Here is a 62920-nt window from a genome sequence, read left to right as displayed (position 1 = left end):
AAAGATTTATTTATTTTTATTGGAAAGGTAGATATACAGAGAGGAGGAGAGACAGAGAGGAAGATCTTCCATCTGATGATCCATTCCCCAAGTGACTGCAATGGCCGGTGCTGCACTGATCCTGAGCCAGGAGCCACGAACTTCCTCCAGGTCTCCCATGTGAGCGCAAGATCCCAAGGCTTTGGGCCGTCCTTGACTGCTTTCCCAGGCCACAAGCAAGGAGCTCAAGGGGAAGTGGGGCTAAAGAGATTAGAACTGGCACCCATATGGGATCCCAGCACATTCAAGGCGAGGACTTTAGCCGCTAGGCTACCACACCAGGCCCAGATAAGCTCAGCTTTGACCATTGTTGCCACTGGGGAGTGAATCAGCCAATTGAAGGAAGACCTACACCACCTTCCCACATCAGCATGCTAGTTCAAGGCTCAGTTACTCTGTTTCCTGTTCATGCTCCTGGGAAAGCAGCAGGGAATGGCTTAAGTGCTTGGGCCCCTGGTTTTGCAGGCTAGGCTTCAGCCTAGCCCAGCTCCAGACACTGCAGCCACCTGGGGAGTGAAACAGCTGATGGAAGACCTCTTTCTGTGTTATTCTGCCTTTCAAATAAGCAAATAAATCTTTTAAAAGGAGAGAAGAGGTTACAGAGAAAAGTGGGAGTTAGCTGATTCAGTTTTTACCAAATGGGAATGTGAACCCAATATGGTCAATTATCAGAACAGAATAACTTTGAGAATACACCAGCAATGGCTAACTTTTCTGAATGCCATACAATGTGCTAAGTAGTTCACAGAAATATAATGGTTAGGGATATTACTGCACACCTTATACCATCTGCGTCCTGTATCAGAACAGCGGTTCAAGTACAAGTCGCTCAGCTTTCAATCCAGTTCCCTGACAGTGAGCCTGAGAAAGCAAGTGATGACACGAATACTTGGGACGTTTGATTGGAGTTTTAGCTCCCAGATATTACAGCCATTTGGGGAATGAATCAGTGGACAGAAGGGGTGTGTGTGTGTGTGTGTGTGTGTCCCCTTCTCTCTCTCTCTCTGCTTTTCAATTAAATAAATCTTTTTTAAGAAGCTATATTAGTTCATTTAAAGTGAGTAACTTTTCCTCCTTTTATAGATACAAGCAGCAGCCTTCAAAATGCTAATTTACCTAAAGTCACCTAGGTCGTGTGCCATGTGCAGAATGGGGTGACCAAGGTCAAGATGAGTGCTCCAGAGTTTTAGCTGATGGCCAGCTCATTCTCCAGGGATTATTAAGATTAACCTCCATCCTGCTTGCCTCAGACATCAGCGCTGTCCATTGTAGCTGAATTCTTTTCCCCAGAAGGCTTGGGACATGTATCCCTTCAGGTATAAGGGTAGCCTCACAGTTTCAACAGTGCTGCAATCCCTAAACAGGGCAATCTTGTTTAGGACACTCCCATCCTATAATGGAATGCCTAGGATCATCTCTGTTTCCAATCCGGCTTCTTGCTAATGTGCCTGGGAGGCAGTTTATGGTGGTCCCAGTGCGTGGGTTCCTAGTACCTTTTTGGGAGACCTGGATAAAATTCCTGACTCCTGGCTTTGGCTGCTTAGGCCCAGCTGTTGTGAGCATTTAAGGGGCAAACCAGTGGGTAGAAGATCGCTCTCACATTTTGCCTTTCACATAATATGTAAAAACCAAAGAAGAATCCCTGAATCATCACTGTGGTTGTGAGAGTGACTAGCCTTAGCTGTTTACTCAACACGCTGTGTCAACATGCTCATTCTCAAGTGCACCTGAACAGACAAAGCCAAGCAGCATTACTTTGACTCTGACCTCCAGCTTCCCTTCCTAAAGTTCTCTATAAGTTCTATCTGTGATCAGAAACTTCCCTATACCTTCAGTCTGTGCTTGGAAAGTCTCTGAGTTAAAATCTCGCACTTCCTGAGGAAACTGCTTCCCTGCAATCCTGCCTGTGCTGTGAAATTATTCAGCCCAAGACTAGGAAGTAGACCAGAATGCAGGCAAGATGCTGCCCCTTCCCCTGTGCACCCAGCCCCGCATGGCTCTCTTTCTCAAGAGCACCCCTACTATTCAGGATCAATCTCAGATTCTGAGCCAAATAACATTTCTTCATATCCTTGGCCACCTCCAACAGCCAGAGATGTGTTCCTAGCTGTTGGAGAAGTAGAAAGCCTATTAAGAAGTAACCCCGGGCCCGGCGGCGTGGCCTAGCGACTAAAGTCCTCGCCTTGAAAGCCCCAGGATCCCATATGGTCGCCGGTTCTAATCCCGGCAGCTCCACTTCCCATCCAGCTCCCTGCTTGTGGCCTGGGAAAGCAGTCGAGGATGGCCCAATGCTTTGGGACTTTGCACCCGCGTGGGAGACCCGCAAGAGGTTCCTGGTTCCTGGCTTTGGATCGGCATAGCACCGGCTGTTGCGGCTCACTTGGGGAGTGAATCATGGGACGGAAGATCTTCCTCTCTGTCTCTCCTCCTCTCTGTATATCTGACTTTGTAATAAAATAAATAAATCTTTAAAAAAAAAAAAAAGAAGTAACCCCAACATCATCATGATCCCCACACCATAGAGTTATCTTCCCGCCTCATCTGCTCTAGCTTTGGCTGTCATCTCTGCTACAGCACTTAACACACGCACACTGATATATATTCAGCAGACAGATATACTAGTTAGACAAAGCGTAGTTTAACTTCCTTGTGAGCAGGAACCATCTTTCACTAACACTGTAGCTTGGTTTTGCACATTCTCTGCACCCCACCCCCCGCTCGCGCTCTCTCTCACACACATACGCGCACAGAGTCAGTGACTAACTGAAATGTATGAATTGTGACCAGTTCCTGTCCCTTGGCAGAGCCATTTTCCCTGGGATTGTTCATCTCTCATGACAACTAGGCATGGTACAATCTGTTGGGAAATTGGTCTCATTTTCCACAGGGAAGAAATAAAATGCCAGCCCAGCCCCAAGGAGACCAGGCCTGGGTCATTCTTACACAAAGCAGAAAACTGCTGGCCATGAGGGTTATTCAGGCAGCTCAGGACCCTACCTCCCTGTCACCAGGGAGAAATCCTAACAGCATTCATTGACAAATAAAAGGAAATTATTTTCAGCATCTAATTGGATTGGGAATGGTAGGAAGGGGATGGTTTCCCAATGATATGCACTACAACTTAAGAGTAGGCCCCCTTAACCTGGGAATCCAAATCTATGGATTCAGTCTACTACAAAGTAAAAAATAGTCAGGAAAAACCGATGCTCTACTAAATGTTGCCTTTCCCCTAAACAATTCTGTATATTGACTATTTATATGATGTTCACACAGTATCAGATATTAAAAGTCATGCACAGATAAGGTGAGTGGGAGGAGGCAAGTATATAACCCAGTCACTCCAGACATGTGCATCCCATTGTACAGTACCTAGATTTGACACCAGCTCCAGCTCCTGACTCAGGTTTCCTGCTAGTGCAGACCCTGAAGGCAGCAGTGATGGCTCGAGTAATTGGGTCATGCCACCCTCACGGGAGACCTGGACTGGGGTTCCAGTTTTCACCTTCGGCCCCACCTGGGGCCCCTTCAGACATTTGGAGAGTGAATCACAGCACAGGAACTCTTTCTGTCCCTGTGACACTCTGTTTCTCAAATACACAAGTTTTAGAATGTATACAAATAAAGGGCCGCAGCACAACAGCATAGGCTAATCCTCCACCCTATGGCATCAGCATCCCATTTGCATGGGTGTTCATGTCCCGGCTGCTCTACTTCCAATCCATCCCTCTGCTTATGGCCTGGGAAAGCAGCGGAGGCTGACCCCAGTCCTTGGTCCCTGCACCCATGTGGAATATCAGAAAGAAACTCCTGGCTCCCAGCTTCAGATCAGCTCAGCTTTGACTATTGTGGTCACTGGGGAGTGAACCAACCAATGGAAGACCTGCTCTCTATCTCTCCTGTACTCGGTAAAATCTGCCTTTCAAACAAAAAAATAAATAAATAAATCTTTCAAAAAAAAAGAGCAACATTCTAAAAAAAATAGAGAATTTGCAAATACTTCGCCATTTCATATAAGTGACTTGAACATCCTTGAACCATCCCACAGGGAACCCCTGTGGAACCAGTGAATTTCATGCTAGGATTCACTCCAAATGGTTAAAAAAAATGCATTCTGAGACTTTAACAGAAATGCCTTCTATTTTTTGGTATTTCTAGTTGAACAACTCATGTTATACAAATATAAGTAAACAGAACTCTTCCTTAAAATAGATTAGCAATGTAGGTCTGGATTGTGGCACAAAAGGTTAAGTTGCCAAGATGCCAGAACTCATGTCAAAGCACTAGTTTGAGTTCTGGCTGCTCTGTATCTGACCCAGATCCCTGCTAATGTGTTTGGGAAAGCAGCAAAAGGTGGACCAAAGTGTGTGGGTCCCAGTCACACAAGAAAGCTGAACAGAGTTCCAGGCTCCTGGCTTCAGCCTGGTCCAGCCGCAACCATTATAGTCCTTTGGAGACTGAACCTGGGTGGAAAAATTTCTTCCTCCCTATCTCGCTTACTATATAACTCTACCTTTCAAACAAACAAAATAAGCCTTAAATAGTAATGCATAGGGGCTCGGCAGCGTGGCCTGGTGGCTAAGGTCCTCGCCTTGATCCCATGTGGCCGCTGGTTCTAATCCCGGCAGCTCCACTTCCTCTCTGTCTCTCCTCCTCTCAGTATATCTGACTTTGTAGTAAAAATAAAATAAATCTTAAAAAAAAAAATAGTAATGCATAGTCACTGGCTTTGTGTCTGGTCATCTGTGTTGGAACCAAAGGACAGGCATCTGAGGTCTAAGGGCCATTACTCAAGCATGGGCTCTGTAAGTAGCGAGTTCAGTGTCCCTGACAAAGCCGTCACCTCTCTCCCAAGTCAGCTTCTTCATTGTCAACTATGAAATTGATCTCTTAAGAGGAGACATGCCCTGAGGAATCAATGGTATGAGGCCTGGCAGAAGTTCTCTGTGACCTGTTAAGTGCTACACATCTTCAGTCTTCTATGGCAGCAGCAGCTCCGGAACCCACGGCCCAGAGGTGATGCTCACGGCTGCACAGCACAGTGGGCCCACCTCCCCTGGGCTTCCACCTTCCATGGTCTCAGCTACCACATTCTACTCATGCAATCCAGAAAGTATGAATGAAAAATCCAGAAGCCAGCAAGTTCTAAATGATTTACATTACAGCTCTCATAATTATTCTACTTGACCATTGTTGTTAATCTCTTCTTGTGCCTAGTGTATAAGCTGAACTTCATCAGAAGTAAATGTGTCTAGCAAAAAGATGTGATATGAGATTCACTACTATCCAGTCTCATACATCCACGAAATGTCATGGAACACATCCATAAGAGGGTACCACTGTATAAATACATTAATATTACAAGTGTAAATGAGTCCATTACTCTGATACACTGTGTGATTCAGATCAGAGGAATCCCCGTGTGTCTCATGTTGGTCTCCTCTGACATGCCTTCACCCTTATACACTGGGATCCAGCCTTCTTGTACCCCCAACACATCAAGCTCTCTCTCACTTCAGGGCCTTCGTACCTGCTATTCTTGCCTCCTGAAACAGTCTTGCCTGCCTCTTTCCATGGTTATCCCCCTCCCCATGAATCAGGTTTTAGCTCCAATGTCATTTCTGCCGAGGCTTTCCTTGTAGTCTCATTTTATCTTCTTTTTATTATTATTTATTTTTATTGGAAGGATACACAGAGAGGAGAGACAGAAAGGAAGATCTTCCATCCGATGATTCACTCCCCAAGTGAGCCGCAATAGCTGGAGCTGAGCCAATCCAAAGCCAGGAGCCAGGAGCTCTTCCAGGGTCTCCCACATGGGTGCAGTGTCCCAAGGCTTTGGGCCGTCCTCGAATGCTTTCCCAGGCCACAAGCAGGGAGCTGGATGGGAAGTGGGGCTGCTGGGATTAGAACCGGCGGCCATATGGGATCCCGGCGTGTTCAAGGCGAGGACTGTAGCCGCTACGCTATCGTGCTGGGGCCCCCATTTTATCTTTTTAACACTTGTTCTTATCTACTAACTTTAGTCTGCTGTCCTCCACTACAGCTAAACTCTAGTAAAGCTTCTGTCTGCCTTATTCACCAATGTATTCCAGTGCCCAAAACATCCAACTTATTGTAAATTGTCAACAAAGATTTAAATAACTGAGGTTGAAATAAAGCTTCATGTATTCAACAAACATTTTCTGTGACATTTTGAGAGGCCGGAATCTTTTTCAAGGTGTAGGTACTAGGAATGCAGTTGTCTGCCATCTAGTAAGGAAATAAACAATAAACACAAATAATATCAATAAAATAAATGATAAACAAAAATAGGGCCTGGTGTTGTAGTTCAGCAAACTAAACTGCTGCTTGACAGAGAAGCCATTCCCTGTCAAGCGCCAGTTCAAGACCCGCCATTCTGCTTCAAACCCAGCTTCCTGTTACGTGTGGGAAGGCAGTGGAGGATGGTCCAAGTAGCTGGGATCTGCCGCACACGTGGGAGTCAGGACAGAGTTCTGGGCTTCTGGCTACAGACTGGATCAGATCTGGTTATGTGGTCACTTGGAGTGAATCAGAGAGTGAAAGATCTGTTTGTCTCTGTCTCTCTGTTGCTTGGTCTTTCAAAGAAAAAAAAGTTAAATAAAATCCAGGAAGGAAGGAAGGAAGAAAAGAAAAGAGCCAGCATTATTCATCATGGCAGAGCAAGTTAAGCCTCTGCCTAACGGATGCTAGTTCCGGTCCTGCCTGCTCCAGCTCCCTGCTGTTGTTCCTGAAGCAGTAAAAGATGGTTTTACTCAGCCCAGCCCCAACTATCATAGCCATTTGGGGAGTAAACAAAGGAGTGGATCATCTCTCTCTTTCAGATAAATAAATGATCCTTTTTTTAAAAAAAAAAAAGTAAAATATACATACATTTTACATGAAGAGCACATGCATAACGTGGGGAGGGGTAAAATAGGGAACAGCAGACAGAGTAGGAAGTGAGAGCCTTAAGCAGAGGGGAGCAACGCATTCCAGACCAGACCTGAGACAGGACCTAAAGGTTTGGGGACTCAGTAATGTGAGGGGGGTTGGAGGAGATCACACTGCATAGGGCAGCTTTGGTCAAAGTCGGACTGTGGTTTAAGAGTGAGACAGGAGCACAGGGGTCAATGATTTCACCTATTCCCAGAACAGCCCTGCAGCAGCTGCCCCGCAAACACCTCAGGGGAGGGACAGCGGCCCAGCATGCTGCCACACAACACAGCAGCTCAGAGATGCTGCTTCCAAAGGCTGCTGAGTGTCAGACCTGGAGTGGCAGCTTTTTTCATTGGAAAGGCAGATTTACAGAGAGAGAGGGAGAGACAAAGAAAATGATGTTCAGGCAGATGATTCACTCCCCAAATGGTCATAATGGCCAGAGCTGAGCTGATCCGAAGCCAGGAGGCCGGAGCTTCTTGGGTCTCCCACGCAGGTGCAGGGTCCCAAGGTTTGGGGCTGTTCTCGAGGTAAGATAAGCCCGTGACCGTGGTTCCCTGGAATAAAGGCCCTGTAACTTCTTTTTATATATTCGGTTGAGGTATTCTTTCCCTGGTGGTCGGTGAATCTTACACTCGACTGCTTTCCCAGGCCACAAGCAGGGAGCTGGGTGGGAAGTGGAGCTGCTGGTACACCCACCAGCGCCCATATGGGATCCCAGGCGTGCAAGGTGGGGACTGAGGCACTAGACTACCGCGCCGGGCCCCGTGGCAGCTCTTAAACATCTAAGTGGAGCTGCCAAATTGACTGTCAGACACACAGATTTGAAGTTCAGGGGTTAGGGCTGGGGTTTAACACTTCAGCGGCAACAAGTGATTAGGTGTCTTTAGCAACAACTGAAGCGCGGCTCGACCACTGATAGCGAGCTCCTGAGTCAACTTTCCAGGTGCTGGACCACAGCTGACATGGGTGAAATTTCCCCCACAGAACAGAACCTTCAAGCGAACGAAACGACAAGTGTCAAAGGCTGACGGTGAGACACGTGGGACTCCTGTGGCAAGAACCACACACGAGCCCGCCTCCGGCATCCCAGTCCACAGCACCTGCTCTCAAGCAGCCAAGGGGAAGAAAAGCGGGCGCCACAGCCGGCTCCGCGACGCGGGCTAGAGCGCTCAAACCTCGCGAGACTTGCCGCCGGCCGAGTCTCTTGCCCACCCACATCTCGCGATAGCAGGGCGCTTGAGCGGCTTGGGCCGGTTAAGGGTTTGAGGGGAAGATGGAGTGTCCCGCTCTGGGCACCGTGGAGCCTGCGGCCCGCGGAGGGGCCGGGCCTCACAGTCGCTCGGAAGAGCGGGAGGGCGGGGAACCGGACGGGGTGCGCTTCGACCGCGAGAGGGCGCGCCGCCTGTGGGAAGCCGTGTCGGGCGCCCAGCCGGTGGGGAGGGAGGAAGGTGAGTCCCGGGGCCTGGGCGGCTGCCCGGCTGGCGAGCCCGGCCCGCTTGCTTGCGTGACGCGTCCCGGGACGGCTGGTCCGTCTCGCGTGAAGTGGCAGGGCCTCCTGCATCGGAACGCAGCGGTTCCCGAACTCAGGGCCGTGGTCGCCTGTCCCCCTGCGCACGTCCTCTCGGCGACCCTCGCCGCCTGCCTTGCCTGGCGTGTGGCCGAGCCAGGTGCTCCACGCCCTTGCCCCAGCTGACTCCTCCCGTCCCTGGCTCAGCACTTGGCCACCCTCGTGTCTTGCATCCCTTCCTCACTCACGCCCCACGCTTGCAGCAGCTCTGGGACGGCCTTGGTAACCGAGCCCTGGCTTACTCACGTGGAGAGCTGTTGGCCTCACCTGCTTGGGTCCCTATTCCAGAATAGGAACCGCAATGGGACACTGGCCCGGGGATGTTTTTTTGGCACCAGCCTCATTGTGTCCCGGTGTCAGCAAGGCCACCTGGAGGTTGCTCCAGCTTTGAAACGTCACAGCAAGTCCCAGCTTGCTGTGCGTTTGACCTGATAAACGGAGGTAGAAAGGGGTCGCCGGAGGCAGCTGGCCTGGCCTGTTTGTGGGCAGCCGGCACAGTCCTCTGCTTCTCCCCGAGGGACAGAGACAGAGCTGGGTGTCTGTGCTAATCCTGCCAGGTCCCTGAGAGGACACTGGATCTGTCTCATAGTGCCATGCTTTGAGAACACTGATCTTGCCAAGTTAATATTTGCTTGTGGAATTTTTGCTGGTAGCCAAGGAAGGTTTCTGTTTACTTTTGAGGGGATGTACAGATTTCTATGCTGGTTTATACTTCTGCAGTGGACAGAAGAAGTATAGCCTAACTCCTCTGCTGCCTTCACACTGGTTTGCTCCCAAGGTTTCCCTGCATGAATTGGACAAATCCTCTCACAGAGTTCACTGTGTTCCCAGGCCCAGCTAGGCATCCAACTGTAGAGCTGAGGAAGCTGAGTGTTTTGCTGTAGAGAGAGCTTTGCAGTCTAGTCCAGGACACCCGATAAGTTCCAGTAAAGGGTGCAGTGAACTAGAATGTGTAAGATTGGAGTGACGTTTGGCCCTGGGGAGGGCATCCCTGAGGTGGGGAAGCAGAGGCCCACGGTAGGTTCTGATAAGTGAACTGTCTGCTTAATGTGCGTGTGAATGGGCGCTCACTCCGTGACCCTGTTCGCTGCACTGTTGTCACTGCTCCATGTTTACTGCGAGAGCCTGGTAGCTAGTAACAACACTTTGTTGTAGCATCTTTATTGAGCTATAATTTATATTCTATAGGATTCATCCATTGTTAGATATACTAGTGACTGATATTTGAAGGACAGAGGATAATAACCATGATCTGCTTTCAGAACAGTTCTGCCCAGTGCTACCTCCCTCTTGTAGACACTTATCCATTTGTGTTCTCTGTAAATCTGTCTTTTCAGGGTGTCGTGTAAAATGCAGTGTTGGGAGCCTGGCCGCTCTCAGGGTATACTCGATTGTGTGTTAGCTCCTTATAGCTTTACTGCTAGATGGAATCCCAGTGCAGGCACTCCTTGGCTGTGGGCAGCTGGACTGTTACAAGCGCAAGCTCTTGAGGAAGAATGAATGTGGCTGTGAACATTCATCTGGCTGGGTGTGTGTGCATTTCATTTCTTCTAGCAAATACCCCTGGGTGTGGAATTGTTGGGTCACGTGGTAGCTAACATTTTGACACACTGCCAGGATGGCTGTACCACTTTGAAGTCCTACCATCTCTACATTTTTCCATTTCTCCGTGAGGGTTTCAGCTTCTATATCTTTGCCAACACTTAGCATTCTCTTAATGTTTTGATTGTAGCCATTCTGAGCATGCATTGTCATCTCATGTGATGTGCTAAACACTAGTGATGTTACCACCTCTCCATGTGCTTATTGCCTGTTTCTATATTTTCTTTAGTGAAATATCCACATATTATGCTCATTCTGGAATGTTTATTTGGCTTCTCATTATGGAATTGCTTACTTGTAACAGTTGTTTATATATCCTGGATACTAGAGCTTTGTTGTAGAGAAATTATTTCCAAATATGTCCTCCCTAGGGCCAGCATATTCACTCAGTTGGCTAACCCTCCACCTCCGAGCACAGCATCCCATATAGGCACCCACCCGCTCTACTTTCAATCTAGCTCCCAGCTTGTGGCCTGGGAAAGAAATGGAGGATAGCCCAGTGGGCCCTTGCACCCACATGGGAGAACCGGAAGAAATTTCTGGTTCAGATCGGCTCACCTCTGGCTGTTGTGGACACTTGGGGAGTGAACCACTGGATGGAAGATCTTTCTCTCTGTGTTTCTCCTCCTCTCTGTGACTGCCTTTCCAACAAAAATAAAATTTTGTTTAAAGATTTACTTATTTTTATTACAAAGTCAGATATACACAGAGGAGGAGAGACAGAGAGGAAGATCTTCCATCCGATGATTCACTCCCCAAGTGAGCCGCAACGGCCTGTGCTGCGCCAATACAAAGCTGGGAACCAGGAACCTCTTCCAGGTCTCCCACACGGGTCCCAAACCTTTGGGCCGTCCTTGACTGCTTTCCCAGGACACAAGCAGGGAGCTGGATGGGAAGTGTAGCTGCTGGGATTAGAACCGGCGCCCATGTGGGATCCTGGCGTGTTCAAGGTGAGGACTTTAGCCACTAGGCCACCATGCCAGGCCCCAAAAATAAAAATTTTTAAATAAGTAATAAAATAAATCTTTTTTTTTTAAACCCCTTCACTGAGTAGGGCTTGTCTTCACTTTCCAGTGGTTTGTCTTTTTAAAAATATTTAGTTTATTTGAAAGGCAAAGTTATAGAGAGAAAGGAAAGAGAGAGAAGAGTGGCTTTTCAACCACTAGTTTACTCCCCCACATGGCCATAACTGGTGGGACCAGGTCACACTGAAGCCAGAAGCTTCTTCTGGGTCTCCCAGGTGGTTACAGGGCCCAAACATTTGGGCCCTATTCTACTGATTTCCCAAGCATATTTAGCAGAGGCTTGGATCAGAAGTGTTGGTGGGGTACAGAGTCTTGGCATACCATATGAGCACTAACTCATGTCCCAGCTGCTCCACTGCCCATCCAGCTCTCTGCTTGTGGCCTAGGAAAACAGCAGAAGACTGCTCAAGTACTTGGGCACCTGCACCCATGTGGGAGACCAGGAGGAAGCTCCTGGCTCCTGGCTTTTGACCAGCCCAGCTCCAGTCATTATGGCCATTTGGGGAATGAACCAAGAGATGGAAGATCTCTCTGTCTCTTCTTCTCCCTGTAACTCTGCCTTTCAAATAGAAATAAGTAGAACCTTTTTTTTTTTTTAAAGATTTATTATTATTGGAAAGCCAGATATACAGAGAGGAGGAGAGACAGAGAGGAAGATCTTCATCTGATGTTTCACTCCCCAAGTGAGCCGCAATGGCCGGTGCTGGGCCAAAGCCGGGAACCTGGAACCTCTTCCAGGTCTCCCACGCGGGTGCAGGGTCCCAAAGCTTTGGGCCGTCCTCAACTGCTTTCCCAGGTCACAAGCAGGGAGCTGGATGGGAAGTGGAGCTGCTGGGATTAGAACCGGCACCCATATGGGATCCCAGTGCGTTCAAGGAGAGGACTTTAGCCACACCGCCGGGCCCAGTAGAACCTTTTTTAAAAAAAAAAAATGGAGCAGCCAGCACTGGAACCAGTATGCATATGAGATGAGATGCCAGCATTGCAAGCAGGAATTTTATGTGCTATGCCACAATGCTAGCCCCCCAGACAGTGTCTTCTTTTTTTTTTTAAGATTTATTTTTATTTTTATTGGAAAGGCAGATTTATAACAGACAAAAAGATCTTACATCCGCTGGTTCACTCCCCAAGCAGCCGCAACAGTCAGGGAACTGAGCTATCTGAAGCCAGGAGTCAGGAGCCTCTTCCATGTCTCCTACACGGTGCAGGGTCCCAAGGCTTTGGGCCGTCCTCCACGGCTTTCCCAGGCCACAGCAGGGAGCTGGATGGGAAGTGGAGCAGCCAGGACCTATGGCAGCACCCATATGGGATCCTGACACGTGCAAGGCCTGGATATAGCTTCTGAGCCATCGGGCTGGGCCCCAGTGTCTTTTGAAACAATGTTTTTAATTTTGATGAAATGGGTTTATTGATCTTTCAGTGCTTTTAGTACCATATCTAAGAATTTTTAATCCAGGGTCACATTGTTTTGCTCTTGTGGTTGTTTCTAGTAGTTTTATAGTTTTAACTCTTACATTTAAGTCTCTGAGTCATTTTGAGTTAAATTTAACATGTGATAAAAGGTAAGTGTCTAGAATTTTTTAAATCTTGCAAGTATTATATGATTGTCTTGGCACTCTGTTAGAAAGAGTATCCCTTTGTTGTTGAATTGTGCTGTGGTTGAATGTAATTTGTCACCACCACAACTTAAGTTACTTTTGTGTATGTGTGTGTATAAATATATATATATATATATATATTTATTTATTTATTTATTTCTTGAGAGAGAGAGAGGGAAAGAGTTTGATCCTCTGCCTCACTCCCTGATGGTTGCAACGGGCAGGGCTAGCCCTGGCTGAAGCCAAGAGCCTGAGCCTCCATTTTGGTCTCCCACGTGTGTGGTGGAGGCCCAAGTCCTTCCTGGGCACATTAGAAAGAAGCTGCAGGGCAGCCAGGACTAAGCCATCCAGCACTCTTGATGACAGATGCTATTATCACAAGCGAATGTTTAAGTTTCTGTGCCGCAACACCAGCCCCCATGGTATATATTTTTCATTTTTACTGATTTAATATGTGAGAGAGAATTCTAATTTTTTGGTTCACCACCTAAATACCCACAACAGCTGGGGCTGAGCTGAAGCCCAGGAGCCTGGAACTCAGTCCAAGTCTACTACTAGAGTGGCACCTGCTTGCACCTGCTTGGCTGTCACCTGCTGCCTCTGCGGGTGCATATTAGCAAGAACCTAGGATCAAAGTAGAGCCCCAATTCAAACACAGGCCTTCCAGTATGGGCAATGGGCATCCCACATAGCTTTAACCAGTAACTAGCAAGAACCTGGGATCAAAGTAGAGCCCCAATTCAAACACAGGCCTTCCAGTATGGGATATGGGCATCCCACATAGCTTTAACCAGTAACTCAAATGCCTGCCCGGCCCCCATCCTTTTCTCCTTGATTATTTGTATTTTCGAGTTTATAAGATATGTCTCTTACAAGCAACATTCAGTGAGATCTTGCTTTTCTTTCCAATCTGACATTCTTTGTCTTTTGAGTGAACTATTTAGACTATTCTCACATACTGATACTGAAAAAGATTACATTTTCCTTTTTTTTTTTTTTTTTTTTTTGGAAAGGCAGATCAGATTTACAGAGAGAAGATGAGACAGATAGAAAGTTCTTCCAGGTCTCACACGTGAGTGGAGGGTCCCAAGGCTTCAGGACGTCCTTGACTGCTTTCCCAGGCCACAAGCAGGGAGCTGGATGGGAAGTGGAGCAGTTGGGACATGAACTGGCGTCATATGGGATCCTGACGAGCATAAGGTGAGGATTTAGCCATTGAGTCATTATGCTGAGCTCTACTGACTTTTTTTTTTTTTTTGAGATTTATTTTATTTTTATTGGAAAGTCAGATATACAGAGAGGAGGAGAGACAGAGAGGAAGATCTTCCATCCGATGATTCACTCCCCAAGCAGCTGCAGCAGCTGGTGCTGAGCTGTAGGAGGACATTGTGACCGTAGGTCAGCGACCATAGTCAGTGAGCACAGGATTACAGTTGATGGGACAATATTTGTATGATAAACAACTGAATGGATGTCTTGTGTGTGACTGATTGGATATCCTTTGCATGAGAACAACTGTATGGCTACCTTTTGTATACCTGATGAGATATCATTTGTATAAGAACAGTTGAGTGGGAACTAATATACAAGGCAAAAGGACTTCCAAACTAAGGCCTAGAAACAGTTGATGGTTCTGTTGATGAACTAAGTATCTCTACCCTAATCCTGTATGACCCTCAGCATATAAAGTCTGTTGCCCCTAATAAATTTTGGCTATTGATCATCAGTCAGTAGTCCAAGTGTGTTATTATCGGCTCCGTGCACCAAGTCCATCGCTGCAGGACAGCAACACTGAGCCAATCCGAAATCAGGAGCCAGGAGCCTCCTCCAGGTCTCCCACATGAGTGCAGGATCCCAAAGCTTTGTGCCATCCTGGACTGTTTTCCCAAGTCAAAGCCATGGAGCTGGAAAGGAAAGTGGAGTAGCCAAGATTAGGACTGACACCCGTATGGGATCCCAGCACGTGCAAGGTGAGGACTCTAGCCATTAGGCTTCCGCGCCTGGTCCTTTTTTCTATTTTTGTAATAAATATTAAATCAAGATAGATTATTAGTCTAATGATACAGTGTCATAATTAATGCCTTATGTAGTATTATCTTTTTTGAAATGAAGTAGGAAAAAATACCCTCTTGTATATTAGCCCACAGATTTGGTATTTCTGGTGTTCTTTTATTCCTTCCTCTGGATGCAAGTTACTTTCTTGTCATTTCCTTTGTGCTGAAGGGCTTCTTTGGCATACCTTGCAGGGTAGGCCAGGTTTAACATTGTTTCTAGGAATGTCTTTATTTGCTTTCATTCTTAAAGGCTAGTGTGTTGGTTTTATGAATATAAATTTCACATACCATACGACTCAACTATTTGAAATCCACTGGTCAGTGGCATATTCAGCTCCACAGCTGTCACCTCTGTTTAATTTCAGAACATATTTATTACCCCAGAGAAAACCCTGGACCGGAAGCAGTCTTCCTTGGCGCCTACTCCCTCCTTTCTGTCCCTAAGGAGTTACCTATTCTAGACGTTTCTTGTAAACAGAAATGTGTAACGAGTGGCCTTTTGTCATTGGCTTCCGGTAGTTACCGTGATGTTTCATAGCTTTGCTAGATACAGAGTTCTTACTCAACAGTTTGGTTCATTTTTTTTTCTTACCTCATTGATTATGTTATTCCTCTGCCATGTCGCCATCATTTTTTGTTTGTTTTGTCTTGTTTAAGATTTATTTATTTTATTGGAAAGTCAGATTTATAGAAAATTCCCCAATCTGCTGGCCCACCCTACAAGCAGCCACAACAGTCAAGCTGAACGGATCTGAAGCCAGGCACTTTCCTTTGATCCCCCACAGGTACAGGGCCGTCCTCCAATGCTGTTCCAGGCCACAAGCAGGGAGCTAGACGGGAAGTGGAGCAGCTGGGACAGGAACCAGCACCCATATGAAATCCTGGCATATGGGTGCGGCGCAGTGGCCTACCAGCTAAAGTCCCACCCGCATGGGAGATCTGGAGGAAGTTCCTGGCTCCTGGCTGCGGATCAGTGCAGCACCAGCTGTTGCGGTCACTTGAGGAGTGAATCATCAGACGGAAGATCTTCCTCTCTGTCTCTCCTCCTCTCTGTATATCTGACTTTGCATTAAAAATAAATTTAAAAAGAAAAGAAATGAAATCCTGGCACATGTAAGGCAAGGACTTTAGCTACTAGACTACTGTGCCGGGCCCAGCCATCATTGTTTTAAATAGAAAGTTAAGCCATTAGCAAAAGTCATGTCACTGTATGTGATGAGTCGTTTTTTGCTTTCTGCTTTCGGTATGTTCTGTCTTTGTCTTTCAGCAGTTTGACTGTGATGGGTCTAGATGTTGCTATATATCGTACTTCAGGTTCCCTGAGATTTTTGGATCTGTAGATTAATATTTTTTCATCAACCATAGGGAATTTTTCAGAGATTATTTCTTAAAATAGTTTCATCTCCGCAATTCTCTCTCTTGCTTCCTCTGAGACCATCCTTATACTTAATGGAAATACTTCTAAAAATATGTGCTGGGTGAAGCATTTGGCCCATGGTGAAGACACTGATTAAGATGTTGCTCTCCCACATTGTAGTGCCTGGCTCTGGCTACTGGCTCCAACTTGCTACGAATGCCAACCCTGCCAGGTAGCAGGGAGGGCAAAGTGACTGGATCCTTACCCACAGCTGGGGGGCCTGGACTGAGTGCCTGACTCCCAGCCTTGGCTGTTTTGGGCATTTGTGGAATGTACTAGCAATTGTGTGTGTGTGTGTGTGTGTGTGTGCGCGCGCCTGTCAACAAATACTTTTAAAGTAAAAAATGTGAGTACAAAGAGTTGGAAATTCATGTATATGCAAAGTCTGTTCACTTTTCTATGAATCTGTTGCAGCCCCCTGGTATTGTTGGAAAGGTTCATGTTCTGTGATCTCTGAATCTCTGTACCTTTTTTTTAACTTTGCTGTTGTTGCTGTTCCTCATATTGGATATTCCTTTTTTAAAGATTTAGTTTTGGGCCCCGCGGCGTGGCCTAGTGGCTTAAGTCCTCGCCTTGAACGCACCGGGATCCCATATGGGCACCGGTTCTAATCCCGGCAGCTCCACTTCCCATCCAGCTCCCTGCTTGTGGCCTGGGAAAGCAGTCGAGGACAGCTCAATGATTAGGGATCCTGCACCCGCGTGGGAGACCTGGAGGAGGTTCCTGGCTCCTGGCTCCGGATCGGCACAGCACCAGCAGTTGCACTCACTTGGGGAGTAAATCATCGGAAGGAGGATCTTCCTCTCTGTCACTCCTCTCTGTATATCTGACTTAGTAATAAAAAATAAATAAATCACTAAAAAAAATTAAAAAAATAAAGATTTAGTTTTATTGGAAAATGCTGTAGTATGCCTGAACAACAGATAAGCGCGGTCAGGTTCTCATCTCACGAGGTGGATCGTTCCTGGCTCCTTGTCCCTGGGTGTGCTTTGTCTAGCCCCCTGCAGCCTTGTAAATGGATTGGACATCGCGATAGACCGGACAATTCTCCTTCAGCGTCTCTTACTCACTTGGCAATCAGATGCTGGCTAGAACTTGTGGAGGCTGGCCAGGCGTGTCTCTCTGTTCATGCATCAGGGCCTCTCCGTGAGGCCTTCACGCATGGACGTTCTGCTTCCATTCCTGTCCCTGTACTGTCTGCTGATGCAACTATCAGAGGATCCTTTACAAAGCACAAACCAGATCTTGTGGCTTCCCTCCACACTAGAATCCAATCCATGTTCCTGCTGTGGCTTCCGAGGCGTTATGCTCACTCAGCGTGAGCTTGTAGGTCACATTCTGTATCTCCTACCACTCTTCCCCCATTCACCATATTTCAGCCATACGTAACTCTCTCTCTCTCACTTTGTGCTGTAGCTCCAGGCCTGGTAACTGGCATGTAGAAGGCTCCATGAATATGTGCACAGTCTGTGAGAATCTCTGTGGGGCCAGAGAGTAGGTTCCAGCAGAGAGGGTGCACCCCGTTTGTTTAGCGGGCTATCACACTGTCCTCACCAGCTGCCTGTTGCAAGAATAACATTATACATATGTATTAGAGGTTTAAAATTATTCTAGATTATGAGAAAGAAAGTCATGAGTGACATGGCTCCTGCCCTCTTTATTTTTATACAGTTAAACTCTGAAATTCTTGAAAGGAAAGCCTCATTGCCTTTAACAAAACAAAATAAAAAATCTGGGCCTGGCACAGTAGCCTAGTGGCTGAAGTCCTCACCTTCCATGTGCTAGCATCCCATATAGGCATCAGTTCATATCCCAGCTACTCCACTTTATATCCAGCTCCCTGGAAGGCAATCTGGGAAGGCCCAAGGCCTTGGGACCCTGCCCCCGCATGGGAGACTAAAAGGATGCTCCTGGCTTCAAATCAGCTCAGCTCTGGCTGTTGTGGAGTAAATCAGCAGATGGAAGATCTTTCTCTTTGTTTCTCCTTTTCTGTAAATCTGCCTTTCCAATAAAAATAAATAAGTTTTTTTTTTTAATTGAAGCAAATAAAAAATAGCTTAAAAGATAGAAAATCTCTGGGCAAGCAGGAGATAGCTACTCTGTGACCCCTCTGTACCCTCTCCCCCCTGGGCTTCTGATTCTTTTTTTATTGTTTTTAATTATGTTTTTTAAATTTTGCTTAACTTGTGACCCCAGTACGTTAGTCTAATGGCTAAAGTCCTTGCTTTGCATGCACTAGGATCCCATATGGGCGCTGGTTCATGTCCCAGGTGCGCCACTTCCCTTCCAGCTCCCTGCTTGTGGCCTGGGACAGCATTGGAGGACGGCCCAAGACCTTGGACTTTTAGCCACTAGGCCACGCTGCCGGGCCCAGATCTGACTTTTTAATAAAAATAAATAAATCCAGGGGCCCGGTGGCGTGGCCTAGCGGCTAAAGTCCTCGCCTTGAACGCCCCAGGATCCTATATGGGCGCTGGTTGTAATTCCAGCAGCTCCACTTCCCATCCAACTCCCTGCTTGTGGCCTGGGAAAGCAGTTGAGGACGGCCCAATGCATTGGGACACTGCACCCGCGTGGGAGACCTGGAAGAGGTTCCTGGTTCCCGGCATCGGATCGGCACAGCACCGGCTGTTGCGGCTCACTTGGGGAGTGAGTCAACAGATGGAAGATCTTCCTCTCTGTCTCTCCTCCTCTCTTTATATCTGACTTTGTAATAAAATAAATAATTCTTTAAAAATAAATAAAAAAATAAATCCAGGGCCGGCGTGGTGGCCTAATGGCTAAAGTCCTCACCTTGATCATGCCGGGATCCCATATGGGCACCGGTTCTGGTCCTGCCAACCCGCGTCCCATCCAGCTGCTTGCTCATTGCCTGGGAAAGGCTGGCCCAGCTAAGTTCAGGTTCAGTGGTGTGTGGAAGGTGTCAAGGTTTCCACCGAGCACCTCCCTCCCGGGCAGTGTGGTCACTGGATAGTCAGGACTAAGAGTTAAGAAGCAGTGGACTCCTCCGCCCTCCTGCCCCTGGGCTCTGCCTCTGTCTCGGTTCCATTATGGTGTCTGAAGAAACTAATACCTTGGGGGAGATTCCTACCTCTGCCTTAAAGAAGTAAAGCTATGTTCTTTGAGCCCAACAATTAAGGACAGATTAGTACTGTGTTTCCTGTAGCGTGAGACTTGTGCAATAGATGCTTCAAAGTTAGATCAAAAACAGTGAAAAAAGTATTCTCTTTTCAAGGTTTTCTTTAGGAGATATATATATATATATATATCCTGTAGATAGATAGATGGATGGATGGATGCAGAAAGGCAGAAAACAGGAGAGAGAGACTCCACCTGCTGGTTCACTCCTGCAATGACTGCAGTGGCCAAGGTTAGGCAGGCCGAAGGCAGGAGCCAGGAGCTTCCTGTCTCCCACTTGGGTGACGGGTGTCCTAGCACTTGGGCTGTCCTCTGCTGCTTTTTGACATTAACAGGAAGCTGGAGGAAAGAGGGACAACCAAACTGTCACTCCAATATGGGAATTTAGCCTCACAAGCAGCAGTTTAACTCTACCACAACACTGACCTCTTTTCCAAGCTTTTCATTTTCCTGATTCTGAGTCTCAGTTGGGTACCTCTGACTTCAGAGCTCTTCTGAGGGAGTATTCCAAACCTCTGGCAGCAGTATTCAAGGAGAATTGTCCTTACAAAAAAAAAAAAATAGTCACCAGGACGGCACAGTACAATGGCCAATGGCTAAATGCTCACCTTGCAATGCTCCAGGATCCCATATGCTGGTTCGTGTCCAGGCTATTCCACTTCCCATCCAGCTCCCTGCTTATACCCTGGGAAAGCAGTCGAGGATGGCCCAAAGCCTTGGGACCCTGCACCTGCGTGGAAGACACTGAGGAGGCTTCTGGCTCCTGGCTTCACATCGGTGAAGCTGCAGCTGTTGCAGCCACTTGGGGAGTGAACCATCGGACAGATCTTTTTCTTCCTCACTATAGATATGCCTTTCCAACAAAAATAAATAAATCTTTAAAAAACACAGTCCCTGGGAAAGTGAGGGGGGAATGCCGGTATCTGGTTTAGTGGCTAAGGCACTGCTTAGGATGCCCACATCTTCTGTAGAAGCCTCTTGGTTTGAGTTCTGTCTCCACTTCCGATCCAGTTTCCTAATAGTGCACACTTTGGAAAGCAACAAATGATCTCAAGTTGTCACCCATGTGGGAGACTTGAACTCAGTTCTTTGCTTCAGGATAGCCCAGTCCCAGGTATTGCAGGAAATCTGGAAAGTAAATTCTTGCTTGCTCTCTCTCCTTTTCAAATAAATAAAGAGAAGTTACCAAGTAAAGCAAGTTGGCATAGTTATGACATTAGTAGCAAGGCAGCTGGTTTGAGGACATGGCGCGAAACAGCAGCAAGCAAGGAGGAGTGAAGTCTTTTTTTTTTTTTTTTTTTTTAGATTTATTTTATTTTTATTACAAAGTCAGATATACTGAGAGGAGGAGAGATAGAGAGGAAGTGGAGCGGCCGGGATTAGAACCAGCGGCCATATGGGATCAAGGCGAGAACCTTAGCCACTAGGCCACGCTGCCGAGCCCAAGGAGGAGTGAAGTCTTGCTGATGCCTCGGTGTCCATGTTGGAGGTCGTGCTCAGGAGTGATGATTTGAGCTGGTGTCTGTCTGCTCAGGGCTTCTTCGTCTCCCCTCTGCAGTGGAGCATATGATCCAAAAGAATCAGTGTCTCTTCACCGACACCCAGTGTAAAGTCTGCTGCGCCTTGCTGATCTCGGAGTCCCAGAAGCTGGCCCATTACCAGGTAAGCCACTCCACTTTTCAGACCCAGTGCCAAGCCCCACTTCTCCCAGTCTTGCACTGTGAAGTAGAATTCCTCCTTAGCTCTTCAGATGTTGCCTTCATGCATATTGGCTTGTGACTTAAAGATTCACTTCCTTTCTCTGGCTCATTTCTCCCAGCCAAAATCAGGATTGCTGTATGTATAACTTCCCTTGTATCTCAGTACCATAGAAAGTACGAGTTTGCTTTAAATAGACCCTAGCTTGAGTCACAGCTTTGATACTCATCTTGGCCAGGAAACTAACTTCACCACTTCTACCTCAATTTCAACCTTACAAAGAAAAATTATAATTTTCGCATAGACTTGTGTGGAGATTCAAGTTAATAGCACGTAAAATGCCTAGACCAAGTTGGAACTCAGTGAACTGAATGTCTTGTGGCCTACTCTTTTCCTCAGAAGTTTTTGAGGATGAATCATGAAAATCTAGTGAGTGATTTTGAGTGTCTTAAATCTGAAATGGCATTTGGCCATCTTTGATCTTTTTTCCTGGATTCCTGCAGAGCAAAAAGCATGCCAACAAAGTGAAGAGATACCTTGCAATCCACGGGATGGAAACACTCAAGGGGGAGCCGAAGCGACTAGACCCAGAGCAGGTAACACAGCTGCCGTGTGGAGAGCGCTCGCCTCCTCACACAGCCAGCAGGCAGGTTGGTGTGGTGGAGGAGTGTGGGCCCCAAGGCAGGCCGACTCGGCCGGGAATGCCCTCTCTGTTGTATGACTTGGCAAGTCTTAGGACATCTCTGAGTCTTGATTCCTTCCTCTGCAAAATTAGGATACTAATTTTGGCCACCTTTCCGGATTTCTCCAAACTAAAAAACTAGGGAAAGTTAATAGAAAGCACCCACCCTGGAGCCTGACACCCTACTAAGCACACAGCCGGCGGGGCCACTGTCACGTGTTCTCCTCATCCGGTGGTTCTCTAGTGCAGAGCAGGAAGCAGGAAGGCTGGAAGAACTCAGACCACTTGCTTTCTTGAGAGCCAGAGGAGAAAAGACAGTTTGGCATTTGAATGTGTTGAATAAACAAGGCAAAAGAAAACGTTTCCACATACATGCTCTGATTGAAAGGTACTAGTGTTTGGTTTTTGGCTCAGAATACTATGAGAATTATGCTGAATAACTAAATTCCTCAAGAGGAGTGTTATTTCTGTCCTGTAGGAATTTTGCAAGTGTCAAGCAATGAGAAGCCAGCCTAGTCCTGGTTCATTAGCTTCCCAGTTCGAAGACTTTGAGCCAGTCACTTCACCTCTCCGAACTTCATCCATAATGTTGCAATAACTCCCGCCTCTTATGGATACTGTGAAGTGAAATTGCAGTTGCTGTAAGATGCTGAATAAGTCAGAGCTGACCCCACAGATTACCTCCTCTTACCAAGGCGGTCACAGGTGTAGAAGGCTCTCGCCTGTCCCTTCTTGAAATTCACTGGCTGTCTCCCCTAGTTACCCTTAGGAACTTATTAGGACAAGATCATCTCTGTGACCTCAGGCGAGTCACTTTGTCTCTTTGTATCTTCTTCCTTCAACTCCTGGGATAGCCTGGTCATTCAGATGAGATCATAGAACCCCCCACTACCACCGCTGCCAGCAGCAACAACAAGGAATTGTTAAAGCCAAACATCAGAATACTCTGTTGGATCCAACTTTCTCAGAGACAGGTTGGAGACCCTTAATACAGGCTTGATGTCCACTAACCTTAATGTGATCTGCTTGTTCAGTGAGCCCTAAGCCTGTGCTGTGTTCACTTGAGTTCACAGAAAATGCTGCGAGCTGTAACACGGGCAGGATAGGAAGGGCCCATACCCTCAGGAGCACAGCTCAGGAACCAGGGGTAACTTCCTGGATGACCCTGCAAAGAGGCGGGGGCGTTGTTGGCTGACTTGTTTTCTCTTTTTTTAAAAAAGATGTGTTGGAAGTTACAGAGAGGAAGGGAGAGAGAGAGTGCACTTCCAGTCACCAGCTCACTTCCCAAATGACCACAATGGCCCGGGCTGGGCCAGGGGGAGCCAGGAGCTTTGTACCAGTCCCATGTGAATGGCAGGAGCCAAGTACTGCGATCATCCTGCGTTGCCTTCCCAGACATAGTAGCTGAATTGGAATTGGAGCAGCCAGGACTTGAACTGGTGCCCATATGGAATGCTGGCATTGCAGGCCACGATTTAACTCACTGAGCCACAATGCTGACCTCTAAATTATATTTTTGAGTAAAAGTTTCTACCAAGAGCTTTGAAGCCTAAGCTGACCAGGCAGGAAAGCAGCAATGTTCTAGACAGCATGTATGGGCCAAGCAAGGCAAGGAACTCACAGAGAATAAGATGAGCAGTGGTGAATAGAGCCTGGGATGAAATAGCAGAAGAAGAATGCAGAAAGGTAGGTTGGGGTTAATGTGTGAGGGGGCCTTAAATGCCCGCTCTCCTGTTGGGCAGTGGGGAACCAGTAAAGATTTTCTGATGGAGCAGTGGCGTGACCAGACCTGTGTTCTTTCTCCCAACCAGAAGAGCAGCAGAAGCAAAGACAAGAACCAGTGCTGCCCCATCTGTAACATGACCTTTTCCTCCCCTGTTGTGGCCCAGTCGCACTACCTGGGGAAGACCCACGCAAAGAACTTAAAGCTGAAGCAGCAATCCACTAAGGTGGAAGGTACTGGTTTTCCTGAGTAGTGCTATATCGGGACCCTCCCAGTCCTCGAGCCACCGTTGCCTGAGTGCTCCCCAAAATGCTCACTGGGGCACCGACTTGAAGAGGGTGACCAGCCTTTGAAAGCCCTCATCAACACCCACGTAGGCCCCGCTTCCCTGGGACGCAGCCTCAGGTGTGCTCACGTAACCCCCCCTTCCTTTGGTTCCATCAGCTCTCTCAGCAGAAGCTTCTGAGCCTAAGCTCTTGTCCTAACAGTTCTCACCCGGGAGCGCCCGACTCCTCCAAGCAGCACACATCATGACAGCGCTCTCTCCTACCTTCCCCACTTCAAGTTTTCCCTCCCAGCATCCACCTGCCCTTATTCCACTTATGTTACAAGTTGAAAGCAAAAGCCTTGTCTTTTTTGCATGCTCAGGTTATGCCCCGCTCACTTTAATCCTCAAAAGCTGCCTGTTCTTCTCCAGACAGGAACTTGCCTTTCAGAGTGGAGTACTTCAGTGCTGCCACTGTCGCCCTGCAAGCTGTTTGCAGCTGCCGTGAATTCATCCCAGTGTGATGACTTCTAAAACAGTGTGCTTTATCTCCTCACCACTGGGACCAGCCCTCTTTCATCTTGTTAACTCCTGACGAGCTGGGGTTTTTAACCTCTGCTAACTGTAATTAGTCAAGAGTGAAAGTTCTTTGATCTTTATTTCATTTTTTTCTTCTCTACTTCAGACCAAGAAGTAGACTATACTGTTTGTAATACTCACTGTCCTTTTTGTTCCACAGCATTAGGAGAACAAGACAACAAAGCTTTAGAAGGCTTTGAAGATAGGGTGAAAAATCACTCACGGTGAATGCCCTTTTAGTACACCCAAATCTCATTATACTTGGTATGAAGCAACAAAATGTGGGCTTTGAAAATCACAGGCACCCAGGCTTAACTCTTGGCACTGTTGTTTATCATTTGTGTGGCTTCTTTGTGTCTCTGAGTTTGCTCACCTCTAAAATATTAATAAAGCCATTTATTCAGATTGTAAGGTTAAAATAAAACATGTCAACACCTAGGATACAATAGATGTTCAGTAAATAACAGCTGCTGTTTCTATAACTGTTGTCACCATTAAGATAGCCAGTGAGTGGAATTTCCCCCATAAAATGTAACAACTGATGAGGCATCCTCCCCCAGCAGCACGCCACCGGCCTTGCTTGGTCGGGCCATCATGAACTCAGTCCTGCTTTTGTGTTAAGCTAGCCTTTGGTGCCAATCGTGGTGTTAGCTGAACTTAAAGGTCACAGAGTTCCGTTTCCACAAATGTAGAAATTCTCTAGAATATGCCTACTCTCAGAAATTCCTCACTCAAGAAGGTATTTTCCATGTTCACGCTCAGGCTTTGCCACATGCACACAGCATTTTATATCATTATAATCATGCACACAGCATTTTATGTCATTATAATCATAGTGCATGTCCATTTTGTATCCTGCTTCTACTTTTCCCTGAGGTTTGTAGTTAAAGTACATTTCCATATTTTTAACATATATATATTTTTTATTGGAAAGACAGATTTACAGAGAAGGAGAGAAAGATCTTCCCTTCGCTGGCTCACTCCCCAGATGGCTGCAACAACCAGAGCTGAGCCAATCCAAAGCCAAGAACCAGGAGCTTCCTCCAGGTCTCTCACATGGGTACAGGGTGCCAAGGCTTTGGGCCGTCCTCCGCTGCTTTCCCCACGTCACACACAGGGAGCTGGATGGGAAGTGGAGCAGCCAGAACACAAACTGGTGCCCATATGGGATCCAGGTGCTTGCAGGCAGAGGTTTAGCAAGTTGAATCATCACACTGGTCCTTCCATGTTATGTTATAGATATATAAATATATTTAGAAAATTTAAAATCCTTCATAATATAAAAAGTAATGCAGGCATACTATTAAAACTAAAGATATGTGGAAAGAAAAAATTACCTATAACTTTACCATTCAGAGATAAACATTGTTAACATTTTAAAATGTCCCCTATAATCTTATTATACGTGTGTGATTCTGTGTGTACATTTGTTTTGTGTATTTCTAGATTAGCTCCATGTCTGTATACATTTAGACATAGAATACTTAAATAGCCTGATAATTTGTATGAAAAGGATGCATACTCATTATTAATAATTCCAGTTCCAACAATGGGAAAGCTGCAGAGAAGGTACAAGCATCCCCCAATTCTACCACCAAGAGAGACACTGTGAATGCCTTTTGAGGACTATCTATATTTGGATTATACATGTATCTCTTCACAATGATACGACATACATATAATTGCCATTTTTATTTTTCATGTAATATAACGTATTTCCTTGTGTTATCAAAAATCGCACCTCTAACATTGACCATTCAAATCCCTCCCTTCCTTTCTTGGTATCGTAAGCAGCACTGCAGAAGGCTTTTTAAAGAACAGTGTAACAGCACTGCGGTCAGTAAGCATGCCTGTGGGACAGTCTCCTCTCGTTTCCGTTTCCCAAGAGAAGACGTGATGGCCCTGCTTGTACTGAGTGTGCAGTGAGCGCTCCTCCAGCCTCCACTCGCCTCCAGTGTTTCTTCGCAATATCTTTTTAAGAATGGCATTTATCTCTTCAAGGACTATCATTATCTCTTTTCCTGATGCCAGTACTCAACTTTCTTTATGGAGAAGTTGAAAACCAGTGCAAAGCGCAATAACCTGTATGCTTTTTGTCCTTTTTTTTCCCTTGCAGTCACCTATCTGTTTTTGTCATTGTTTTTTATGAGATTAAGGACATACGAAGCACATTGATATTTTTGTTAGCTGACCACCACAAAATGAACATTTTCTTGCGTTTTAAAATATCCTATAACGTGTTCGTTACTTTTTGAATGACTTACTGCAACAAAACTAGAGGCCAGAAAAATCGAGATTCCTTCTACGGGAAACCATCGTGGGGAAAGCCAGCAAACGTCTTTTGACTTGCTGAAAGTCCTCCGGATTGCCAGGGTGAAGTGGTCTGGAGTGGAGGCACACAGATGTCATGTCATCTGAGGATGCCACTGAGCCACACTCGCCCTCCTCCAGGGCTGTCAGTTCTGGGCTGTACATTTTCACAGCAGTGCCTGCTAGTTTAACACCATTCCAGGCACATGTGCTTGTCAGTGATCCATAGCATCACTTCACACGCCTCACAGCGTAGCCTGCCATCAACACAGAGAGCCTGCTCACCCACAGGAGCCTCACACAGACACCCACGCCAGGCCCTCAGTCACTGAAATCACTGGGCAGAGTCAGGGATGTCTAGGGAGCTGAGAGCATCAGCCGTACCCCTCCCTGTGGCATAGCAGAGACAGCATGGGCTGTAGGTCACACAGACCTGGATTCACTCCCTAGCTGGTAATCTTGGGCAAGTCACTTCACCCATTTGAGATTCTGGTTTGGGGGGTAGTTCTGAGGAGCAAAGGAGAAAAGGTCTCCAAAAACTTCATTAAAAATGTATTTTATTTTCATAAAAATCTGCATGGATTTTAAACTTTTTTTTTTTTTATTGGAAAGCCGGATATACAGAGAGGAGGAGAGACAGAGAGGAAGATCTTCCATCCGATGATTCATTCCCCAAGTGAGCCGCAACAGGCCGGTGCGTGCCGATCCGATGCCGGGAACCAGGAACCTCCTCCGGGTCTCCCACGCGGGTGCAGGGTCCCAATGCATTAGGCCGTCCTCAACTGCTTTCCCAGGCCACAAGCAGGGAACTGGATGGGAAGTGGAGCTGCCGGGATTAGAACCGGCGCCCATATGGGATCCCGGGGTGTTCAAGGCGAGGACTTTAGCCGCTAGGCCACGCTGCCGGGCCCAGATTTTAAACATTTTTAAGTCCAATTTTCCATGAGCTTTTGAAGTCCCTGCGTATATACAAACCATGTAACTATGTCGGTGCTGTCCTTGCTCTGCTCCGCTCCTTCTGCCGGCTGGGTAACCACAGAGGCATCCCTAGCACCGAGGCCTGTCTGAATGCTCGCCTGAGCCCCAGGACCTCTGACCACGTTCCTGCACCTTGGTTCTCAGCTCTGTGGCTGGGGTGGCTTGAGGATAGAAATAAAATACCCGAACTTCTTGTCCCACCTGCTGTAAAGTTCTGGGGCATTCTGAGGAACAAGACTGCGGATATGTCTCTTTAGTCTTTGGAATAAGAACACAAGGCCATAGCCTTCTCATGTGCCTAAAGTAACTAAAGCTGCCGCGCAAAATGCCTGTTCTTGGGCTCCCCCAAATCTTCCCAGTTTTCCCAATTAGAGGAAGTGTTCACCGTGTGATTCGCACAGGCAGCGTCACGTCTGCAAGTGTGACTATTGACACGGCCTTGCTGTTCAGCACCCTCAAAAAGCTCGTACCTGCTGGGTTCTGTTCATTGTTTCTGTTTGAGCTTCTCACCGCTGCTCTGTTAGGAATCCTCACAGTTTCTTTCTTCTTCTTCTGGCTTCCACCTTAGCCTTGCACCAGAGTAGAGAGATGATAGACCCAGACAAGTTCTGCAGCCTCTGCCACGCCACCTTCAACGACCCCGCCATGGCCCAGCAGCACTATATGGGCAAGAAGCACAGGAAGCAGGAGACCAAGCTCAAGCTTGTGGCGCACTACGGGCGCCTGGCGGACCCAGCTGTCGCCGACCTGGCAGGTGAGGGGCCCCAGCTCACGCCCGGGGCTGGGTTGGGGCTGCGCTGCAAGGCCACCTGGGCCCAACCAAGGCTATGCTTCTGCACAAGCCCCCTAAAGCAGAGTTTGCCAATTCAAGAGATCTAGAGAAGCCAGGCAGGAAATTAAACAAGAACCAGGAAGGGATGTGGTGAGCTGAAGAGCAGTTGCTCCTGGCTGGGTCTAGATAGCTGTTCCTGAATCTGTTTTCAAAAACCTGAGAGGCATCATGTATATACATTTCTTTGATTGTTGAAGTATAGAACTAAAGTAAATTTTTTAAGCCTCATGTGAATCCAACTTGTCAAATTTTTGTAACCTCTGATTTCATCTCCCCAAATGTCATCCACTTGCCCTGTGTGAAGGCTTCAGCAGCCCATGCTAGATTTTAGAGTGCTGGGGATGCTGTCTCCCCCAACTGCTGAGGTCTGGCCCTATCACTAGGGTAGTGTGAGGAGGAAGAGATGATTCTGACAGAGACTGGTAGCCACTTCCCTGGCCTCACAGGGCCCTCCCCTGACAATCAAATACTCACCACATGAGGAGGGAGGGAAAGAGAGTGTGTTAGTTGAGGGAAGGTTATTACCTTCTCTTTTTGTCAGTAGATATGCATTGTACCTGCTGTGTTCCCCGGCTGAGTCCAGCAGTGACCAGGACTGGTGTAGTTCCCAGGTCACAGGGGCTCCCTCGGGGCTCCCTCAGACCACCATCCTCCTCCCAGGCCGTGGAAACGCAGCCTTGGGCAGTGAGCATGCGAGCCCTTCTCAGTACCCAGCTGTGGAGCCACTTGGCCTCCGGCAGCTGGCTGCCCTCTGTCCTCTGGGCTCTCCCCACAGCCATGGAGACTTATTCCGAACGACATGTGGCCAAGGGGAGGACACAAGGGCTGACCTCAGTGAGACAGGTACAGAGGGGACAAGCACGGTGGCAAGGATTGCTGCTCCAGTACCATCCAAGACCCTGCCTTACAAGCCTCCCGAGACAGGGAAGAGACAACAGATTGTCCTCACGGTCCCACATATAGGCAGTGACTCCACTTTTGACAGAATCCTTCCATCTGGTATGGAATCTAGAAACATGAGGCATGCTGCCCAGACTGCTCTGTCTTGCCCTTCGTGTTGGGCCACCATGTGTCTGGCTGACCGAACAGGGTTCTCTCATAGCAGATATTTCTGCTTGGCACCAGCCCCCACTCTCTCCTACCCCTTCCTCCTGCTCATGTCCTCATTTCATGTCCACTGGCAGGATTCAAACATTGCAGCATTTTTGACTCCTTTTTTTAATAAGAATTTTATTTTATTTTATTTTATTTTATTTTTTGTTATTTGAAACTATGAAACTGTGTCATAAAATGATATAAAATTTAAAAGTAAATTTTAAAAAAAGAAAGAAAATCAGATTTACAGAGAGAGAGACATAAAGATCTATCCACTGGTTCACTCTCCAAGTAGCCACAAAGGCAGGGGATGTGCTGCTCTGAAGCCAGGATCCAGGAGATTCTTCTGGGTCTCCCACCCAAGTGCAGGGCCACAAGTCTTCAGGCCATCCTCTACTGCTTTCCCAGGCCACAAGCAGGGATCTGGAAAGGAAGTAGAGCAGCTGGGATACGAACCGACAACCATTTGGGATCCTGGCACATGTAAGGCTGTGATTTAGCCACCAGACTATCATGCATGGCCCTGGGCTCCTTTTTTTGTTTAACATTTATTTAACTTGGGTCCAGCGTGATAGCATAGTGGCTAAAGACCTCGCCTTGCACGTGCCAGGATCCCATATGGGCGCTGGTTCTATTCCTGGTGGCCCTGCTTCCCATCCAGCTCCCTGCTTGTGGCCTGGAAAAGCAGTAGAAGATGGCCCAAAGCCTGGGGAACATGTACTCCCATTGGACCAGCCCCCAGCTCTGGTTCCTGTGCCTGCAAGCATGTGCAGTGGATTGGTCCGGTCTGTCCCACATCCCATTCAGATCTCATATATGTCATTGGGCATTGAAGCCTAACTCAACCCAACTGACTGCACCCTGCAGCCCACAGTCATGCTGGTGGGTGCCACCACCTGTCCAGCCAGGCCTGCCCCCAGTCCTGGTTCTCATGCTCACCAATAGGAGTTGCAGCCCATCAGAGAAGTGCCCACAGCCTCCCCCTGGACCTGCCCCCTTCACTTGATATTGTACTCTCCAGCTGGTTCTGCAGTCTAGCTCCACAGGACTTGCCCCAGTCTTAGAACTTGCCATCTGATGCTGCGGCAAACCTAACCACCTGCCCTCACTCTGGCTTTTGCGTGTGCCAGTGGATAGCACCAGTTAGCCCAGCCTGTCTCTCGCTCTAACCCAGTTCACATGTAGACCAACAGGTGTTGTAGCCCTGCCCCTCCTGGTCTGCCCCCAGTCCCAGCTCCCACACTCACCATCAGGAGAAGTTGCCCATAAAGGGAGTCCCACTATTCCCCTACCAAGTGAGCCCCTTTCTCAAGAAAATGCATAAATACATATTATATGTTTATATTTTATATATATTCTTATATGATTTTTTTCTAATTTATTTGAAAGGCATAGTTATAGAACGAGGAAGAAACAAAGAAAAATCTTCCATCTATTGGTTTACTGCCCGGTAGACACAGTGCTCAAAGTTGGGCCGGGCTGAAGGCAGCAGCCAGAAGCTTCATCCTATTTTCCTACATGGATAATAGAGGCCCACGTACTGCGACCATCCTCTGCCACATCAGGTGCATTAGCAGGGAGCTGGGTCATCAGTGAAGCAGCCAGGACTCAAACTGGTACCCATATGGGATAGCAGTGTTGCAGGTGGTAGCTTAACCTGTGCCACCAAACCAGTGCCAGCCAGCCCATGCTTAATCAAGTGAGTGAGTCTCTCCCTTGGCTACAAAGCCAGGTTCTTTGGTAGGATGTTTTCCCATAGGCATGATTCCAAACATACCCACATTGGTGCTTTGGAAGGACTGGTCAGGGAGTCCCAAGCTGAAAGAATTATATTCATCTAGTGTCCAGTGCGGTGGCCTAGTGACTAGAGTCCTCACCTTGAATGTGCCGGGATCCCATATGGGCACCGGTCCTAATCCCAGCAACCGTGCTTCCCATACAGCCCCCTGCTTGTGGCCTGGGAAAGCAGTTGAGGACAGCCCAAAGCCTTGGGACTCTGTACCTGTGTGAGAGACCCAAAAGAAGTTCCAGGCTCCTGTCTTCAAATCAGCTCAGATCCAGCTATTGCGGTCACTTGGGGAGTGAATCATCAGAAGGAAGATCTTCCTCTCTGTCTTTCCTCCTCTCTTTATATATATGACTTTGCAATAAAAATTAATAATAAATCTTAAAGAATTACACTCATCTAAAGAATTTGCTTGATAAATAGGGACCGACAAGATGGGGATATTTACAGGAAGCGACCCCTTGAAGTGGATGGCATTTGTAGGTCTGAGCCAGAGTCACCCAGAGCAGATCTTGGTGGTTACGAGTAAGGCCGCCAAGTGGATTTGACAAAAATAAACAATATGGATCCCAAGCAAGAATTGAAGGCCTAGGATGCTGCATCTTATACTGAGTAATTAAAGACATTTCTGAGAAAGAAAGAAAAATTCCTAGGAGAACAAGCAAAGAATTGGCCCTGCTCTGCATGTAACCACCAGTTTATAAGCCTGAGGTAGTTGCAACAGCGCCTCTGTTCTTTTTAAGTTTTACTTATTTATCTGCTAGGCAGAGTCACAGAGCAACAGAGACCTGTCAACCGGCTCACTCACCAAATGGCTGCAACAAGCCAAAGCCAGGAGCCTGGAGCTCCACCTGGATCTTGCACACGAGCGACAGGGCCCTCGTTTGCTGCTTCCCAGGCACATTAAGCAATACGCGTGACAGGAAGCGGAGTAGATGGTCCACAAACCAGTGCTGTGAGGTCAGATGTCAGCACTGTGAGCAATGATGCCCATCACTGCAAGCACCACCTGTGGCAGTGAAGGCAGGAGCCTATGTACCACTGAACCACAGCCTTCACGCCCGGAGTGAGTCAGTCACATCGTGTGGTGTTCGTGTACTTGAAAGCTTCCAACACTTAGAATTCTGCGTTTGTTTGGGTTTCTTAACATTTATTATTCACCTAGAAATTGGAACACTACAGTTTTGAGTCTCATACACACGCTAGACTTTATGATGTCAAGATCATTCTTTCCGAATGGACCTAGGGGTTCCAGAATCCCCTGAATTTCTAATATATAATAGGGATCTTTCAGGGAGCAGGGGAAAGGTGTCAAGATGGAGACCTCTAGAGTTGGTCTTTTACCACTTTGGGAAGTCTTCCTAGCCTAGGCAGGAACATTGAGTGGTGTGTGGTACCATACTCCAGGTGGAGAAGAGGTGTGTTACCTCCATGGCTGCTACAGTTTTAATTCTAAGGATACCAAAGTAGTAAAGGAACATTTTATGGACATGCATACATTCAGAAGTGCTTTATCTCGTGAGTTTGAGTTTTCACTGATTTTTTTTTTCCATTGGGAGGTCAAAATTACAGAAACATCTTCCAAATAGCCCCAACACTACTCTCCAAATGGCCACAACAGCTGGAGCTGAGCTGATCTGAGGCCAGGAGCCAGGAGCTTCATCTAAGTCTCCCACATGGGTGCAGGGTTCCAAGGCCTTGGGCCATCCTCGACTGCTTTCCCAGGCCACAAGCAGGGAGCTGGATGGGAAGCAGGGCTGCTGGGATTAGAACCAGCGCCCATATGGGATCCCAGCATGTGCAAGGCGAGGACTTCAGCCTCTAGGCAATTGTGCTGGGCCTGTCTCTCTCTTAACCTTTTGTTCTTTTCCTCTTCCTCCTCTTCTTCCTTCAGTCAATATATTTAGTAAATAAAAGTTCTATAGCTAATCAACCAGGGTGGGGCCTGGCAGTCAGAACAAACAACAGGGCAGCATTTCATGTTAGTGTGCAGGTTCAAGTCCCACCTACTCCACTTCCATTTCAGCTCCCTGCTAATGTACCTGAGAAGACAGTGGTGCTTGGGCCCCTGATGCTCACAGGAGAGGCCTGGGTGGGGTTCCAGGCTTCTGGCATCAACCTGACCCAGTCCTGACAATTGCTACTTCTTCCATATGGGTGCAGGAGCCCAGGGACATGGGTCGTTCTCTACTGTTTTCCCAGGCACGTTAGCAGGGAACTGGATCAGGAGTGGAGCAGCCAGGATTGAACCAGCACCCATATAGGATGCCTGCACTAAGGGTGACATCTTAACTTGCTGGGCACATTTCCAGTCCCTCAGTAACAGTTTTCAACTTTAATCAGTAAGTTATTCCTTTTTATTTTTGAGGATCTGCCTTTTGGGCCAGGCACAGTGGCCTAGCGGCTAAAGTCCTTGCCTTGAACGTGCCAGGATCCCATATGGGCACCGGTTCTAATCCCAGCAGCTCCACTTCCCATCCAGTTCCCTGCTTGTGGCCTGGGAAAGCAGTCGAGGCCGACCCAAAGTCTTGGGACCCTGCACCCGTGTGGGAGACCTGGAGGATGTTCCCGGCTCCTGGCTTTGGATCAGCGCAGCACTGGCCATTGCGGCCACTTGGGGAGCGAATCATCAGAAGGAAGATCTTCCTCTCTGTCTCTCCTCCTCCTGTATATCTGACTTTACAATAAAAATAAATAAATCTTTAAAAAAAAAAAAAGAGTGCTCTCCTCAGTTCCTTTAAAAAAAAAAAGGGTCTGCCTTAAAAAAAATTATTCATTTTCATTGGAAAGGCAGATTTACAGGAAGGAGAGACAGAGAAAAAGACTTCCATGTGCTGGTCCACTCCCCAAATGGCTGAAATGGCCAAAGCTGAGCTGATCCGAAGCAAGGAGCCAGGAGCTTCTTCCAGATCTCCCAAATGAGCGCAGGGGCCCAAGGTTTTAGGCCATCCTCTACTGTTTCCTCAGGCCATAAACAGAGAGCTGGATAAAAGTGGAGCGGCTAGAACATGAACCAGCATCAGTATGGGATCCTGGTGCTTGCAAGTGGAGGATTAGCCAATTGAGTCATTGTGCGACACCCTAAATGACTTTTTTTTTTTAATTCTTTGCTTTGAAAATGCTGCTTATTGTTGAGAACTTCCTATTGTCAGATGCTTTTGAATCTTTAGTCACCTTATGAGGTTGTTACTAACATTACCTCATTTTATAAGTCATGAATCTGGGACTCAGGTTCCCAAGGCCCCCAGAGGAAGGCTGGCCAGGCGATCTGGCTGCGAAGCTGCACGACCTCGGGGCGGGAGATGGGCGGGAGACGGCTCAAGAGGTGCCTGAAGTCATGTGTGTCTGTCTACACAGCCAGCGCCTGGCAGGCACATGGCGTGCTAGAGCTGGTTCCACCTCTGTCAGCGGCCAAGCCTGAGCGGGCCGGTTACTGCCTGTGTGTTCTCACACAGGTCACTGTGCCTTGGCTTCGTCATCTGATACTCTGTGGAGCAGACATGAGTCTCCTGGGAGTGTTCTGGAAGGCAAGCCAAACTGTGACATGAAGAAGGGGAAGGAATTGAGCAAGTCAGTGGGGCTGCTGAGCACACTGGTGTGTCCCGTTCTGCTGAGCACAGTCCCAGCTGCTGTGCCGGCACTGGGGAGGAAGGGGCCGGAGGCTCCCGAGTCCAGGGACCCTGTGACTCACGGGTCCTCACCTGTTCACACCCATCAGTTCTCAGAAGGGCGGCTGCATGCCTCAGTGAGCAGCACCAGTCCCCCAGGGCCCTTGGTGTTGGAAAACTAAGCCTCTTGATTTTGATCTGTTTCAGCTGGGAAGGGCTACCCTTGCAAGACATGTAAGATAGTGCTGAACTCCATCGAACAGTACCAAGCTCACGTCAGCGGCTTCAAACACAAGAATCAGTGAGTACCAACCTTTGAAACGCGGTGGTCTGCAGCGGGAGCTACGGGCTTCTGAGCGGGAACAAAGCCAGGCAGTCCTCAGCTAAGAGGGAATCCTGTTAACCCATTCTCAGAAGATGAATCAGTTACCAGGAAGAAAGGGCTCCCATAAGCTCCCTCCAAGCCTTTGGACTTGCTGGGCTGGAGGCGTTGGTAAGGAAAGAAGCACGGAGCCCCCAAGTACCTGCCGCAGTCTGGGAAGGGAGCCTCTGTCCAGGGGCCGCAACACCCTGCTGCAAACTATGACAGGAGCTCCCCCTACAGGTCACATTGTGAAGTGTTCTGTAGGGAACAAGTAAATGATTAGCTTGGAAATGATACACACTGAAACCCAGTTTGCCCGAATTAACTTCGCAGTAACCTGGGAGCCAGGCAGGTGTTTGTCACAGCAGTTTAGTCGCTATTTGGGATGTCTGTATCCCCTATTGAAATATCTGGTTCAAGTCCTGGCTACTCTGCTTTGGATCCAGCTTCCCAGTGCACACCCCGAGAGGCAGCAGATAATGGTTCTGGTGCTGAGGTCCCTGCCGCCCGCAGGGGAGACCAGGCTGGAGGTGTAGGCTCCAACTTCAGCCTGACCCAGCACTGGCTGTTGTGGACATTGGAGGAGTGAGCCAGCAGATAGGAGAGCTCTATTTGTCTTTCATATAGTACGCAGATAATTAAATATTCAAAGTAAAAATAAAATAAAGCCTGTAAGGCTGCCAGCATGCTGGCCCCAGGGCATCAGACTAAGAGGGAGGTGGTGTGGGCCTCTGTTAGGCTCATGGGAGAGGCGCAGCGCGGGCAGTACCACACACGACCTTCAGAGAAAGGCGTCGGGACCCCGTGCTGGAGGCCAGGCAGCTGCGCTGGAAGGGCCCAGTCTGTTGGAGTGATCGGTTTGTCTTTGGATGGTTCTGCATTACTCATTGAGCCAAAGGACTTCAAACTAGTAGAAATCAAAACTGCCCTGTCCTCTCCACGCCATGACAGATCTTCTTCATCTAGGACTATCCCTGACATGGCGCCTGCTCCGTGTGCACTGTAGCTCCCGCAACTCCCACAGCCTGCCTGCCCACCTGCCCCAGGGCTCCTCAAACCTGGAATGCTCACTTTATTTGCTGTTCTTTGGCAGAATTTTCTAGCTGTGACCTTGCCAAGTCAATAAGCCTCTGTGAGCCTCTGAAGTCTGTAAGATTAAACCTATCATTTGTTGAACATATAATTCAATCTTATTAAATTCTCAACAACATTTCTGATTAGAATACCTGTCCTCCCCAGCTCCCATCACCCCTAAGTTGCCTTTTACAGCCAAAGGTCAGGGAATTTCAGTGACCTTTACGCATTGAAGTGACCCTCTACTGTGACCTCACGCAAGGTGACGTAGTTAGTAGGAGCTAGAACCAGGATTCGGAGCTGTTTGACCCCAAAGCCCGTTGGAGAAAGCACACATGACGAGCCGTGCTGGTGCCGGGAGGGACAATTAAAAGCAGGTTCTTTGTTTATTCAGTAGATATTTATAGAGTTCATCAAAAACCAGAATTGATTCATCTGAGAGGCAGAGTGAGAGAAAGCAAGCTTCACTCCACTGGTTCACTCCCCAGTGCTGGGCCGGGCCAAGGTCAGGAGGCCAGAGCTTTTTCCAGGTCTCCTGCTGAGAGACAGTGGTCCTGAGACTTCAGCCATTGTCCCCCGCCTTCCCAGGCACATGATTACCAGAGAGCTGGATTGGAAGCAGAGCAGCCAGGACTCAAACCAGTGCTCCAGTTTGGGATGCTGGTACCACAGGCAGTGGTGACACCTGCTTTGCCGTAGTGCCAGGCGCATGGAGCTCCTCTGTGGTCAGTCCCTGCTTGGGGTGCTGGGACTCCCGTGGGAACAAGGACCAGTGCATTCCCGGCCCTTGGGATCCTCCCCGTGTAGAAGCACATGCCGAAGAAATACACGAGCAAAAGGGACAGCAGTGTGTGGTGCTGGGTCCAGCGAGTGTGAACTGGAGAGGGACTAGCAGCACTGCTTCAGGCTGAGGGGTGGTGTGTGGAATAGGCTGGGGAGACCAACAGCACCCAGCTCAGGCCTGCCCTCGAGCTGGCCACAGTAACCGCCTGGAATGTCCTCGGGTGTCAGATTGGAGTGCTACTGACCTGAGACCAAGTGGGAGGAGGGAAGCCAAGTGCTCCTGCTCCTGGGTCCTAGGAGAACCTGTCCACTGCTGGCTATGCCTGTGAGCACCCCCACTGACCCTATGCCTGTCTGCCTTCTCCATTGCAGGTCACCGAAAACAACCGTGTCACCCTTGGGCCAGATCCCAGCACCACAGCAACCCATACAACAGGATGCTGCCGCCCTGAGAGAGTAGAGGTGTTCCCGCCCGCCCCGCTAGCCAGCTGCCCGTGACTGTCAGCCGTGGCTCTCTCTTCCCCCTTTCTCACACCAGGAGAATAAGAGGCTGCTTCAAAAAGCTGGTGGAAAAAATGGAATTAAAAGATGTGTTTATTTTGGTGCAAAAAGGTTTGAAACTCACACATAGTTTTTCTCTGACATGTGTTTTCCATGAGCTTTTTGAAGTTCCCTTGTAGACGAGCCTGCGGCGGGATATCGGACCACAGCCTTGTCCATGGATGGGACCCTGCCAGTCATGACACTGGAAGCAGAAGTCTGGAGAGGACTAGGGGTGACCTTGGAGGTGGCCTTCCCCCTATACCAGCCCTCTGGCCACGTGTCCTGAGACCCCTGCTCTTGTCTCCCCTGTAGGCCACGTCCTTCAGCTAAAGACCCGAGCTCTCTCCGGCCTCCAGGTGTCTCCGGCAAAGCCTGAAGCTTTGGTGCCAGGTTTTAGCCAGGCAGGGTATGGCTGGTGTGTGCCCTCAGCTGACATGACACCCCCAGCACCCAGACAAGTGTAGGCTTCCCGAGCCTTGGACCACATACTGGCCAGTTGGGCTGGCTGCCGGAGCAGTGACCCAGCCCTGGCAGAACTTTGTCAGCCACCCACCCCTCCCCACAGCTCGTGAATGGTGCTAAGGATCTATAGGAGCTGGGTGCAGGCTGCAGCCGGAGGGCACTTCAGTGCCCCACAGGGGCGTGAGAGGCTGATATAGGGGCCTTGATCCCCACCCCCAACCATCAGAGGGGCCCGAGCTAGAGGCGTGTGGGAAGATCCCATGAGCTGGTCCTGATGGTCCATCCCATAGGGACACAGCGCCTCAGGCCAGCTGGCCCAGCAGTCCCCACTGCCCTGCAGCCCGCACCTCCCTGCCCAGGTGCTAGTCTTCCCTCATCGCCCTCCAGGGAAGTGGGGAGAGAGCGGTGCGGGCTTGTAGAGCTTGTAGAATGTCTCTGAGTCTACTGTTCTATGCGACTGTACCCAGAGTGGATTTTGCATTGTAACTTTCAAGCAAGAATTCCAGCGGCGTCATCTGAGGCCCCTCTCCTTTTGAGTCAAAGAAGGCCCTAGCTGCCCTTGGGGCCTCCTGCCCCTGTTCCCCATGCCTTCTTCGCCCAGGAACTGCCTTGTGTGTGGGTGTAGATACGTGTGCTTATGCTCTGTCTCCTGGCCACTGAATCATCCAAATAAAGAATTTCTTTTGCCAGACTGTACCTTCACAGACCACTCCTGTTGCTGTTGGAACTGGGATGTCTGTCTTGAACTCCTGCACCTCTCATAGTAGAGGGCCTCCTGGGGTCTTGGGAGGGCTGAGGCTGCACATCTGCTCTAGGCCAGAGAGCATCACTCTGGCTGCTGTGTGTGCAAGGAGCACAGCAGAGCCGATCAGGAGGCCAGCAGGGAGGCTGGCGCGTTCCCAGCCGTGTGCCTCTCCCCGTTCCTAATGTCCAGAGTGGTGGGTTATAAAGTGTTCCTTGAACAAATGAGTGCATGTACATAAGGAGAGAGGACCTTTTCCTGCTCAGCTTTCAAAAAACAAATAGATTTATTTTTGTTAGGCAGAGTCACAGAGAGAAGGAACCATTTGACCCTCCAAATGGCTGCAACTGTACCAGCTGAGCCAATCTGAATCAATCCGATGCCGGGAACCAGGAACCTCTTCCACGTCTCCCACACGGGTGCAGTGTCCCAATGCATTGGGCCATCCTCGACTGCCTTCCCAGGCCACAAGCAGGGAGCTGGATGGGAAGTGGAGCAGCCATTGGTACGGGATTAGAACCAGTGCCCATATGGGATCCCGGGGCATTCAAGGCGAGGACTTATCCACTAGGCCACGCCGCCGGGCCCCAGAAATGTCCTTAATTACTCAGTATAAGATGCAGCATCCTAGGCCTTCAATTCTTGCTTGGATCCATATTGTTTATTATTGTCAAACGCTCTTGGTGGCCGTGAGAGCGCCCACCATACGGATCAGACAGGATCAGATATCTGACGTTCCAAGGCCAACGTTTTACCCAGCTCCCAATGTGTGAGGTCCTGCTTACAACTACAGGAAATCCAAATCAAAGTGGTTAGCTCCAAAAGGAACTGGCTTGGTGCACCTGGGGACACTCGTGCTCCGTGGTACCTGGATGCAAATGCAACACAGGATCTTAGCCAAAAGGCCGAGAAACCACTGCACGTGCTGACGCTGTCCTGCGCGGCTTTCCTTCCAGGGCCTCCCTATCGCCAGGACCTGGCCGGCCGGCCAGCGGCAGCAACATATGTACATCCTGACCAGTCAGCTACAGCTGGCCTAGAGTTCCCATCAAGTTCTGGAATTGGCTCAGCTTGGTCCGGTGCCTGCCCCTAATCATGGTGCCTGAGGGAAACGGTGGTCTGGCTTGGGGCCTGGGAAGGAGTCAGCCCACTGAAACACTGAGCAAGAGGGAGACATGCAGCCCCCAGAGCAGGAAATCCTCCCAGATAAGGGGGCCCAGACAGAGTTGTCCCCCACACCCAGGGTGCGCAGTGTGAGCCCAGCCTCTATGCACTCCTGTCCTCAAGGCAGCTGATGATGGCCCAAGTGCCTGGCTTCTTGTCCCCCTTTGGGGTTTCTGGCTCCCAGCCTTGGGCTGGCCCAGCCCCTGGTGCTATGGGCATTTGCGGAATAAACCAGCAGATGGAAGATTTCCCACTATGTCCATCAGTCTTTCAAACACATAATAATAATTTTTTAAGTTAATGGAAGATGTAATAAGCATGTTTGTTTTTCAGATATATCTATTTGGGCCCGACAGCATGGCCTAGCGGCTAAAGTCCTCGCCTTGAATGCACCGGGACCCCATCTGGGCACCGGTTCTAATCCCGGCAGCTCCACTTCCCATCCAGCTCCCTGCTTGTGGCCTGGGAAAGCAGTCAAGGATGGTCCAATGCTTTGGGATCCTGCACCCGCATGGGAGACCTGGAGGAGGTTCCTGGCTCCTGGCTCCGGATCAGCACAGCACCAGCCGTTGTGCTCACTTGGGGAGTGAATCATCAAACGGAAGATCTTCCTCTCTGTCTCTCCTCTCTGTATATCTGACTTTGTAATAAAAATAATAAATCTTTAAAAAAAAAAGATATAGCTATTTATTTAAAAGAGTTACAGAGAGCGGGAGAGAGAGATCTTCCATCTGCTGGTTCACTCCCCAAATGGCCGCTATAGGCGAGACCGGGGCAGGCTGAAGCAGGAGCCATGTGAATGGCAGGGACCAAAGTGCTTGGGCCTTCTCAGGCACATTAGCAGGGAGCTGGAACAGAAGTGGAACAGCCACTCCTAAGCAGTGCCCATATGGGATGCTGGCATTAGCTTGATCAGCTGCGCCAGAACTTGATTGTTTGATTTTTGAGGCTTAGTTCCCCTCACGTAAGACTTGAGGGGCAGGTGTTAAGTCTCTCAGTTAACCAGCCACGTGCCACATTCAGGTACCTAAGTTCTACATTTCCTGCTCCTTACTCCAAACCCTGGAGCAGTGGTAAGGGTCCAAGTCCTCGGAATGCTGTCATTCATATGGGAAAGCTGGATTGAGTCAACCAGTAAATGGGAGTCTCTCTCTCAAATAACACATAAATTCCTCCGGTCTGGAGTGGTCTCCAACATCCCTGGAGCCCCCTCGATGCCGCAGGTAAACATCAGAGAGCGCTCCTGCAGTGGTTGCACCGGCTCGGGACGGTCTCCCGGGGAGGCACCAGGCGTGCAGAGGCTGCGGCTGTGGACCAGGGCAGCCAGGCCTGAGCTCTCAGCCCTGCCATTGCTGTGTGACAGTGGTCAGCTCATCTCTACATCGCGGCAAAACATTAGTACCTCCCTCGTAGGGCTGTTGTGAAAATCAAGAGATCACACAGGCAGGAATTACGGGCCTGAGACGCAATGAGTGCTGCTCAGAACCAGCTCAGCCCAGACCGCTCTTAGACCAGCGCTGCATGCAGGTGAACGACAGAACCGCGCTGTCACCCGTCGTCTGTCAACCTCACCAAGCTCTGTCACCGAGAAAAGGAAAGTGCGGAACTGCTGCTTCCGCGGCGCATCCGAGAGCGCGTGACCACGAGGCTGGCCACCAGGTGGCGCACGCTCCTTTTTGGCTAGGCAAGGTAGGCCAACGCCCAGGCCTACCTGTGTGACCCCGTGTGGAAGTGACCTTTTCTGAGCTCCTGAGTGTTCATCTAGCCATAAAGACACCAGAAGGCTCCAGTTCACAGGAGAACCGGGCTCAAGTCCTGCAGAGCCCGCGCAAGTGATGACCCCCTTTTCCTTCCTGGAGGCTGCCATGCTGGCCCCCAGGACATGTCCCTGTCTCTGAGGGCTGGGAGCACACCAGATGCCTCAAATGCCTGTCTTGAGTTTCCTTCTGAGTGCATCTTTGCTGCATCTTAGACCCTGTGGCTCCTCGGGACTGGTTCCAGCGGTGACCCGGAGTGTGGCGGTGCTGGCCAGCCCTGAAGGACGGCCTGCTCAGAGAGCCAGAGCTTGGTTGGCGGTGCCGCCAAGCCTGGAGACAGTATCTCCAGGACTTTCCACTTGGGACTTTTCCTTAGGCCGGGTTGAGTGGGACCGTCACCCGACAGCCAAGAGTTGTGCCTGATGTGTGTCCAGCTCCCCTTGCCATCTGCCATAGCCACCCATCCTGAGAGGGTCAGCGACACCCACCCACCCCACCACTGCCATGGCTGAACCAGCTGCCTGCTGAGGTGGCTTCCTTCCAGTGTGGCCCTCAGCACATTGCACGCGCTGACCTGCTACATTCTTTTCTGCATCTAGAAGCCCCTTGACAGTTCTTATTCGTCCCACTGGGTTCCTGGTACCTGCCATAGAATCAGAGTTCTGGGGGCCAGTGCACTAGCTCAAATAGTTAATCCTCCCCCTTCAACTGCCAGAATCCTATTTGGGCAGCTACTTCTGTCCCGGCAGCTCCACTCCCCATCCAGCTCCCTGCTTGTGGCCTGGGGAAGCAGGAGAGGACAACCCAAAGCCTTGGGACCCTGCACCCACGTGGGAGACCTAAAGGAAACTCCTGGCTTCTGATCCTAAGATCAGCTCAGTCCCAGCCATTGTGGCCTTTTGGGGAATGAGCCAGCAAATGGAAGATGTTCTGTCTCTCCTTCTCTCTGTAAATCCACTTTCTAATGAAAATAACTAAATCTTTTTTTAAAAAAAATGAAAATAAGTATTGAACAAACACAAAAGCCCTGGTCATGACTCCTGCTGCTGCTGTGAAAGGAAGCCAGGGCTGGCCCACGGGGAGATGAGCGCCCTGTAGAGCACACAGCCCGCTGCACAGGTGGGAAGCTGGCCGGCCCACCCCTCCAGCTCGCTCAGTCCCAGCAAGCTGCAAGCTGAGCCCGCCTCCTGCGCAGGCGCGTGAGTAACTGCAGCAGGCTTCCGGACAGGAAGAGCTCCCGGAAGAGCATGCAGGATTTTCCTTAGAGGGCTCTACCCTCTGCTTAGTTGGCCTCCCCCTTCCTGGCTTCTCCTAAAACAGTTGAGAAGGGGTTGCTGAGCGGGAAGGCCTCAAGCCTAACTCTCCTTGCCTCTCGGGGAACTGGAGAATGGAGCCATGGGGAAGCAAACAGAGAGAGCAAGTGTAGACCACCACAGCCGTGGTTTAGGATCCAGCTGTTGCTGAAGAAGGAAAAAAAAAAGCCAATAGATCCCCTCTCCTGTTTCTGCAGTTTGAGGTGGGAGCTGTGCTGCTTACAACTGAGGCAGGATCCTCAGGACAGGAGGCTGCCCTACCCACTGGAGCCGCTCTGGGGAGCGTGGGAAAGGCAGTGGCCTTTTCCTCAGCCCCCACTGTGTGCCCCCAGGAGGAATCACAGCCCCTCCCCTGGGGACTCTGCCACTCCAACAGTCTGGATAAGAGCTACAATGGGAAGTTCATTGGTAGGTAGCTGGATAACCCGGGTGGGTGGGGCAGGCTGTCTCCCCAGCAGGGGACTTCAAACTGACGAATTAGCCTGAGGGTGGAAACCCGAGACTGGGGGAATGTTCCAGGCAGGCAGCGGCATGTGCCAAGGCCCTGGGGTGCTTGTCACCTCTGGGGAAGGGAGCTCCAAAAAAGGAGAGAGGTTGAGTCAGGTCCCTCCCTGGGGTGTCAAGATTCTTAACTGGAAACAAAGCAGCTACTAAAGCTTAGGGGGCTCCCTAGGAGTGCTAAAGAGCCAGGCTCAGCAGATTGGCTCATTGCTTGGGATGCCCCACATCCCACTGAAGGCTAGTTTCAGTCCTGACTCCTCCCTTTGCAATCCAGCTTCCTGTTAATGTGCCTGGTAAGTCAGTGGAGGATGACCCAAGTACTTGGCTCAAATGGGAGAGCCAGGCAGAGATCCTGGCTCCTGGCTTCAGCCCAGGTTCAAACTTGGTTATTGTGGCCTTTGAGGAAGTACACCAACGGATGGGGAATCTCCCTCTCTCTCTCTCTCTCTCTCTCTCTCTCATTCCCACACCCATGTATGCTATTGCCTTTCAAATAGAGAAAGTCAAATGGAGGGAGAACTAGCCTTAGGCTTCATGTCACATCACAGAATAGTGGCCCGAAGGACACCGTTGTCCCATCAGCATCACACCCTGGACACTGCTTCCCTGGGCCACTAACCTACCTCCACCTGTTTCCAGGGCCTCTGGCATGTGCCCCCAGCAGCCTGCTGCTGCCACGGTGCTCCGCAACTGCGGGCACGCACACACACACAAGCACTCAGGGCACTTCCATCCCGGGCCTCCCACACTTTAGGCTGGGCCCCCCCAGGCTCCCAGGGGTGGGGAGGGGAAAGGCATGACCTTCGCAGGAAGAGAAGCCTGGGAAGGAGTGCTCCTTTTCAGGTTCTCCCACCGGAAGTGAGCTCAGTCTCCTGCAGTGTTCCTGCAGGGTCCCCTTCCCACTACTGTCACACCCTGGAGGGCACTAGTCTTGGGGTTCTAAACTGTGCCCCACATATTCTCCTCTGTCAAGCTCGATGCCCCCCTCCACCCATACTCAGTGACTTACCAGTGCAAAGCAGGACCAGAGTCTGACTTGGGAGAATAAGTCGTAAAAGACATTGCTGGGAGGCAGAGCAGCTGACACGGAGTGGGGACCCTCTGGATGACGCTGAGGGGAAGGAGACATGGAGGTTGCCTCCAGGGGACCAGATCTGAGTGAGACTCTGAGTCTTCTCCCAGGAAAAGCCAGTCCCAGCAGCCAAGAGCCTGCTGGATCCTGATACAGTCAACATCATAGTGTCTGGTCCTCAACGAGAATCCAGCCAGGGAGGTTTGGCAATGCTCCTCCTTAGGCCCACCAGGCTCCCCAACTAGCAGGCAGAGCTAAGCCCAGCCTTCAAGACCCGCCGAGGCAGGGAAGGAGTGCCCTGTGCCCATCCCAGAGGTTCCTCCTGAAGCCCTGGTCCCCGTCCCCACCCCTTACCCGTGCCTTAGCGACACCATAGGCATCACCTGTTCCTCTGACGCCCACAGGCAGCCAGTTGTGTGTGTACCCAAAGTCCTTAAGCTTTGGCAAGTTCAGCATGTAGTGGTCACTGACGGATACCAGATCCTCCCCTCCACAGGAAGGCTTGGAACAAGGAGGGTGGATCCCAGGCTGCCCTTGCGGGAAACAAGCAGAGCAGCCGGCTTTCGGGGTCTCGGGGCTCCGCATCTGCACGTTTAAGCAACTGGGGAGGCAAAAAAACAGATCGCAGGAGTTGTGACTCAGCACTTTAAGCCACTGCTTAGACACTGCTGCTTGACTCTCAGCTCCAATCTAGCTCCCCATGAAGGTGCCTGGGAAAGCAATGGAAGATGACTCGAAAGTCGGCCACCCACGTGGGAGACCCTGAGAACCCTGCTCCTGGCTCCGTCCCACACGACTGCAGCCATCACAGACATGAGGAGAGTGCAACCAAGTGAGAACCCCAGGACCGGCATCCTGTTGCAGTGAGTGCCATGTCTGTTTGGCTCCAGAATGATCACATATGAATGCCAGTTCAAGTTCGGGCTGTTCCACTTCCCATCCAGCTCCCTGAATGCACCTGGGAAAGCCGCAGCAGAAGGCCCAAGTGCTTGAGCCCTGCCACACCCACATGAGAGCCCTTGCTCCTGGCTGCGGGCCGGCCCAGCCTTCACAGCCATCTGGGGGCGAGCCAGTTAATAGGAGATCTCTTTATCTGTCTCTCCCTTCCTATGTCATTCTGACTTTTTATTACTATTATTATTATTACTGGAAAGTCAGATATATAGAGAGAGGAGAGACAGAGAAAATCTTCCGTCTGTTGATTCATTCCCCAAGTGGCCACAACGGCCAGAGCTGAGCTGATCCAAAGCCAGGAGCCAGGAACCTCTTCCCGATCTCCCACGCAGGTGCAGGGTCCCAAGGCTTTGGGCCATCCTCGACTGCTTTCCCAGGCCACAAGCAGGGAGCTGGATGGAAAGTAAAGCTGCCGGGATTAGAACCGGCGCCCATATGGGATCCCGGGGCATTCAAGGCGAGGACTTTAGCCGCTAGGCCACGATGCAGGGCCCTAAAAATTATTTTAAGATTTATTTTACTTATTTGAAAGTCGGAGTGAGGCCCTGCGCAGTAGCTTAGCAGCAAAAGTCTTTGCCTTGCATGCACTGGGATCCCATATGGGCGCCGGTTCTAATCCTGGCAGCTTTACTTTCCATCCAGCTCCCTGCTTGTGGCCTGGGAAGGCAGTCAAGGACGGCCCAATGCTTTGGGACCCTGCACCCACGTGGGAGACTCGGAAGAGGTTCCTGGTTTCTGGCTTCGGATCGGCGCGCACTGGCCGTTGCGGCTCACTTGGGGAGTGAATCATCAAACGGAAGATCTTCCTCTCTGTCTCTCCTCTCTGTATATCTGACTTTGTAATAAAATAAATAAATCTTTAAAAAAATAATTTTTAAAACCTAGATGGACCCTGATTGGTTCTGTTTGTCTCTAACCCTATCACAGTGCCCTGGGAGGTAGAATATTTATTAACTTTTTTTTTAAGAGACACAGTTACAGAGGGAAGAGACAGTGAGAACCCCTGCTTTACTCCCCAAATGGCCACAATAGCCAAAGCTGAGCTGAGCCGAAACTGGGAGCCAGGAGCTTCTTCCAAGTCTCCCATGTGAGCACAGGAGCCCGAGGACTTGAGCCACCTTCCTCTGCTTTCCCAGACCATAATAGGAAGCTGGATTGGAAGTGGAGCAGCTGGGACTCAAACCAGTGCCAGCACGGCAGGAGGCAATTAAGCCTGCTGCACCACAATGCCAGCCCTCTTTCTCTCTGTCTCTCCTTCTCTTTGTAAATCTGCCTTTCCAATTAAAAAAAATATATATCTTTTTTCAAAAGATTTATTTTATTTATTAGTTGGAAAGGCAGATTTACAGAGAGAGAAAAGGACGGAGGGAGAATCTTCCATCTGCTGGTTCATTCCTCAAATGGCTGTAAATGGCAGAGCTGAGCTGATCAGAAGCCAGGAGCCAGGAGCTTCTTCCAGGTCTCCCAGTGTGGGTGCAGGGACCCAAGAACTTGGGCCTTTTTCCACTGCTTTTCCAAGGCCGTAAGCAGAGAACTGGATCAAAAATGGAGCAGCCAGGACTTTAACTGGTATCTATATGGGATGCCAATGCTGCAGACGGAGGCTAAGCCTACTATGCCACAGCCCCAGGCCTCTATTTTATTTTTTATTTATCATATTTTTTCATATTTATTTTAAAAACCAAGAGACAAAAGAATGGAGATTCCCTGCTCATCTGCTGGTTCACTACCCCCCAAAACAGCCCACACTAGCCAGAGCTGAGCACGGCTGAGGTCAGAGCCCAAAACTCAATGCAGGACTCCCATGCATGCAGCAAAGGGCCTAGGGTGGAGGTGGAGGTGGCCGCCTTCTAGGGTACACAGCCACAGGAAATGGGATGAAGAGCGGTGCTGGTCGAGGTGGCAACCAGCACCCGGGGTATTGAATGCAGGCAGCCCACCCGGCAGCCTCACTGCAGGGCCAAACTGCGCCCAAGAAGCGGCTTGAGAAGCTCCAGTGCCTGGCAGTCTAGAGAGTTCTACAACTCCAAAGCTTTGGCACCTCCCTCCCCTTCCCCACCCCCTCCCCCACCCTAGGCTGCCTGTGCAAAGGCACTGAGGTGTGGCCTGTGTCTCAGCACCACTGCGGAGGGGAGGAGTGTCTGGGGAGGGCAGCAGAGGCCGCCCCTGCAGGGCCAAAAGTCAGGTGCTTACCACCCAAGCTAGACCTCCCTGCCTTCCGGTGTAGAAAAGGGGCTGTAGGACTGCATCATGGCGTAGAAGGCTAAGCTACTGCCTACGACGCCAGCACCCCATGTTAGAGTTTAATCTTGCTTGCTCCACTTCCAGTCCAGCTTCCTGCTTATGCACCTGGAAGGGCAGTGGAAGACAGAACAAGTCTTTGGGCCCCTGCCACCCACGTGGGAGACTCAACGGGAACTCCTGACTCCTTACTTCGGCCTGGCCATTGTGATCATTTGGGGAGAGGACCACTCTCTCTTTCTCTCTCTCTCTGTCTCTCTCTCTCTCTGTCTCTCACCCTGCCTGTCAAATAAATCTTTTTTTTTTTTTAATTGCAAAGTCAGATATACAGAGAGGAGGAGAGAGAGAGGAAGATCTTCCTTCTGATGATTCACTCCGCAAGTGAGCACAATGGCCAATGCTGCGCTGATCTGAAGCCAGGAGCCAAGAACTTCCTCCAGGTCTCCCAGGTGGGTCCAAGGTCCCAAGACTTTGGGCTGTCCTCGACTGCGTTCCCAGGCCACAAGCAGGGAGCTGGATGGGAAGTGGAGCTGCTGGGATTAGAACCGGCACCTATATGGGTTCCTGGTGCGTTCAAGGCGAGACTTTTAGCCACTAGGCCACCGCGCTGGGCCCAAATAAATCTTATAAAATAAAATGGCTGGGGCAGGGAGGGATATAAAAAATAGTCATGTGTTGCAAGTCTTCACTTCTAAGCAGCAAGTGCCCCCTGTCATGCTTGGTGCTGCCGCTGCTCAGCAGACACATTGCCTGGTGATGGTGGGGCGGGGGAGCATTCTGAGCAATGCACTGTTGGGCAGGAGCCATCATTTGCACAGTTAGGTTATGGCTGCAGCCTGCCGCTCCCAGGTCCAAGCTTGCATGGCGTGTCTCCGTTCTGAACACCATACAACACGAGCAATCATGACACCGTGGATGATTTCAAGTGTGAAAGTGTGGAAGAGGCACAAGGAGACCCCCAGAGGTGGCGGGGCTGTCTCGGCCCCACCGGAATCCTGGGGGGAGGGTGCACAGCCAACTATCTATGTAGTTCACGCCGACCTGGATGTCCACAGGCAGCGCACAGTGGATTTTCAACTTTCCCCAACTAAGAACCGATTTCCAAGAATGAAAGAGAAAAGTTGGAAAGGAACAGGGCTGGGCCAGAGGACAGGGCCAGCGCGGGGCTGGAGTGGGGGCTTAGGCAGGGACTGAGCTGGCTCCGGCAGCAAGCCTTCCACACAACAGCCACAGTGTTCCGGCACCCGGCTGGCATCCAAAAGCAACATCACTGGCACCAGGCGATGTCTGCCTTCCTCCCTCAAACTCTGCTCCAGGGCAGGTGGGGGTGTGGGGCCTGGCCTCTGGAGACCCTCCCGGAACTCAGGGTTTGCAAACACTTCCCTGGGCCTGAAGGGGCAGGGGAGCTCAGAACTGTCCCGCTCACACTATGAATCCGCTGGCTTCCCCACCGTCCCTGCTGTTCACAATCCTGCTGACTTAGCCTCAGTGTGTCACCTGAGCTTGCTACACCCTCACTAGGGGATCCCAGAGCAGTCATCCCGGCTGCAGGAGACTGGGCTAGGTTCTCTCACATCATTTGACTGGGTGAAGAGGTCAAAAGATGGATCACACTGGGCACAGGATCTGGTGCACGGTGAGTGTCCAGCCAACACAGGATGTTTCATGACATTCTGTTGTAGTGAAACCCGCTGTCCCCAAAATCCCTGGGAAGCAGAAGGAGTGCACCCATTTTCCAGACAGAGAAACTGAGGCAGAGGCAGGGTAAAGGAAGGGTGTTCGGATGGTAGGTTCTAGTCTTTGCTAAGCAACACTGTGTGTGTGTTGGCACATTTGGGAGACTGAGGCAAGCCAGTGAGGCTGCAAGAGAGAGTAGGTTGGGCCAGACTAGTGTTCTACTCCACCTTGCCCCTCTCTGGAGTTAGCAGCCCCTCGCAGGTGGCAATGATCGGGCCCCATTCGCTTGCTGCTCCTTCCCATGGTTTGGGGCCTTCTCCAGCTGATACTCGTCCAATACCCAAGTGAGCGAAGGTGTGGCTGTGGGGGAACGGGCAAGGATCAACAGAGGGGCTGTGGGAGGCTGTGCGGTGAGGGGGCAGCCCAAGGGCTCCAGGGCCTTGGGCGGGAACCCTAGAGTGGAGGGCTAACCAGTTTAACTTCACAATGGGCTCAGGTTAACCCAGGAAGAAGTGTGGTGGGGTCGGGTGGCCAGGCTGGGGCCGGTGTCTCACCCTTCCTGGGTGCTCCTGCAAAAGCTATTTTTAAATGGTAACCGTCTTTTCCGGTTTATCTTAGGGAGGGGGCCTTTCCTTTGTATGAAAGGGGAAAAAAAACAAAAAATAGTAATGGGCCTTTTAGTTATGCAAAGGAATGTCCCATCCCGCCCCTCTTCTTGGGTCTGATAGCTCAATGCAGATAACGGAAGTGGCTTCACCCCAGCCTAGCCCTTGGGGGATAGAGGGGAGTTAGACTGAGGGTGTGGTCCAGGGAGACTGGTCAGACTTCTAGGTTAGCCTCCCCAGAGGTCCCTGCAGGTCGAGACAATGCAGGAGCGCTCTAGGGTCAACTGCCAGACACTTGGCACTTGATAGGCAGTAGCAAGCTCCTTGCCGGCCGGCACAGCTTCCCACCTTGCTGGACACTCCATAACCGCTTGCACAACTCGTGGTTCGGTTGCTAGGCCTGGCAAGCGCCCTGAAGACATCCTCACCGATACCACCAGTATCGGCTGCCAGCTCTGCACCCCGCTTCCCGCCGCCCTCCTTGACCCACTCTCCCGCAGAGGAAGCGCAGATGGGAGCTGGGCCAAACTGCAGCAGCTCAGCGCCCGCAGCCCCCCAGCACTGCCCTTCACTGGGAGCTGAGGCCTAAGACTGAGATGGGAAAGGGTGTTCCCTGGGAAGACAGAACAGCACGCAGAGGCCCAGGGCCAGAGCGGGAGCAAGATAAAATGAGGCTGAATCCGGACACATAGGCAGGCACCAAAACGTCCATAATGAGAAGCTCCTGGAAAGTTCAAGAGGGTGGCAGAAACAGATCTGTATTTAAAATAGCACTCTCAGCTCTCAGATTCATTTGGGTATGAACCAGCGAATGAAAGATTTCTCTTTCTTTCTATTTCCTTTGCTCTGTAAAATCTACCTTCCCAAAAAGTTAATGAATCTTTTTTTTTAAAGATTTATTCATTTTATTACAGCCAGATATACAGAGAGGAGGAGAGACAGAGGAAGATCTTCCATCCGATGATTCACTCCCCAAGTGAGCCGCAAGGGGCCGGTGCACGCCGATCCGAAGCCGGGAACCTGGAACCTCTTCCGGGTCTCCCACACGGGTGCAGGGTCCCAATGCATTGGGCCGTCCTCGACTGTGTTCCCAGGCCACAAGCAGGGAGCTGGATGGGAAGTGGAGCTGCCGGGATTAGAACCGGCGCCCATATGGGATCCCGGGGCATTCAAGGTGAGGACTTTAGCCGCTAGGCCACGCCGCCGGGCCCTATGAATCTTTTTTTTTTTTTTTTAAAAATCACTCTGATGGGACTGGCACTGTGGTGTGGTGTAGCAGGTAAAGCTACTGTCTGCAGCACCAGCATCCCATATGGACACCAGTTCCAGGCCCAGCTGCTCCACTTCCCATCCAACTCCCTGCTAACAGCCTAGGAAAGCAGCAGAATGTGGCCAAAGTGCCTGGGTTCCTGCACCCGTGCGGGAGGCCCCAGAGAAGCTCTTGGGCTGTTGACTTACAGCCTGGTTTGACCCTGACCATTATTGGACAACTGCAAGTGAACCAGGGGATGGAATTTCCCTCTCTCTGTCTCTGTCTCTCTCTCTGTGTAACTCTGCCTTTGAAATAATAAGTCTTTAAAAAGAAAAATCACGGACCTGGCAGCATGGCCTAGCGGCTAAAGTCCTCGCCTTGCACGCCCCGGGATCCCATATGGGTGCCGGTTCTAATCCCGGCAGCTCCACTTCCCATCCAGCTCCCTGCTTGTGGCCTGGGAAAGCAGTCGAGGACGGCCCAAAGCTTTGGGACCCTGCACCCGCATGGGAGACCTGGAGCAAGTTCCTGGCTCCTGGCCCTGGATTGGCGCAGCACCGGCCGTTGTGCTCACTTGGGGAGTGAACCATCGGATGGAAGATCTTCCTCTCTGTTTCTACTGCTCTCTGTATATCTGATGTTGTAATAAAAATAAATAAATCTTTTTTAAAAAAAATCACTCTGGAGCTTGGGGTTATGGTTCCGTGGGTTAAGCCATTGCCTGCATTACTGGCATCCCAAATCAGAGCGCAGGTTCCGGTTCCAGCAGCTCTACGTCCTCCGATGCAGCCCTCTGCCAGTGTGCCTGCAAAGGCCGCTTGATGCTGGCCAGAGGGCTTGGGCCTGTGCACCCACATCAGGGTCACACGAGCAGCCCTGACGGCTTCGGTGCCTGGCCATCTGGAAAATGACCTGCCGCCAGAAGGAGCCGGTGTGGAAGGGGTAGAGAAGACAGAGGCACCAGGCTCCTGCACTGAAGGTGAAGCGCAGGGGACACAGCTGGCCAGTGCACTAGGACTTGGAAGGCCAGCCAGAGGCATGGGTGGGAAGGAGGAGGAGAGTGAGGGGGTGTGTGACAGGCTACAGTCGAGGCTGACAGCAACGGAGGTGCGCGATGCCGGGTCCCGGCGCGGGGACCGAGGCGGGTGGGCCTCCGAGCCCGGGCCACACCCCTGGGGCTAGCGTCCTGCCTTGGGGGCGGGCCTGGGCGGGGCGGGCAGCCGCCCGCGGCCACGCTGCTGTCGCCAGCTTATTCCAGGCTCTCCCGCCGCGGGCGGAGCGGCGCCCCGGCTGTGTGCGGACCCCGGTCGTGGCTGGCAGGGAGCTGGGAGCGGGGCGCGGAGGAGCTAGCCAAGCCACGCAGCGCAGCCACGCAGGTTCGAGGTGAGCCAGGACCCGTGCGCGCCGGGACTGCGCCCCGCCGCCAGGGGGCGAGCGCGACGAGGGCCGGGGTTGCCCCGTGCCGGCGCAGGGACCTGGGCGTCCGCGCAGCGGGGCTGTGGCAGCTGGGGGTGGCGAGGCGGTAAATCAGTAACCCGCCGCGCACACAGGGCCTTTTGTCCCGTTCCGTCCAAAGAGCACCGGGGCCGCCGAGCTGGTTACTCATTGCCCACCCTGGGCCGGCGCGGGGGCGGGCCAGCGCCAGAGCTGCCCTCGGGGGAGGTGGACCCTCCGCCTTGCGCCTCCCCTGCACCCCACCCAGAGGAGGCCGGGCCGGTGGGGAGAGCGCTCCTGCCCTGGGACGCCCCGACTCACTACCGCCAGCTCCAGAGGTGCAGACCGGGCTTAGGGCCTCTCCTGCGCGGGATAGCCGAGGCTGCAGCAGGACCTTCCGATGCCACAGTCGCGAGCTCCGGACCCACGCGCCTGGGTGACCCCCGACCAGGGACTGAGGTTATGAGGTCACGGCAGCCTGGAGTTCCAGAAGTTCCCACCCGGCTGCAGACCCAGCCTGTAGGCATGGGGGTGCTTTGCAGAGCAAGGCGGCAGGGGCGGAGGAATAGACGGTGGAGCTGGGAGGTGGACAGGGCTCAGTCCCAGGGCTGTGTGAACCCGAAGCAGTGTCCTGGGTGCTCCTGAAGGCGTGGGCGGTGGCATCAAAGAGATGGGGGCAGGGGCTGGGACCCCGCAGGAGTGGCCTTGAAATGTTTACTGCAGGGTGGGATGGCTAAAGGTGCTAGGGCCGGAGTGTTTTTCCAAAGCCCTGCTTAGGGGGTGGGGGGAGGAGGCTGTGGCAAAGGACAGCAAGGAGGTTTGCAAAGACCCAAGTGGGACACGACCACGGCCTGCCCTGAGGAGGCAGGAGAGGCTGAGGACAGGGCCAGTGAGTGACACCTGCCAGGCATCTGCCCCGGGAATAGCAGGTCGGCTCCTGGGAGCACACCCTATGCACCCCCGCTCTGATCTGAGCATTCCTTTGTGGGGGTAGGGGATGGGGGAGAGACATCCTCGGTGGCAATTGGAAGAAGGCGGCCAGGTGAGACGGCCGTGCACCTTGAACCTGACAGGGCCAGGTAGAACCAGCTGTGGGCAGAGTAGAGTGACAGGTCGTGGAAGGAGTTTGGGGAGGACCACTCAGTATTCTGTATGCCCAGTCCCCACACAAAACAGCCCCGTGAGGGACACACGGGCACTTGCAGGTTAGTAAGAGGCTGAACTTGAACTTGGGGCCGCCTGCCTCTTAAAGGCTACTAAAAACCCTGCACGGAGTTTCCAAAGGCAGCCAGCTGTGGAGGGCACAGCCTGGTTGGTGCAGGCTGCGCCCCCCCCAGGGCCACTGGCACCCAGCTGCAGGATACGCCCCCGCTGGGCATGGAAATGTGAGCGGGAGCAGGGTCAGGTCAGACGACTTCCAGCTGCTGCATTTGGTCTATTATATTTCACTTTTTTTTTTCTTTTTGGCTCTTCAGCAATAAATTTCTTTATTCAGCAAAAAATAATAATCATCATCATAAATTATGTGTGCCGAGAGAGTAGGCGGAAGATACTTCTCTGTCTTCTGTCTGCCTCCAGGAAAAGAGTCCCCAGCCGCTGTCTGTGAACTTGCGCCAGGGTCTCAGCGGGACCCAGGCAGAGCAGGCAGCCAAGACGAGGCCCCTTGCGCCAGTGACCCCCCCACAGTGGGGCTTGTTCCGCTTTCTGCCCGGTGGCAGCGACCCAGAGGCTTGTCACTGGCAGCCTCTGTTTCCTCACCTGAGCACTGTGGCAGCCCAGGTGCACCTGTGGCAGGTGGTCTTTCTGCTCCCTGTTGCAGGAAGTCCAGCCTGAGGCCCCAGCCCTGCAGGGAGGGGAGGCAATGTGGTGGCTGCTGCTGGTGCTTGTGGGGGTCCTGCTGAACACCCCTGGGGCTCCAGCCCTGGCCCTGGAGGCTTCCGAGGAGATGGAACTGGGTATGACCCTGCGGCTGGGAGAGGGTGGCAGTGGCAGGGGTGTGGTCAGGGTACACCCCAGGGGGTTGGGGCTGCCCGCTGAGTGGAGCTGGAGGCTCCCTGCCAGGCCCTGGGAAGAGGGCTGGGCCGCTGAGACTCTGTCTGGCTCCCAGTGAGCATCCGTGGTCTGCGCCTGGGCAAGAGGATGGGCCTTGCAGGGCGCTGGGCCCTGAGCTGGGCTGCAGAGCTAGTGGTGAGCGGCCTGATTGTGTGTGTGTGTGTGTGTGGCTTGGGGGACCCAGGCAACACATATGGTTCAGACAGTGATGAGCCCCCCGCCCACAGTGTGGCACCAGCAGCATGTGCCCTGTGTGTATGTGTGTGACCTGCCTCAGCTGTGTGGCTGTGTGTCCAGCATGCGTCCCCAGGTTCCCCAGGGCCCTGTGTGTACAGCATGTTGTTATCCATAAATAGGGGGCTGCCTGGCGTGGGGTGGTGGGGTTCATTGCCCTCTGCGCTCCACCCACAGAACCCTGCCCGGCCCCGAGCCTGGAGCAGCATGAGCAGGAGCTGAGTGTGGCCCTGGGGCAGCCTGTACGCCTGTGCTGTGGGAGGGCTGAGCGGGGCGGCCACTGGTACAAGGAGGGCAGTCGCCTGGCACCTGCCGGTCGCGTGCGGGCCTGGAGGGGCCGCCTGGAAATTGCTGCCTTCCGCCCTGAGGATGCCGGCCGCTACCTCTGCCTGGCCCGGGGCTCCTTAGCCATCCTGCACAACCTCACCTTGGCTGTGGATGGTAAGAGGGCCCAGTGGGGGGATCTGGGGCCCCCAGGGAAAGAGGCTCCTCCTCCTGGGCCTCCAATGCCTCTGTCCCTGGTGCAGACTCCTCCGCCTCCAGTAACTTTGCTCAGGACCCCAAGGCCCACAGCAGCTCCTCGAATGGGCACGCTTACCCTCAGCAAGGTCAGTATTGGGCCTCCTGTCCCCATCGCCCACCTGGCCCCTGGGAAGAGGAGACCTGTGGGTTGAGGGAGGGGAGCACTTAGTCTGCCTACCTCCTTCCCTCCAGCGCCATACTGGACGCACCCCCAGCGCATGGAGAAGAAGCTACACGCGGTGCCTGCTGGGAACACGGTCAAGTTCCGTTGTCCAGCCGCCGGTGATCCCATGCCCACCATCCGCTGGCTCAAGGATGGACAGGCCTTCCATGGGGAGAACCGCATAGGCGGGATTCGAGTGAGTGCGCAGAGGTCCAGACCGTCTGCTCCATACTGTGCATTTGTCCCTAGGCCCAAGGCCTTGGCCTGACCCCAGGGGCCTGTGGGCAGGAAGGACCCAGCCTCCTCAGGCCCTGTCCACTCTGGAAGGTGTGGTCTCAGGATCGCTGCCTTTCTCTGCCCCCAGCTGCGCCACCAGCACTGGAGCCTGGTGATGGAGAGCGTGGTGCCCTCAGACCGCGGCACCTACACGTGCCTTGTGGAGAATCCTTTGGGCAGCATCCGCTACAGCTACCTGCTGGACGTGCTGGGTGAGCAGAGAGGATGGGGGGCCAGGGCAGGATCACACCCTCGTGGGTCAGACTCAGAAAAAGACAGAAAAAGATAGACTCAGTCTCAGATAAAGTGACCGGGTGGATCAGAGGGCGGTGGCACAGCAGTCAGATGGGCTGGGAGAGGGAGAGGGCTCTGCTACAGCTGAGGCCCCAAGTGTGGGGAGATGCATGCCTGGGTTGTGATGTTTTATGGGGAGCCCGGCTTGGGAGGGGTTGGAATGCCAGGTTAAGGGTTTGACCTATACCGGAAGATACTGGGGCGCCATGGAAGGCTCAAGCAGGGAAGTAGGTGTTGGTCATGGTTTGTGCTGCTACTCGGAACGGTCCCTCCTGCAATGGGCAGGGGCAGAGCTGGACATAGGAAGTGGGGTGAACTCCTGCTCAGAGTTGGTTGCTCCTCCTGGCCCCCTCCCCCACAGAGCGGTCCCCACACCGGCCAATCCTGCAGGCGGGACTGCCGGCCAACACCACAGCTGTGGCGGGCAGTGACGTAGAGCTGCTGTGCAAGGTGTACAGCGATGCCCAGCCCCACATCCAGTGGTTGAAGCACATTGTTATCAATGGCAGCAGCCTCGGTGCTGACGGCTTCCCCTACGTGCAAGTGCTGAAGGTACGGGCCCTGCTGGGGCTCCAGCCCTCACCCCGCCACCCCGGCTGCCTGCGTCCCAGACCCTTGAGTGTGTCCCTCAAATGCAGACTGCAGACATCAACAGCTCTGAGGTGGAGGTGTTGTACCTACGGAATGTGTCGGCCGAGGATGCGGGCGAGTACACCTGCCTGGCTGGCAACTCCATCGGCCTCTCCTACCAGTCGGCCTGGCTCACGGTACTGCCAGGTGAGTGTCCGAGGGAGCCCAGGGAGAGACACGGCTCGTGCCCGCTGTGTGTCATGGGGGTGTAAGCTTGGGGTGCAGCATTTGGCTTTCTGCATCTCATCCTGCACATGGCTGTCCATGTCACCTTCTGGGATACAGGTGTTTCAGGTGGGTCTGACCGCAGCTTTCTCAGTGTGTGTATTGGGATGGGGTGAGGGCTGTGAAGCCTGACCATGCGGGGGGCCAGCTTGTCTCTCTCTGTGCCTGTCTGTCTGTGGGGAGCAGAGGAGGACCTCACGTGGACGGCAGCATCACCCGAGGCCAGGTACACGGACATTATCCTCTATGCCTCGGGCTCCCTGGCCATGGCCTTGCTCCTGCTGCTGGCCGGGCTGTACCGTAGGCAGGTGCTCCACGGCCGGCACGCTCGGCAACCCGCCACGGTGCAGAAGCTGTCCCGCTTCCCTTTGGCTCGTCAGGTACCATGCCCAGTCCCCAGCCCCATGCCACCAGCATTACCTCCCTCTCCTCCCAGAGTCGACTCCCCCAGCCCAGCCTTCTGCTTTGCAGTTCTCCTTGGAATCGGGCTCCTCGGGCAAGTCAAGTTCCTCCCTGGTGCGGGGCGTCCGGCTGTCCTCCAGCGGCCCGCCCCTGCTCGCCGGCCTCGTGAATCTTGACCTGCCTCTCGACCCTCTGTGGGAGTTTCCCCGGGACAGGTACACGGAGCAGAGAGGGCAGGGGCATGCGGCTCTGCACAGGCCACAGCCAGGGTCTGAAGAGTAGCCTCTCCCTGTGTCCAGGTTGGTGCTTGGGAAACCCCTGGGCGAGGGCTGCTTCGGGCAGGTGGTGTGTGCAGAAGCCCTCGGCATGGACCCCGCCCGCCCTGACCAAGCCAGCACAGTGGCCGTCAAGATGCTCAAGGGTGAGTGTGTGCGTGTGTGCGTGGGTGTGTGCAGCCCTGGGCTCCTAGTGGAGAGCCCTGGGGGCTGGCAAGGCCTGCAGGGCAGATTGGAGCTTCGGGTTCCCCTCTGTCACGCGGGGTGAATAACTGAAACTCCACCTCCTGGCTGACAGTTTGTGGTAAGCACTTGGCCCATGGTCAGAGTCCAGTAGATCCTACCCTGAAGCTAGGACGACGGTGCGGATTTGGGGTGACTGGGATCCATATTCCCTGTTATCTTGACGTGTGTCATTCAGCCTTAGCACCCCTGAACCCTTCATTCCCCATGTCTCCACCAAGGCCTTCTCAGGTTGGGCTCTTTTATTTATTTATTTATTTATTTATTTATTTATTTTAAAGATTTATTTCATTTTTATTACAAAGTCAGATATACAGAGAGGAGGAGAGACAGAGAGGAAGATCTTCCGTCCGATGATTCACTCCCCAAGTGAGCCACAATGGCCGGTGCTGTGCCGATCCGAAGCCGAAAACCAGGAACTTCTCCCACGTGGGTTCAGGGTCCCAAAGCTTTAGGCCGTCCTCGACTGCTTTCCCAGGCCACAAGCAGAGAACTGGATGGGAAGTGGAGCTGCCGGGATTAGAACCAGCGCTCATATGGGATCCAGGCATGTTCAAGGCGAGGACTTTAGCCACTAGACCACGCTGCCGGGCCCTCTTTTATTTATTTTTAAAGATTAATTTATTTTTATTGGAAAGTCAGATACACAGAGAGGAGAGACAGATCTTCTGTCTGATGATTCACTCCCCAACTGAGCGCAACAGCTGATGCTATGCCAATCTGAAGCCGGGATCCAGGAACTTCTTCCAGGTCTCCCACACGGGCGCAGAGTCCCAAGGCCTTAGGCTGTCCTCGACCGATCTCCCAGGCCACAAGCAGGGAGCTGGATGGAAAGTGGAGCTGCCAGGACTAGAACCGGCGCCCACATGGAATCCTGGTGCGCTCAAGGCAAGGACCTTAGGCACTAGGCCACGCTGCCAGGCCCTCAGATTGGGCTGTTACACCCAGTCCTTCTGCTTACATTCAGTGCCCACCCTAAGTCAGGGGGGCGCAGTTCTTGGAACCTACCCACGCGGGTCTCTTACTGCTGTCCCACCCAGGCCACTCTAATACACTAAGCCACTCCCCTACCCGCTCTTCATGTCTGCTTCTCCCCTCTGCAAACAGCTGGGGCCACCTGGAGCATTCTGGAAAGCAGGGATTGGGAAAGAGGCCATGTGACAGCAGCGTGCCTGCGGGTGGGGGCGGCTCTCCCACTGACCCCGGGGTCACAGGGCAGCTCCGGGGCCCAGCCCCCCTTCCCTGCCCCAGTCCTCAGCCGTCTCCAGGCCTCTGTGCGCGCTCTCTCTCTGTCTGAGCCCAGCTGGCAGAACTCCTGGGCCACATGGATGGAATACCAGGCCCGGTTCAGACACACCGTGGGGCACCAGCCTGCCTTCCGCCCCCGGGAACGCTCCCCCCATGGAGGGACCAGCGCCAGCCCTTCCTCATGGAGATTCCTTCCTGTGCCAGTTTGTGCCCGTCGGCCCCCTCAATCCCACTGCCTCCTCCCTGGGAGAGGGCAAGCTGACCCCTGCCCTGACTCCTACTAGACCACCCTGAGGTCCCCAGGAGGTTTTGTCAAGGCCACACCGCTGCCCCACCACCCCGCGTGGCTGAACGGCAGCTTCCTCCCTCCCTTGCCCCTCGCAGACAACGCCTCGGACAAGGACCTGGCCGACCTGGTGTCTGAGATGGAGGTGATGAAGTTGATCGGCCAGCACAAGAACATCATCAACCTGCTGGGTGTCTGCACCCAGGAAGGTGGGGTCCGGGCAGGAGCTCAGGGCTCAGGCAGTGTGGCAGGCAGAGCCCCAGCAGCACCTCAGAGGCCTCCCTGTGCCCCTGCCAGGACCCCTGTACGTGATCGTGGAGTGCGCCACCAAGGGAAACTTGCGCGAGTTCCTGCGAGCACGCCGCCCACCAGGCCCTGACCTTGGCCCTGAAGGGCCACGGAGCAGTGAGGGGCCGCTGTCCTTCCCAGCCCTGGTCTCCTGCGCCTACCAGGTGGCCCGTGGCATGCAGTACCTGGAGTCGCAGAAGGTGAGACAGTGGTTGCTCTCTGACCCTCCCCCACCACTCTCCCCATCTGCCCTCCCTGTTCCCATCTCAGTGTCCCCTGGGCTCTTGCCCTGGCCTTCCGTCCTGTGCAGCTGACATGCCCTGTCCCCATTTGTTCACCTTCATGGGACAGGAGAAGACTCAGGCCCTGAAGCTATACAACTTAGGTCCCCTTCCCTGTTCACAACCTTCCCATCTGTGGAATGGGGCCTGCCTGGTCGGTCCTAAGCCTGGGGTTCCCTCTAGGCTTTAGGGGTTCCCACCCTGGGGTCCAGCTCTGGTCTACTGGCCCTGACTCTGACAGCCTCCCAGCAGTCTGCATGGGAGGTTCTTAACGTGTCCCAGCAAACCTGAGTCGGGTCCCATGCCCCGCCTTGCCTGCAGTGCATCCACCGGGACCTGGCTGCCCGTAATGTGCTTGTGACCGAGGACAACGTGATGAAGATCGCAGACTTCGGGCTGGCCCGAGGCGTGCACCACATTGACTACTACAAGAAAACCAGCACTGTGAGGGCGGCAGGGGCTGGGGGCGGCAGGCAGGGGCTGGGGGCAGCAGGCCAGGGCCGGGGGCAGCAGGCAGGGGCTGGGGGCAGCAGGCAGGGGCCCGGGGCAGCAGGCTGGGGTGGAGGCAGCAGGCAGGGGCCGGAGGCAGCAGGCAGGGGCCGGGGGCAGCAGGCAGGGGCTGGGGGCAGCTGGCTGGGGCTGGGGGCAGCAGGCAGGGGCCGGGGGCAGCAGGCTGGGCCCAGCGGAATACCTGGTACCCATTGACACCTCTCCTCTCCCTCCAGGGCCGCCTGCCTGTCAAGTGGATGGCCCCTGAGGCCTTGTTTGACCGAGTGTACACACACCAGAGTGACGTGTAAGTCCCATAGCCCTTGCATGCGAGCACCTGCCAAGGGTGCTGTCCCAGTCCACACAGAGGGCCGGACGCTTGCTCAGCAGCCCAAGGCTCTAGGAACTCCATCATCAGGACTGCTGCTGCTGGAGCAGGGGACCCGCCTCCTTCCCTTCTGCCCACCACCCTTGAGTGGCCCCAGCCTGTATCCTAACTCCTACCCCCTCTGCCCAGGAGTGGGCAGAGATGCTGAGCCCCTCTGACCCTCCATCCTGCCTCCAGGTGGTCGTTTGGCATCCTGCTCTGGGAGATCTTCACCCTCGGGGGCTCCCCGTACCCTGGCATCCCCGTGGAGGAGCTGTTCTCACTGCTGCGGGAGGGGCATCGGATGGACCGGCCCCCACACTGCCCCCCAGAGCTGTGAGGCTGGCCCCATACTCCCCGCTCCCTGGTCGGTCCTGAGCTTGTGCTTTAGCCTCAGCCTTGGCCTCAGCATTCGACCTTGGCTGATCCTGAGGGCAACGCTGCCTCCCGCTCTTCCTCCTTCTCCTCCTCCTGGGTCCAGAGGAGAGTTTGCCCTGCATTTCCACAGACCAGCCCCAGTCACCTTCATCAGCCCCCCAGCCCCCCAAGCCGTGGGCCCCTCCTGCTCCTTGGCCCAGACCTGAGCCTGTTGCTGCCCTTTCCAGGTACGGACTGATGCGGGAGTGCTGGCACGCAGCCCCTTCCCAGAGACCTACCTTCAAGCAACTGGTAGAGGCACTGGACAAGGTGCTGCTGGCCATCTCAGAAGAGGTACTTGACCCTGCAGGCCCCTGCCTCCCCAGCCTGCTTCACTGGGTCCCATGGGTGCAGACCCTGGTCCACCTGTCCCGCCAGACCTCGGGCCTACAGACCCTGGCCCAACCACCCTGCTGGGCCTTGTATGTGTGCAGGTCCTGGCCCAGCCACTACGCCAGGCCTCGTGCGTACAGACCCTGGTTCATCCACTCTGTTCCTTGCAGTACCTGGACCTCCGCCTGACCTTCGGACCCTACTCCCCCTCCAGCGGCGACACCAGCAGCACCTGCTCCTCCAGCGACTCTGTCTTCAGCCATGACCCCCTGCCATTGGGGCCCAGCCCCTTCCCCTTCCCTGGGGTGCACACGTGAGCCGGGGCCGCCAGGTGCATAAGCTCATGTCCTTGATCCTCCTGGCTCAGCCACACTGCTTGACCTTGGCAGCCCGGGCCCTTGACCTCAGGTCTCTAGTTCCACTTTGGGGAGGTCGTTCCTTAGTCCCTGGTGCCACCAGCACTTCCCACACTGGCCATGCGTTCAGCCGTGGCCTTAGGGAGCTGGGATGCCAGGAGCCAGTCGCCTGAGTGCTAGGGTCCTGTGCAAGGGGCCCTGGCTTCAGCCTGCTTTTCTGAATCTCCCTGCTTCTGAGGGGTTGGGGGTCTCTGATCTGCTCCCCGTCTGCTTGTCCCAGCCCTCAGCAGAAGGAGCAGCGACCCCAGAAGGCTGGGAGCCAAACACGCAGATGCAAGTGGCCTTTTATAAATTATTGGGTTTTTTTGGAAACAAACTTGTGTGTGCCTAGTATCTTCCCCAGGAGCGTGGGCGGGGGAGCAGGATGGAGGGACCCCTGAGAGATCCGGGCCGAAGGACTGGGTGCCAGGCTTTGGGTCTGCAGCTGCACCAGCCAGAGGCCAGGAGCCTGTGTGTGCCACAGCCTGGGCCCTGCGCAGCCTGTACCCTGTGCACATGAGTATGTGTGCATCTGTGCAACGTGGCTGTCCCCAAGGAGGCTGGCGGCCCCCTCCCCCATCTGTTCAGCATTAACCGAGCTGAGTTGAGCATTCACAACAAGATAACCTG

General features: G+C 52.1%; 2 protein-coding genes across 3 annotated transcripts; both read left to right on the top strand.

Annotated features, from left to right (window-relative positions):
- The first annotated feature begins 8203 nt into the window (after positions 1-8203).
- On the top strand, positions 8204-38842 carry ZNF346 (zinc finger protein 346). 2 transcript variants are annotated; one of them, XM_058677608.1, is made up of 8 exons: positions 8204-8423; positions 20935-21038; positions 21578-21670; positions 22611-22730; positions 23568-23712; positions 28180-28365; positions 35140-35233; positions 37526-38842. In XM_058677608.1, the coding sequence occupies exons 1-8, from the start codon at positions 8249-8251 to the stop codon at positions 37611-37613; spliced, it is 1005 nt and encodes a 334-aa protein (XP_058533591.1). In that variant the 5' UTR covers positions 8204-8248; the 3' UTR covers positions 37614-38842. The 2 variants fall into 2 exon arrangements, with proteins under 2 accessions (XP_058533591.1, XP_004587629.2); XM_004587572.2 differs by lacking the exon at positions 22611-22730 and having other exon boundaries at positions 8210-8423.
- A 13819-nt stretch (positions 38843-52661) lies between these two features.
- On the top strand, positions 52662-62611 carry FGFR4 (fibroblast growth factor receptor 4). Its single transcript, XM_004587387.2, has 18 exons — positions 52662-52819; positions 54690-54825; positions 55334-55597; positions 55684-55764; positions 55871-56037; positions 56206-56329; positions 56773-56963; positions 57050-57188; positions 57453-57646; positions 57738-57883; positions 57968-58089; positions 59819-59929; positions 60018-60208; positions 60611-60733; positions 61015-61085; positions 61344-61481; positions 61751-61856; positions 62066-62611. Exons 2-18 carry the CDS (start codon positions 54732-54734, stop codon positions 62210-62212), a joined length of 2409 nt encoding a protein of 802 aa, XP_004587444.2. The 5' UTR covers positions 52662-52819; positions 54690-54731; the 3' UTR covers positions 62213-62611.
- The last annotated feature ends 309 nt before the right edge of the window (positions 62612-62920 follow it).

This window comes from Ochotona princeps, chromosome 19 (genome assembly GCF_030435755.1).
Source record: "Ochotona princeps isolate mOchPri1 chromosome 19, mOchPri1.hap1, whole genome shotgun sequence".
Classification (NCBI taxonomy): domain Eukaryota; kingdom Metazoa; phylum Chordata; class Mammalia; order Lagomorpha; family Ochotonidae; genus Ochotona; species Ochotona princeps.
This window is presented reverse-complemented; position numbering and strand designations above follow the sequence as displayed.

Coding starts and splice junctions, on each gene's coding strand:
- FGFR4 (XM_004587387.2), top strand. CDS start 54,732: ATGTGGTGGCTGCTGCTGGTGCTTGTGGGGGTCCTGCTGAACACCCCT. Junction 58,090..59,818: donor GGCCGTCAAGATGCTCAAGG/GTGAGTGTGTGC, acceptor TGCCCCTCGCAG/ACAACGCCTCGGACAAGGAC. Junction 61,482..61,750: donor CCACACTGCCCCCCAGAGCT/GTGAGGCTGGCC, acceptor TGCCCTTTCCAG/GTACGGACTGATGCGGGAGT.
- ZNF346 (XM_058677608.1), top strand. CDS start 8,249: ATGGAGTGTCCCGCTCTGGGCACCGTGGAGCCTGCGGCCCGCGGAGGG. Junction 21,671..22,610: donor AGCGACTAGACCCAGAGCAG/GTAACACAGCTG, acceptor CTCCTGGGATAG/CCTGGTCATTCAGATGAGAT. Junction 28,366..35,139: donor AGCTGTCGCCGACCTGGCAG/GTGAGGGGCCCC, acceptor GATCTGTTTCAG/CTGGGAAGGGCTACCCTTGC.